At 45.4% G+C, this 72,089-nt stretch overlaps 3 protein-coding genes across 8 annotated transcripts in view; 2 read left to right on the top strand and 1 right to left on the bottom strand.

Annotated features, from left to right (window-relative positions):
• The window catches only part of dnaja3a (DnaJ heat shock protein family (Hsp40) member A3a), a 20,193-nt gene extending 17,093 nt beyond the window's left edge, over nucleotides 1–3,100 (top strand). The window contains exons 10-12 of one of the 3 annotated variants that reach the window (XR_014620484.1): nucleotides 67–164; nucleotides 565–755; nucleotides 2,118–3,100. Coding sequence is in view for 2 of the 3 variants with exons in the window: in XM_084328882.1 (XP_084185008.1) it covers nucleotides 67–164; nucleotides 565–683 (217 nt within the window). In the remaining variant the exon portion in view is untranslated. The remainder of the gene's footprint in view (nucleotides 1–66; nucleotides 165–564; nucleotides 756–2,117) is intronic. The other 2 variants (XM_084328882.1, XM_084328883.1) reach the window with 2 other exon arrangements.
• A 2,967-nt stretch (nucleotides 3,101–6,067) lies between these two features.
• hmox2b (heme oxygenase 2b) lies at nucleotides 6,068–18,850 on the bottom strand. Of its 3 annotated transcripts, none has more exons than XM_084329600.1 (7): nucleotides 18,798–18,850; nucleotides 18,038–18,145; nucleotides 16,377–16,493; nucleotides 13,481–13,598; nucleotides 12,322–12,813; nucleotides 10,970–11,093; nucleotides 6,068–8,922 (listed from the first exon to the last, which is right to left on the bottom strand). In XM_084329600.1, exons 3-7 carry the CDS (start codon nucleotides 16,457–16,459, stop codon nucleotides 8,795–8,797), a joined length of 945 nt encoding a protein of 314 aa, XP_084185726.1. In that variant the 5' UTR covers nucleotides 16,460–16,493; nucleotides 18,038–18,145; nucleotides 18,798–18,850; the 3' UTR covers nucleotides 6,068–8,794. The 3 variants fall into 3 exon arrangements, with proteins under 3 accessions (XP_084185726.1, XP_084185728.1, XP_084185727.1); XM_084329602.1 differs by lacking the exon at nucleotides 18,798–18,850 and adding an exon at nucleotides 18,706–18,725; XM_084329601.1 differs by lacking the exon at nucleotides 18,798–18,850 and adding an exon at nucleotides 18,479–18,557.
• A 20,410-nt stretch (nucleotides 18,851–39,260) lies between these two features.
• On the top strand, nucleotides 39,261–51,216 carry tedc2 (tubulin epsilon and delta complex 2). 2 transcript variants are annotated; one of them, XM_084328455.1, is made up of 9 exons: nucleotides 39,261–39,574; nucleotides 41,225–41,283; nucleotides 41,415–41,997; nucleotides 42,094–42,150; nucleotides 42,271–42,349; nucleotides 42,669–42,813; nucleotides 45,249–45,344; nucleotides 46,465–46,658; nucleotides 49,725–51,216. In XM_084328455.1, exons 1-9 carry the CDS (start codon nucleotides 39,477–39,479, stop codon nucleotides 49,872–49,874), a joined length of 1,461 nt encoding a protein of 486 aa, XP_084184581.1. In that variant the 5' UTR covers nucleotides 39,261–39,476; the 3' UTR covers nucleotides 49,875–51,216. The 2 variants fall into 2 exon arrangements, with proteins under 2 accessions (XP_084184581.1, XP_084184582.1); XM_084328456.1 differs by lacking the exon at nucleotides 46,465–46,658.
• Nucleotides 51,217–72,089: the final 20,873 nt, after the last annotated feature.

The raw sequence follows: 72,089 nt of genomic DNA, 5'->3' as shown, positions 1-72,089 counted from the left end.
ACGTTCCAGGCTCTTGTAGATCATCTTGGTCTTAATATTCATGTCCCCTTCCTGGTTCTTCTGCAGGACGCTGACGGACAGACAGAGATCTCTGCTGATGAGCTACGCTGAGGACGAGGCGGACGTGGAGGGGACAGTCAACGGTGTCACCACCACCACTACAGGTATGGTGATGCTTGATCACTTGCTCTCATTTTCCTCTATTCCCCCTATTAGGGCTGACCTCAAAATTCTTAGGCGACAAATTAGTTACTAGGATTTTCTTGAATAATTGAAGTCATTGCATTGCCATAATTTGTAAACATTTTATTTCCTATCTCAGTTCAATCATTCAAAAGGTCCAAAGCGTATTTCTAAATATGATTGTGATGTTAGAGATGCTTATAATTGTCTGAATTTTCAGAGTTAGGATCAACTAGTTGATTGATGGACGAGGAGCCTATCTCTTGTTTTACTGACAATTTGTTTAAAATGGGGGTTACTGTGTAAGGGGTGTGAGTCTAGTATACTGCTGTCCTGCATTTAGTGGATAATTGGGCTGATGCAGTGCTGGTCTGTGTCCAGGTGGGGGCAGCAGCCCTAAGCAGTCTGAGGCAGGGCAGAGCAGGCAGGAGGAGGAGAGACGGAGCAAACAGGAGGAGGGCTTCTTCTCCAAGTTAAAGACATTGTTTAGCTCCTCCTGACAGCCACAAACCAGGTAGTGGAGCTTACAGTCTTCCACTTCTGCACATTTAGTTTCCAGATAACTTCCAATGGTAAGTTTAGGATTCTTTTCAACCATGCTGCAACAATTCATACTGGATACCTGCAGGACTGGCTAGATAGCCACACAACTAATGCAAGGTCCACACACTCCAGTCTGTACAAGCCCTGAAATCAATAATGAAACCTACTCCACAGTGCACAATTTACCAAAGTAAATTTCAGCGTTTTATTTTGGGGCTTGTACAGACATGTACAAGATATGCATCGGTTTTATGGCTAACTAGCCGCAGCTGTGGTTATCCAGTATGAAGAACTATATGGATTGTGATGAGAAATAACGCTACCGATTGACGATGGCATTGATAAGTACAGTAACAGGGCTGGGGTAAGCAAATTCTGAACTCTCCTTTTTTAAGTGTTCAGTGATACACAATCTGATCCAATGGCACATTTACTGGTTTGTGGCAGTCTTATGTAATGGATAATAGATCAGCGGTTCTCAAACTACAGGTTGCGACCCAAAGTGGGGTCGCGGGTAGGGTAGGTGACAGTGCATTGGCAAAGAAAACTCTGATTGAGTTTTCCACCTGGCAGCTGTGTGTATTTGCCATGTCTCGCCAGGCCGACACACCGTGTTCCAATACACATCTCACTACATCCTGCGTGGAGGGGGGTCTGGTCTTTTGTGTGTAGCCTGGACTCAATGGATAGGCTTGTTGTCAGAAGCGGTGCCGGTTGGCCGCGGTGAAATGGGCTCTGTGCATAACCAGCTGCTGTACCACACTGAAGTGAGGTGGCTATCTTGAGGCAGAGTAATAAATCGCCTTTTTTAACTCTGAGAAGAAGCACGGATTTCCGTTGCAGACAAAAACAACCCAGAAATTAGCTGGATTAAGACTCCGTTAGTGGCACTCCAGGATAATCAGATGAGATTTTGGGGTATTTAATCTGCTTGATGGCTTTTTGTAGGAACAGAATGTTGCAAAAAAATATTTGAAGCCCATCATCTGTAGCCACTAGAAGGGCTTATTGAACAATTTCGGAGAGAGAGCGCGGACAATTTGGACAACTGGATCAAAGATCTGTTCATTGTGCATGATGCAACACTGCCTGAGCAGGAAGCCTCAATGATCTTTTGTGTGACGAGCTACTGAGAAAGTCAAGTTCACTGGACACTCAGGCCCTCGCAAAGTTCTGGATATCAGTTTGGAATGAGTACCGTGTTGTGTAATGCTGCACTGAGAAAGCTTGTCCCTTCGCATCAACATACCTCTGTGAGGCTGGATTTTCAGATGCATATAGATGCATGACATGCATAGTAGTATTTAGGCAGATGTGTTTGTTTGTCTGGGATGCTTTGCTCTGCTTGAAAAGGCTTCTTATCACTGCAACTACTTTCCTCTCTCCTCCAGGTAAAAGATCCACTGGGACCTGAGAGGCTCCATCAGAGGCAGTGGACACAGCAAGTGGAGAAAAGTACAGGAGGTGAAGGAGCGTTGGATGTTGGCTGAGGCATAAAATGGCTGTGGACTGATCAACACAGATCAACCTTCCTTGCGTTGTGATCATTCACGCATGGTGAATAACGGACTTAAACAGTACCTGCCTGAGTGAATCCACATGAACGAGGCCCTCCCCACTGCAGTAATGAATCTGTAATTCGTATGTCCTGTCAAATAACCATCGTTGTCGTATTGACGGCTGAGAGCAGTCTTTTACAAAGTGTACGGGTGATGTCCCACTGCTGCCAGGGACTATGCCTAAAGCCTTTGATAATACCAGAGAAAATAAATACTTTTACCGACGAGTAAAATAAAAGGCAATAAAACATCTTATTTTGGATTAAACAATCCAATGGAGAAATGTTATTCACCTGTTTATTTTCTTTTTGTATGCCTCATTGACTATTATTCACATGGTGGCCATTTTGCTCTTATGTCATGCTCTCAAGTTCCTTTCCACCCTGTTCCCACCTGCCACACCCGTACTACTGTTAGAACAACCTGTGGTTCAGAGAACGCAGTTACAAGGTTGAATGCTGTCCGGCTGAGAGTTTCACTTTTGAGTTCTAGCGGCTGAGCAGGTGGGAGGGTAGTGTGTTGCTCCTCTCCAGTAGACGACTGCTACCCCTGCCCCCCCGCCCCCCCCCCCAGCACACCAGGTCAGATACACCAGGTCTTTCCCATACCGTGAAGTCATGGAGCCCTGCCCCTCTCCAGCCTTTCTCCATAGAAGAGAATTGACTCCCAAGTGAAATGACTTTCGGTTGACTTTGTATTGCCTCAGCATTACATTTGTAAATATGCCGCTGTTGATAATGCAATTGTACCATTGTGTCACATAGTAGAGCAATTGCATACTATATACTGTACATCTATAATAAAGCTATGGTCTAAATTAATGTGTTATCTTGTACTGTATAAATGCTTATCTGGATAGAACTGGCATCAGAATAAAGTTTATTGCACCTCCAAGAAATTATGTAGATTGGGGAAAAAAGCAATACCTTGTTTTATAGGAACTGCTACCTTATCATTTCATTGAGCTGTAATTTAACACAACACAAAGATTCAATGTCCCCGATGACATCACTGGTGGCCATATTCAAAGCATGAGTATGGCATCAGGCATAGGTTCCTCCAGGGCTGTCCTCAGCCCCCTGCTGTATTCGCTGTACACACATGACTGTGGCCAGGTTCAGCTCCAACTCCATAGTGAAGTTTGCGGAAGACACGTGGTGGTGGGTCTGATCTCTAACAATGACGAGAAGGCCTACCGGGAGGAGGTTGATGTAATTTGTTTGTAATTTGTTCCTAATTTATGCAAATTACATGTCGTCAGCTTGTGACTGCAACTTGTTCCTGTTTGTGGACGACTCAGCCCTGCTGGTCTCTGACAAGAACAAGTTACAGGTTGAAAAAACCCTCAGCTCAGAACTAGGCAAAATCTGCATATACAAACTATCATTACACATGGGCAAAACAGAGTCCATTCTCTTCAGTTCAAATAACAAACTCAGCAAGACCGACGGCTTCTCAGTTACAGTGGGTGACAATATTGTCACAAGGAAAGAAGATATTACCTACCTGGGTTCCATCCTAGAGGCAAATCTTTTCTGTGACAAAATGGCATCCAATGTAATAAAAAAAAGTCAACCAACGAACTATTCTTGTACCGGATCTCCTCACTGGTAAACAAGAATACCCTGAAGACTCTGGCAGGAGCACTCATTCAAGGGTACTACGACTATGCTTGCACCTCATGGTACCAAAGCACCTCAAAGGCGCTAAAAACAAAATTACAAACATCTCAAAACAAACTGGTCAGACTACTGCTTGACCTTACTCCTAGAACCCACCTCACCCCTGCCCACTTTGACAACCTAGGATGGCTTAGAGTAGACGACAGAGTACAGCAACTTGCAATGGGCCTGGTCTACAAGATACACTACACGACCAAGGTACCCATGTACATGTCAAAATACTTCCCAAAGGTCAGTGAATACCACGATCACAACACCAGAGGGAGCTCCACAAATCATGTTAAACCCAGATTCGGCTCAAACAAGGGACTAAACACGTTTCGCAATTATGCCACATCAATGTGGAACGCCCTACCAAAAGCTGTAAAGGAATGTGAATCACTACCCACTTTCAAAAACACCTACGGGAGACTTCAATTCTAAACTGGCCCCTGTAAATGTCCTAACAACCCCCTCCAATGTACAGTAAATTACCAAGTATGGTCTTGTCAATATTCCAATGTACAGTTTTGTTTGTACAGTTGTACAGTGTCCCCCACCCCTCATACCCAACCTCCCACCGACCCAACCACCTCCAATGTACAGTCCCCCCCACCCCCACCTACCCAATCCAATGTACAGTTTCTACGTCAAATGTATATACTTTTTTTTTCTTTTCTGGACTCTTTTGGTATCACAAACAGTACTGTATTTGCAAATCTGGTATGTCATAAATGTATAGATGTAGCAGTACTGTCTATCTGTATGTCATGTGTGTCATATATGTTACGATGAATTGAAAATGGGGGACCCTGATGTAAACAAGACGAAAGTCTTTCTCTGGTCTGCATCCCCTTAACAATTGTATGTATTGAGCTGTACTGTACTGTACCCATTCTGCAATCTGTTAATAAAGTTTTCAATCAATCAATCAATGTCCTGGCACTCTGGTGCCGGGATAACAGCCTACTGACCAAGGAGCTGATTGTGGATTTTAGGAGAATACAGCAGGGGACACACACCACTGTGGATTAATGGGGCTATCGTGGACAGGGTGAGGAGTTTTAAGTACCTGGGAGTCCACATCACAGAGGACCTGACATGGACAACACACAGACACTGGTAAAAAAGGCAAAGCAGCGCCTCTATCACCTGAGACAATTAAGGAAGTACAGAGTTCCGCGGCTGTGGAGAGCATCCTGACTGGGAATATCACTGCCTGGTTTGGAAACTGCACTGCCCAGGACAGGAAGGCTCTACAGAGTGGTGCGCTCAGCAGAGCGTATTGCGGGTATTGCACTACCACCCCTGCAGGACTTATACAATAGGAGGTGCAAATCCAGAGCATGCAGAATAATGAGACCCTCACCACCCCAACAATAGCCTGTTCAGGCAAGCGCCTCCACATATACGCAGCAAGAACAGAGACTCAGACTCAGCTTCTTCCCCCAGGCACACACCCTCACTTGCACTCACACCACAACATTTCACTTTACATAACTGTACATTAGTATAATTATTGTATATAGTACCTTGATTCTTAAGCTTAGCATTGTATTTTATTCTTATTACTTTTTAGCATGTCTTATTATTTGTAACTGCACAATCGAGGGGCATGGCCACCTTCATTTCACTACATGTCTTGTGTATGTATGTGACAAATAAATCTCTTGAAATTAATTTACTCTCAATCACTGTCAAACTATGAGTGAGATGTGCAAAATAAATCAGCATTGTTTTTTGGTGAAGTGCCCCTTTAAGTTCCTTGAGACAGAGCTGAGTGATTGGATGAATTGATATTCAGTGTTTAGCAACAGTTTTAGATCTTCATAAGTGTCAGGAATGGAAGTGTTCATTTCCAAATGGGTGCTAATGAATGTCAACAGGTTATTTTCTAGGGGTTGGGGCGAGGCCCCAGACAATGAGTCAAAGGAATCATCTGGTAGGACTAAAATTACTAAAGCAAATGTCATTAAATGTATTTTACTTGACTAAAAGGCTGAGCAATGTGTGCCTGAGAGATGAATATTTTTAATTACTGCTGTTACTTTGTGCATATGACACCTTAATTTCAGTCATAATTAACCATCTTTACCATAGAATGAAAACAAGAAGCAAGAACACAGGAAAACATTTTATTCTATTCCTGCAACTCAGCCTATGGCTTGCTTTCATACAACAATGCAATGTTTAGTCAGTCATTGATAATAAAGCTTAATTGAGTTAGATGCACAGAGGGATAAGGAAGGAACAGTTAAATGTTTTCTTTTCAAATCCAAGGCAAGAGCTGAAAATGCGTTAGCTAAGCACTCCACTCACAGATATCACTAGGCTTTTAAATGGATTAGTCTATGGCCGGCGTGGCATCCAATCCTCTGAGATTCAAGTCAGTACTCTTGTCACTATATGTCCAAACTACTGCAATGATTCAACATGTCACACTAGCGTGACAGAGGGGGGGGGGGGGGGGGGGGGGGGGGAGAAAAAATAAAACATTAACACAGTTATCATATGGCAGTTCTGACTTGTAATGGTCATCTTTATGCAACAACTCAATACATTACCTTCTTAATTGCTACAACCTGAGAGCCTTCACATACACAATGAGGTGATACCATCCCGGCAATCCAAGTCTGTCCAAAAAAAAACATCCTACACCTCTGCTAGTCTACATAAGCATTGACAATGAAGGAATACTGTACATCAATTTCTGAAGATGAGAAAAAGGGCCACAGAGGAGAATGCAGACAGCAGACAAAGCTGTTTCAACTGTCCTTCAGTATTCTGTATCATTCGGGACATATGAGATAAGTGAGTAACATGAAACAAACCGTGTTGATTAGCGGGGGGGGGGGGTGGAGGGAATGTCAGTGCTATGTCTCAAAAGAAATATTCACTATGTCATCTGCAAAATATTGCATATACAGACTTCAGCCATGTGTAATTAGCACTATACAAAGAGATTGCTTTCTCATTAAACATCTCCAATCTGTTATGTTGAAAACAACATTTGTACTATTCTAGGACGGATACTCTTATAGTAGATGCTCAGTGAAATGCTATCAGCAGGAGGCCATTTACGGAGCGGATTGTGTCACAGCACAAAATGCCAGATTCCAGAATAGCCAGATAAACACAGTTATTGCATTTGAACATGTACAAAAGGAACTCAAATTGCATCGGCTCAAAATATGAGCACAGATTCCAATTGTAATAAGTAAAACTAATTTGAAAGCTTGTTTTTTTCCTCTTCTGTAGTACACCGCTGTTGAGATTACCATTATCCTTTGAAAACGTCAGATATTTTACCGTATGTGTAGACCATGAGTCCACATGACAAAAGAAAATAGAATTTTACAGTTTTGTGCTTTGATGGGCATTTGGAATTGCATTCAAGGTGTAGAGGAGAAAAAATAACCATTGGCGAGAACCGTTAGTTCAGTTTGCATATTGAGGTCTACAATCCGTCTGTTGCATTGCATCAATTAAAGTGTCTCAACTGTCTCCATACAAGTCCAATCCTCTTGGACCATCAAAACAAAACGGCAAAGGCTTCATATAAATCAACACAATATGAACACATTGGTCTGCCCTGCAGAAATACACCTGTGCTATTCTACTCATGCATAATATATGCAGAGCATGTTTTCTTTTGTAGACCGCTTATCACTGATCGATGGATCCACCATCACTTACTATACCATCATTGTATAGCCAATTCAAATCTTTGTATGACTAATTATTGAGTAAATTTTCTCAGCAAATCTCACAAATCATCAAGTATTTATACGAATTTCGGGAGGAGGCTTACACCAATTATGTGCGTCATCACATTTTCATCTTTAAATAGCCCCCTTTTTCTATTCCTTGTCATACATTTCTTCCAGGCTGAAGCCAGAAGGTAAGTTCCTTATTAAACAATTGATGAATTAATATCTATACCCGTTATAACATTTATTCCTATGCTGTATCCTGAAGGTAAGTGCATTTGTATCATCAAATACTTGGCATTACATGTTATTCGCATATATTCACCACCTTCTCTGCCACTACGTCCTTTATACTAACTACTCTCTACTTGTCATTCCTAGATCTGTCTACATCTAGACGCCCCCACCCCCTGAGTCCTCGCCAAGATTCCAGAAGAATAGCTTGATCGCCTCAGCAGAAGGAACAGGGAAGAATTTCTCCAGTCATACCCTATTGGCCCAGGATACCTGTTTTTTTTTCACTTCCCTGTGGAATGGGGGCCCATCCCATCTTTATTATATACCCCCTTTTTAGCAAGCACCCCCACTGAAGGCCACTCCACCAGGTTGGAGTCTATCATGGGCCAACAGTGATCTTTTCCCCTTTCTGGAGGCCACTCCACCAGGTTGGAGACCAGAGCCTAACGGAAGTTATATGTATGTATGCATTGTATGTATGCATTGCATGTATGCATATATATATATATGTATACTTATTCTCTCTGTTTGTGTCATCATTGGTGTAAGCCCAACCAGTGAAAAGGTTTCAAGTGAGATTTAAAGCTTTCATCAAAAATGTGTCTCCAAACTATTCTGTGTTTATAAGACGATAAAAAACCATGACAGGAAAGCTACAAATGGGCTTGAGATATGACCAGTGACAAGGGGAGTACACAGGACGGAGGGACAGTGCAAGGGAGGTAGAGAAAGCAGAGGAGGGGAGGAGAAAAGGTTAGTTTCCAAAGATGGATGGGTTGCATCCTAGCAGTCAGAAACTCTCATTGGTTCCTTCTGAGAGGTTTCCATGTTCCATCTTCTAGACTTTCCACCATATTTCTCTTCCTTCCCCCTGCAGGATAGTGATTGGCTGAGGGATGGATCACATGAGGTACCAGGCAGCGAATCCAGCGAGGACAGCGACCAAAGCAGCAACCAGGACCTGTCCTGTTGGGTGTCGCAGGGCAGCCATGGCCAGCTGACAGGCATAGGCTGTCCCACCACTGGCCACTGGTAGAGGACAAAAACGGCTTTATTAACACATTCCTGGCCAACCACATATAAATACGTGATTGGGCGCCATCCTTTGAAGGCCAACCACGTATATATACATGGTAAACTCGGTTTTGCTTTTATTCCATTTTAATATCCTACTCAATGTCATGTATTTTGGCTGGAAAAGGCATAAGTACCGGCCGCGTCTATTCGAAAGGCAACCGGTTTATGCTTCCGCGTTCGCGTTTTGCGCTCTGATCGGCCACTGCTGTTTCTGGTCGCACCAATCGTGTGACGGCAAGTTCTTTCACTGGTTAAGCTTAGGCACTCTTTCGAAGTTGGTTAAGGTTAGAGTTTGTCTTAGAGCATGGCGATAGAACGCCAGCCCTGATTCCAAACTCTAACCTTAACCAACTTCGAAAGAGTCGCCTAAGCTTAACCAGTGATAAACTAGGCGTTATTTTTTTTATTTATCCAGGAATGTCCCATTGAGATACAAGATCTCTTCTTCCAGGGAGTCCTGACCAACACGGCACACAACAAGTTTCAACATAAAACAGGGCATTAAACAAAAAACATACAATTCAAATATAAATACAGAGGGTCATTTGTGCAGTGGCAAGGAGCATAATCACATCAACAATAGCATCAGGTAAAACAGTTACATGTTTCATAAAGGGCCAATCGTAGCATACCTTTAAAAGCATTCACAGTAGGAAGTGCCTGTAGACAAAGTTTTAGTTGCAACGTATTCCATAAAAAGGGAGCATAGTGGGAGAATGCAGCTTTACCAAGCTCTGACTGCATCAAAGGAACATTTAACAGCATCCCATTTGCTGCTCGTCTGGTATTAAAAAAGCAAGTATAAAAGGACAGAAGTCTGGAGATATATAAGGGCAGCTTACCTAGCAATGACTTAAGGATAAAAATCAACATGTGTGAAAGAGTCGCCTAAGCTTAACCAGTGATAAACTAGGCGTTAGGTAGTTTGCTGCTGGTCGAGGCGGAAATGGGCGCGTCACGCGATTGGGCGCACATGTCACATGACCAGAAACGTCAGTGGCCAATCAGATTCGCAAAACGCATAAACCAGTTGCCTTTCGAATAGACGCGTACCGGCCAGATCCTGGTATTGGCGCCGTCTCGATAATGCAGTTTCCCCAGTTGCAGACCGGGTGTCACTTTTTTTTCACTCCGGGTTAGCTTTTCTGTTAGCCTAAAGCTATGGCTTCACCAGATCGCCTGGAATACTTTTTGCGACGGCGAATTCAGTAAAGGAATATAGCATCAGCCAATGGACATATCAATCTACCAGATGGCGATCAAATAACTGGGAAATTCTTTGGAATCCAACCGGCCACAGGTAAGAGTGATTTGACGTCAATTTCAGTCTGATCGGGCCTTGTTCTCATAGCCATCCACCCGGTCAGCGTATGATGTTGCAATAACGAATGCAGTTATTGGTAATCAATAATCAGAAATGACCCCCCCCCCCCTTTCATGCATTCATGGTGGAACATGATACCGATCATATGCATTTTGATTTTTAACTCTAGCTTGTGTAGGGCCGAAACGCCAATCGATTTAACGTTATTAGCTTAGCGCCCTATAACTAGCTTTTCAGGAATTACCCCAGACCATTGCGGTATATAGTTCATATTCACGATGCTATAAAACGGGAACGTATTGATGAAAAAATTATTTCTTTATGGCATATTGAAGGGAAATAATAATAATAAATCAAATTTATATAGCGCCTTTCCTAGAACCCAAGGTTTATAGGGAAGGGAAGGTTTATACTGTCAATTGACAATGACAATGGACACATAGCAATAATATAAAATATAGATTTAGCTCTACAAACAACCTCACACACAGTGAAAACTTGTAATGAAAAGCTGGCCTCAAGCGGGCCTCAGTCTTATCCCAATGGTCGCGAATGTGTTAAGCTATTCACAACATTATAATTAAAGGCTTGTGAATGTCATTTGTACAGGTTCTAAATAACTAATTGTATTATGTAATTCATTGAATGTAGAAAGGAGAGCAGAGCAGAGCATACCCATTTGAGCAGCATAGTAGGGGCATTTACTCGTGTCTCCACCCACAGCTCCGTGGACAGGCATGCCAGCATCTAGAACATCCTCCTGGATGCTCTTACCACTCTCCTCTAGCTCCTCAAACACCTGGCAACACAAACACACAAGTTGACACAACACATTATTCTCAAGACTCCTGACAACACACATTATTCTCAGACTCCTGACAACACAAACACAGTTTTCTAAACCACTACAGAAGAACTTGATGGATACAAGTTTATACAAAGAAAAACACATTCAGGAACTTCAAGTCGCTTAAAAGGGAATGCCAGTGCCACCCATTTGAAGAATTGTTGTTTGTTCTTTCCGTGCCACAGGACAGTTCACTCAGTATTTGTGAACACATAAGGCTAGAAATCAGAGACAATGTAAAATCTGGGGCTGTCTATGAATGGGGCTCTCTGACTTTACAAGACCATAAAATGTTTGTGTGAGCTCTCTTACACCCAAATTAGCCCAAGTTTAATTAAGTTAGAATTCTGGTTCAGACCATCTAGCAATGCTACAATATAAACCTCTAGTGCCTCCACTCTGTTCTATGTCACCCCATGCTCATGGTGTGCTTGTGGCATGCTTGTAATGAGCTTGTAGCATACTTTTAGCGTACTTGTGGCATGCTTGTAGCGTACTTGTGGCATGCTTGTAGCATACTTGTGGCATGCTTGTAGCTTGTAGCGTACTTGTGGCATGTAGCTTGTAGCGCACTTGTGGCATGCTTGTAGCGCACTTGTGGCATGCTTGTAGCGCACTTGTGGCATGCTTGTAGCGCACTTGTGGCGCACTTGTGGCATGCTTGTAGCGCACTTGTGGCAAGCTTGTAGCGCACTTGTGGCAAGCTTGTAGCGCACTTGTGGCATGCTTGTAGCGTACTTGTGGCATGCTTGTTGCTTGTGCACGAGTTAGCTATATCATTTTCCACCGTAGACTAAAACCACACTTCTTCAATCAATATCTGAAGTGAAAAAGAAAGAAATCCTACTAACCTTCATACTGTCTTTTACTATCATACACTTTGTTATGAAGTAATCTACCTTGCCTATATTACTACCTACTACTATGCTAATCTGTCTCTACTACTATGCACTCAAGACTGTAGCACCCAAGTGCAACACTGTTTGACGAACAATGTTACTTAGCTCCCAGAGTTGTACCCTTCCTGCTGGCTTGTTGTACAGAACTTGTAAGTCGCTTTGGATAAAAGAGTCAGCTAAATTACTAAATGTAAACTAAATATATCATAATGACACATATCAGACATATGATATAAAAGCGGTCTGTCAAAAAGGGTGGAATTATAGCCACTGCTCCTCACCTCCATGTTGAAGCGGAAGGCCTTCACAGCCTCGGCCACCAGCCTCTGCTTGGTCTCCATGTCCAGCTCCAGCTCGTTCATCCTGCTGCGGTACAGCTGCTTGAAGGACCTGGCGCTGTGGATGGCATCAAACTGATAGAACTCCACACCCTCCCCGGTGGGGGGCAGCTTCAAGGCCCGCTGGGCCACCTTCTTTAGCACCTGGCCTCCAGAGAGGTCCCCCATGTAGCGGGTGTAAGCGTGAGCTACCAGCAGCACCGGGTCCTCCCGCCCCACCCGGTGGATGCGCTCCACATAGTTCTGAGTGGCCGGGGAGCAGCTGACCCGGTTCTGCCAGTCTGGTCCGTAGAAGTACTCCAGGTCATTGGCCAAGGCCTGTTGGCGGTGCAGCTCCACAGGGAAATAGAGAGGAGCAAAGTGGGGGTGGTCCTTATTCCTCTCAATCTCCTCCTCCATGGCTTCGTAGGTGTAGTACAGTGCCACGGCACCAAGCTGAATGAGGCAAAGACGAGGAGCAGAGAAGAGAGCTGGCAAATATTCTCATCCATAGACTACGTTAGGTTGAGGGGGTTTCACTAATGATGCCTTCAAGGACAAATCAGCAGACTTTAACTTGAAATTCCCTACTCTTCCCCAGACTGAGTGTAGTGGCTTTAACAAATCAGCCACTGTTTGAGCGGGGGTTGACGACACGCAATCCAAGAACCAAAAATCCAACGTTACCATTTAACAAATGTATTAACAAAATGAATGGCCCACTTTTGCATTCAAGGCCAACTAAAGTAAACAATGATTCAAATCTATATTTGCTGTAGAAAAACTGTGTCCACTCCCCAGTCTCCCAACCAGGTATTCCATTTTCATTTCACGCTTTTTTCCCCAGGTGGAAGCAGTCCCCCTAATTGAAGGATCCTACCTGGCTCTGTAATAGCAGAGCTGACCCAAAGAGGGAGCCAGACTTAGATCAACCCACAGCAATCATAACTCATATTTATCCATAGCATAATATTGTCTGCTTTGCATAACTTATATAAAACAATACAATAATTTCTTTCAATATTCCATACATTCAACTCATTTTCCCCCATAGATATAACCATCATCAACCATAACATAAATCATAATAAATCCAATCAATTATTTCCACTCCAACACTGACCTTGAAGAGCTCCTTGCGGATGCGACCCTTGAGGAACTCTTTGACAAACTGGGTGTTCTCAGCCTTCTCATGGACCTCCTTGGTTCCTGCTGCCAGCAGCTCAGACAGGTCCTCAGGCCTGAGAGACAGAGAGCAGGCGGAAGATGTTTGAGTGACATATACATTGTCATACATACATATACATCAGCAGTGTTATAGTGGTAGTTGAATACTATTTATCGGTCAGCCGATATTAGAATAGAATAGAATAGAAATACTTGGCACTACAAATCGCTCACAGTAAACATTTAGGTAGACAAAACCAAAAGTCACGAATAAGAATAAAAATAAGCCTAAGAATACAATACGGTCCAGGATATACATATACTTTTTTTTGGTCCACTTTTTCTCCTGTTTTTCTCAGATTTTTCTCCCATCCCAATTCCCCCCTCCCCTTCCTGGTTGTTGCTCGCATGTGCCCCCCACTGGTCAGTCTAGGGAGTCCTGAAGTCTAACAGATGCTTCCTCTGTCACATAGGAGACAGCCAGCAACCTCTTTTCACCTGCCAACGTGGACTCTCATTGGTGAAGTGTAACGCATGGGAGGTCACACTACCTTCAACATATCCCTTCTTTGCTGTGCAGGCGCCCTGACCGACCTGTAGGAGTCGCTGTTTACAACGACCAGAATACCACCCCACCGGCTTCCCTCCCGCTGACTCTTGCCAATTGAGCCAGTATGACGGCCGGCCAAGCCGGAGGCAACGCTGACAGCCGGATTCGATACCGGTGTCTCTTGCGTTGGTGACGATCGCTTAGACCGCTGCGCCACCCAGCAGCCCCCGGGATATAAATTTCCTATGTTACATTCTAATATAAAATATACAGAAATATACAGTAAGTGTAAAATTGTACTATGTCGGGGGCGGCTACGTGGTGTAGTGGGCAAGGCACTCACCACAAATGCGGAGACGCTGGGATCGCCTGTTCGATCCCAGCGCTCCACATTGCTTTCAGTTTAGCTGGTCGTCTGTACTAATACACATTGGCCGTATTAGGGGGTGGGAAACTGATGGGTGGGGATCGGGCGTTGTGGACAGCGACTCCTACAGGTCGGTTGGTGCGCCTGCGCAGTAGAATCAGGAAGTGTCGGGGGCAGCGTGAGCCTCCCACGCGTTACTCCTCGCCACTGAGAGATCGAGCTGCGCAGGTGAAAAGATGCGACTGCTGTTACCTCAAGTACCGGAGGGGACTTGTGCTATGTATGACTTAGTCCACATTGCAGCCGGCTTGTGGGAGGCAAGAAACAGCGTTCGTGACAGGGGAGGGTTGAATTGGATGATACGAAATTGGGATGGGAGAAAAATATAGAAAATGGGAGAAAAAGCGGATAAAAAAAAAAATTTTACTATGTCGGTTTAAAAGTAAAAGTCCAGGAAGATAGTACTGTCACCCTGTGCAGTGATGCAGTGAGGCACAGTGGTGCATTATAAAGTCTGATGGCTGTCGGAATGAAGGACTTCCTGTGCCGTTCAGTGCTACATCTTAGTCTAGCACTGAACATGCTCCTTCTGTCAGCCAAGTCTGTGTATAGTGGGTGGGAGGGGTTGTCTCTGATGGCATGGAGCTTAGCAAGGCTCCTCCTCTCCGCCACCACCGCTAGAGAGTCCAGCTCCACCCCTACCACATTACTGGCCTTCCTGACCAGCTTATCCATATAAGGCACTATAGGCGATATATCATTATGTAATAGAGTGATGCAGATAAAGCACTTAGAGATTTCATCACAACAATAGCTAATTAAATGCATGACACTGTGGTCTGTTAGAACAGTGTTCCCTGTTTTTATTCTACTATAATATGCCTATTTTCTATCTCAGTTTGACTAGTTGTTGATATTTGATATTTAACATTGTTGCCCGTCGGCGAGTCCAGTTGATTAGCCGACTTTCGCGGGTTTAGCACACAAATCCTTTAGGCTAGTAGTAATACTAGTACTACTAGTGGTATTATATGAACCTAGACAACCTAAGAAATTCACGGGTATCCAGGCTGGTCATGCTAGCTTGTCAGGAAGGGGTCTAAATAATGCTGCAAAGTTGGGGAAATGTGGCATTTTCAAAGGGATCCCTTGACCTCTCACTTGAAGATATCTGAATGAGAATGGGTTATACGAATACCCAAGAGTCTCCCCTTCACAGACATTAGGGCCAAAACCATGCAGTTTTGTGCATGCAGTACAAACGTGTTATTTTCACCTGATAAAAATGTGGCGTATTTGCCTATTTCTGCATACTGTGGTCCCTAAACAGTCTTGGGATTGCATAATGTGGGTGTGGCTGTAAAGCGGAGATTCTTGTGGATGCAATGAGCCTGTACTGGATTCATGTGTGATGATGATAGTAGCAATGTGGTGACACCAATTTTATGAAACGTGACCTCGTTGTTTAAAATTACCTATTGTGATCTCTAAGATAATCAAAGCCTCATGAAACTACGCTCATAAACTAGACCTAAGCCATTCAGAGAATGTATGGCTTGCTTTGGTCCATTGATAACAGGTGGGATTTTCTGCTGATATCAAATGTTATTCATTATAAACCTTTCTAAAGTGTTCTTCAAGGTCTTGAGGTCAATATTTTGGTTGTGGCTAACAGCATTGACTGCAGCGGCTATTCTTCCTCAAACCGGTTCCGACTACCACAGGTGGGATGTGGTGCTTTCCCCCCCTATTGCTAGGTTTTTAGTGAGTCGTTCCTTATCTTCATTGGGGAAAGTCTTAGTGTTGCATATTTGGATTCTATGGTGTTTTTTGCTCTTGATCTATTGTGATGTTTCTTCTTGACTTGCACAGCCCATGGGGGCAATTCCATATGATCTTGGGCTCTACAAATACATTTGATTTATGACTCAGTACCTGAGTGTTTCTCCCCTGTCTTCATACACTGGTCCTGCTCCATTGGTGACGTTCACAGACTTCTCCATCTTCTCTGCTGACATCACTTGTGACTCAGACTCCTCTCACCAGACTCAGCTTGAAGACATTGAAACCCTCACATTTAGAATGACTTCACTCCCGAGGAGTGGGTGGATTCATGGAATAAACAGCAGCATAACACAGAGACTACTAAATGCCCTTTAAGGCAATTATTATTATCTGATGGTAAGCATGGCAATGTAGAGCTTTGGACAAAAGATAAATTATTGTGAATAAAAGCCATTATTCATCAGTTAAATTAAATTAATCATTTAAACACTATTGATCGACATTGACATCACATAGGGCACATTATTGCTGCGGCAAGCCATTGATGCACTTCTTGACCAAAGCAATGTAGCAGTATGCAAATAATCAAACTATAGTGTACCCATATAACTTTGTAGCATGCACAATTGATAGCATGCACAATAATGCTGTATACACCATATATATTTATTGTATATATATTTCCATATCTGTCTGAATATACCTGCATATAATCCTTTCTATATGTCAATTTATATACCTGCATATAACTTTGTATGATAGCATGTACAATAATTCTGTATATACACCATATACTTATATTCTACCATATATATATATATATATATAGCTATCCACATCTGTCTGTATATATATATATATACACCTGCATATAATCCTTTTTACATTCCTGTAGATTATCTGTACATATCCCTTGCCTACTCTTACTAGTTACGCTGCAGGCCAGTATGACTTACTTACTACCATAGTGTCTTCATACCTTTATCACTGTACATAATAATACTATAACACAGTACACTGTACATGCATCTGATTAGCACTATTACTCAGTAGTACTTTATATATTTTATATCCAGTTTAATCACCTGTACATTGTATAACTTTACGGTTACACTTGCACTCTGGTTAGATTCCAAACCTCTTTTTGTTGCACTGTACTTTTGCTGTATAATGGAATACATTTTAATCTAATCTAATTAGGTCAATGAAATAAAATTTAGCAATACACTGGGTCCTCATCCTTTATTATCTGTAACTTTAGCTGAGATCCAAAGACATGAGAACATTGCGTGCCTACTTTATTGTACCATAAGCCCATATAACAACATTATATGCAAGACTGCAAAGTTGTATAACACACACACAATATACAGACATGACACATTATACTACTAATACTAATATACCCCGTCCAGATTCAAGAGAAAGAATCCATAAGAAATACTACTGGGCTATATGCCACACAACAGTGACCATCCACTTCTGGGCGCTGCTCTGTGGCTGCCTTGCTGAGTTTTATTTGCGATTGTGCTGCAAACCAATTTCCCCACGGGACAAATAAAGTATATATCTATCTTATCTATCTGATAGTCATCCAACCAATAACAATCAAATAAAGGCTGAAGTAAAGCCTTTAATCTATAACAAGTGCATAAACAAGTCACCCTCTTACACCAATAACAAAACAGCACATTTTCAACAACCCACTGTCTAAAACATTAAGAGTAGACTACAGAGTGTAAAGACATGGACCTGGCACACACACAAAAGTAAACAACACTCATGAATGATTAAGTATACATTATGCTTACCAAAAGAGGTGTTGAGGTGCAGTGGCAAACCACTTTTTCAAAATGTCGTTGTTGTTTTGGAGAGGACCAGCGTCAACGGTACAAGTAGAGAGTCTTCTGCCAATGACCCTAATAACAGTGCCAGGAAGATACGGTGATGTTATGTTATGCGAGTGTGACTCTCTGGCACTAGACCCAGAGGGGACTGGCTTCACTTACATACAAAGGGCAGTTGTAAACAATGACCACCCTGGAACTAACGTTATATGAACAGACAAACAAAGCAGCTCATACATCACAACACCGTTATTCTGGCATGTGCTGGTGACCAGCTGTTCTCAACGCATAGTGTCATGTAACCAGGTCAACTATGATGGATATATAAATGAGTTCACTATCTAATCTCAGTTCATTAGCGTTAGCCAATATTCTTCGAGGAAAATAAATAGACGACTCGCTTACATTTGCGAATGAGAGCTTCAGATACCATTGAAATAAAGCTCATTTGACCAGCAGAGGTGAATCACTTGGCTAAATTACACTGCCTGCGCAGAGCAGAGGCATCTCAGTCTGACAAAGAAAGGCAACACACAGCTAACGCTAGCTTCTAACTAGCTTTAGCTTACACGGTTAGCTAACAAATCACAGCTTGTGATTTTAAAACGCCATTGCTGAATGTTGTTGATTACTTTGTTTAATTCACCGTAGACGTATAACGTTAGCGCTACGTTATTATCACTTTGGAACGCTCGGTTATTGTACAGGCTGACCACAGGCTTACCCTTCTCTCTCTGCGGACCTGAAACTGAAAACAACACAACAGGAAGCGCTGAGGTGCCAAGTGAAGTTGGGGTCACGTGGCCGCGTCGATTTGATACCATTTACTACTTGCAGCCACTGACAACGCTGCAGTCTATGGTCAACGCAGACATGTAATTAAAAATATAATATAGGCTTACTTTTTAGAAAGTGAGGTAGCTACAATTGTAGGTAGGCCTATATATCTATCTACATCAATCTATTTATCTTCCATGAGTTCATTTAATTATTACAGCTCAAAGACAACACTAATTGAAAACAGCTGATGATGAATAATTTAGTAATCAGAATGTCTGGGTGGGTTCAGAGCTGGCTGGGCAGCCGGAAGCGGTTGGCTGGTAGGGGAATGAATCTGGAGACTAGGGGCTGGCCAGAGGGAGTGGAGCAGCAACATCAGTGAGAGCAGCAGGTGTGGTCTGTCTGTGTCTGACGCCTAAACACATTGGAGCTGTCTAGTGCCTCTTCCTCTTCCCTCCATCATCCTTCATCCTGCCCCAGTTCCTCCTATAGGCTCCCTCTCATCTCAGAGGTAATGGCGTCACTGTCCGCTTTCAGCCGCTGGAGTTGGAGGGTTGAGGTGGCAGAGAGCCTGGCCCGTGCTTCCTTGAATTCATAATAAACTCCTGAACCTGTTCTTGCAGCTGAGGCGGACATGCTGTCTTATACTAGGTTGGGTCTTGGTATTAGGTTAGTTTGGGGGAGGGAAGTCGTTATTTAGGAACTGAAAGTGGAACTTTATGGCCATCTTACTTGTGTAGTTATGGAAGGTCAGAGAAGTGAGAGAAGAAAGACTGAGAGCGGCTGAGAGAAGTATAAAAAGACCTGCATCACTGGTGACATCACTACCTATCCTAACCTCCTGTTGGCATTCTCCAAAGACATTACTACTGCCTCTTTCTTTCACCATAAGATCAAGAGAACATCCACAGCTGCTTCTACCAACCCCACCCATTCCAAATGCTGAATCAAGAGCCTCATCTTTTGCTCTCGCTCTGTCATCTTTCTCTCCCATTACAGATGCCGAAGCGTTGACACTGGTAATGTCGAACCGCCCCACTACATGCCAGCTGGATCCGATACCCTCCCCACTCCTCCTGACCATAGCACCAGACATCCTCTTATTCCTATCTGCAACCATCAACTCCTCTCTCAACTCTGGGGTCATTCCCACCTCTCTAAAACAAGCTCCTAGACCCTATCAGGTCAGTCAGGTTTCAGGCCTGCTCACTCCATAGAGACAGCCCTCATTGCAGTCACAGAGGCTCTTCACTTAGCAAGAGTGAAAGGCCTCTCCTCTGGACCTGTCAGCCTTTGACACAGTCAACCATCAGATCAGGGAGTTTTAGGCTCTGCACTGGTATGGCTGGCTGTCATCCTACCTTGACGACCGCTCCTATATGTGTCATATCATGGAGAGGTACCCTGTTGGCCCCCCGCCCCCTACAGACGGGTGTCCCCCAGGGCTCAGTCCTTGGACCCCTCCTCTTCTCCCTCTACACCAAATCTCTGGATAACATTATCATGTCTTGTGCCTTATCATATCACTGCTATTCCGATGACACTCAACTCTTCCTCTCCTTTCCTCCCTCAGATAATCAAGTCTCTGAGTGGATCTTCGGCCTGCCTGCCCGACATTTATGCTTGGATGACGACCAACCATCTCAAACTGAACCTAAGCCAAACAGAGTTACTTCACCTGCTGGCCAAATCCTCCCCACTGACCTTTCGATCACAGTGGAGAATGTAGCTGTGGCTTGATTGATTGATTGATTGAAAACTTTATTAACAGATTGCAGAATGGGTACAATACAGTACAGCTCAATACACACAATTGTTAAGGGGATGCAGACCAGAGAAAGACTTTCGTCTTGTTTACATCAGGGTCCCCCATTTTCAATTCATCAGGACATATATGACATACATGACATACAGATAGACAGTACTGCTACATCTATACATTTATGACATACCAGATTTGCAAATACAGTACTGTTTGTGATACAAAAAGAGTCAAGAAAAGGGAGTATATACATTTGACGTAGAAACTGTACATTGGAGGAGGTTGGGTGGGGTTGTGTGTGGGGGGGGGGGGGGGGGTTGGGTACATTGGGATATTGACAACCATACTGGGTAATTTACATTGGAGGAGGGGGGGGGGGAGAAACACTGTATAAACAAGCAAAACTGTACATTGGGGGGGGGGGGGGAGACACTGTACAAACAAGCAAAATTGTACATTGGAATATTGACAAAACCATACTAGGTAAATTACTGTACATTGGAGGGGGTTGGGTTAGGACATTTACAGGGGCCAGTTTCGAATTGCAGTCTCCCGTAGGTGTCCCTTGAGAGTGGTTTTGAAAGTGGGTAGTGATTCACATTCCTTTACAGCTTTGGGTAGGGCGTTCCACATTGATGTGGCATAATTGCGAAACGTGTTTAGTCCCTTGTTTGAGCCGTCAGTCATGTCTCGCCTCGACTACTGCAATGCACTGCTTCCTGGTTTACAGACAACCACCACCAAGCCACACCAACTAATAAAGAACACAGCGGCCTGCCTGATCTCCAACCGACCAAAGTCAGCCCATGTTACCCCACTCCTTAACTGGCTTCCCATTGCAGCATGAATCCGCTTCAAGGTCATTGACCTGGCATACCGTGCAGCTAGGGGAGCGGCTCCCTCCTACCTCCAGTCAATGGTCTCTAACCACACACCCTCAAGACCACTACACTCTACATCAGACCCACTGTCATCAAAGATAAGCAGGCTATTCTCTGTCCTCACTCCACAATGGTGGAACAAACTTCCCACCACAGTCAGGACTGCTGAAACCTGCCCAATCTTCCGCCGTAGACTAAAAACAAACTCCTTCAATCAATATCTGAAATGAAAAATACAAATACTAACCTTCTTTAATAGTCTTTTACTATCATGCACTTTTCTAACTAAGGAATCTACCTTGCCTATATTACTACCTACTATGCTAATAGTCTATACTACTATACACTCAAGACTGTAACACTCAAGTTCAACACAAACAATGTTACTTACCCTTAGCTGCCACCTGCCAGAGTTGTACTCTTCCTGGTGACTTGTTGTACAGAACTTGTAAGTCACTTTGGATAAAAGCGTTATCTAAATGACTAAATGTAAATGTAATGTAATGAAAGTGCAATACAATGATGGGTCCATGGAGGAAATTTGACATGAATCTTATAAGCTATATAGCCTTGCTATTGGTTCAATGATTGACTAACAGTCACTTTAGCACAAACACACACATACATGCTACACACGCTCACACTCAACGGTTACTTTACAAAATGAAAAGGTCACTTTAAAAGGAAAAAATAAAGAACAGGAGTGGTTCTTGTATAGTAAATAGATGGATATAGCAAGATAGCATAAGGATATATAGTATAACTGTAGATTGTATAGTAGTGTACATAAGACTCAGTGCCTCATCCGTAGCTAACATTGTATTGCACTATCGCAGGACCTTAGCATGTCTTCTACCATGCTTTTTGTAAACTTTATGTACATTATACCTGTTATGTCTTATTCTTATTACTTGTATTATTGCACAAATGTCTTATCTTATTACTTGTATTATTGAACAATCGCTGCGGGCATGACCTCCCGCATTTCACTGTATGCTTGTATGCCGTGACAAATAAAACTCTTGACTTGACTTGATGATTTATTTGGTAGTAAGAGACCAGATTGGGAGACCGTAAGAGATTATAGAGAGTATGACTGCATGTAGATAATAGTGTCAGTAACAATGAGGGTGAGGTATGATCTAATATTCAGTTTCTTTGTGAGTTTGAGAATGTGAGCCCAGTACGTGAGGTGGGAGTCTAAATATATGTTTGTAGTATTCTATATTTGTAGTATTCTGTGATGTTTAAAGCTAGATTTGAAGAATTTACGGGACATAGACAGACATGACATAGACAGAGCTTATTGTCTACGAACAGGTCGAAAAGTACCTTGCGGAAAAAAAGCTAATCTACGAATTCCAATCTGGCTTCAGAACATCCCACTCCACTGACACATGCCTTCTCTATTTGAACGACCACATCAAGCAAGAGGTGGACGTGGGCAAATACTGCGGCATGGTCATGCTGGACCTCCAAAAGGCTTTCGACGCTGTCAATCACTCCATTCTGATTGACAAGCTAAAAGCTATTGGTTTTGATAGTTCATCAGTGAGCTGGATGCAATCCTACCTGGAGGGGAGAGAACAGATGGTGGAGGTAAACGGTACACTACCCCCCCCCCCCCCCCCCCTCCCAGTGAGCTGTGGTGTTCCACAAGGAAGCATACTAGGACCGTTACTGTTCCTAATTTATGCAAATGACATGTCATCAGCTTGTGACTGCAACTTGTTCCTGTTCACGGACGACTCAGGCTGCTGGTCTCTGACAGGGACAAGTTGCAGGTTGAAAAAGCCCTCAGCTCTGAACTCGGCAGAATCTGCACCTGGCTCGCTGATAACAAACTATCATTACACCTGGTTAAAACAGAGTCCATTCTCTTTGGATCAAATAACAAACTCAGATTCCCGGGTTCGATTCCCGGACCCGGCGTCCTTTGCCGAATGTCTTCCCCCCGCTCTGTCTCCCGTTCTTCCTCTCTCTCTCTCTCTCTCTCTACCGGACTGCCCGGTAGTAAAAACAATACAAATCTACCAAAAACATAATTAGATTTTTTTTTTTAAATAACAAACTCAGCAAGGCCAACGGCTTCTCTGTTACAGTGGGTGACAATATTGTCACAAGGAAAGATGCAATTACATACCTGGGTTCCATCCTAGAGGCAAATCTTTCCTGTGACAAAATGGCAACCAATGTAATCAAAAAAGTTAACCAACGAACAAGATTCTTGTACCGGATCTCCTCTCTGGTAAACAAGAATACCCTGAAGACTCTAACAGAAGCACTCATTCAAGGGTACTACGACTATGCTTGCACCTCATGGTACCAAAGCACCTCAAAGGCAGTAAAACAAGATTACAAACATCACAAAACAAACTGGTCAGACTACTGCTTGACCTTACTCCTAAAACCCACCTCACCCCTGCCCATTTTGACAACCTAGGATGGCTTGGAGTAGATGACACAGCAACTTGCAATGGACCTGGTCTACAAGATACACTACACCACTAAGATACCCATGTACATCTCGAAATACTTCTCAAATGTCAATGAATACCACGACCACAACACCAGAGGGAGTTCCACAAATCATGTTCAACCCAGATTCTGCTCAAACAAGGGACTAAACACGTTTCGCAATTATGCCACAACAATGTGGAACGCCCTACCCACAGCCCGTAAATGAATGTCAATCCCTACCCACCTTCAAAACCGCTCTCAAAGAGCACCTACGGGAGGCTGCTATTCGAAACTGGCCCCGGTAAATGTCCAACCCCCCCCCCCCCCCTCCAATGTACAGTTTCTTCCCCCTCAAATGTATATATTCTCTTTTAGAAACTCTGTCTCTTAAACAGTACTGTATATTTGTATATCTTGTATGTCATAAATGTCTGTATGTAACAGTACTGTATCATGTATGTCATAAATCTTATGATGAATTGAAAATGGGGGACCCTGATGTAAACAAGACAAAGGTCTTTCTCTGGTCTGCATTCCCTTAACAATTGTGTGTATTGAGCCGTACTGTATTGTACCCATTCTGCAATCTGTTAATAAAGTTTTCAATCAATCAATCAATCAATCAATCAATCAATCAATCAATCAATCAGACCAACAGAGACAAACACGTCAGTAGGCTAGAAATAAAAGTTAGTGACTGGCCACAAGGTGGCAATCCCTCCAAGCAAATACACCCCCCCCCCCCCTTCAGTTTTTATTTCTATAGTTTTCCTATTTAGTTTGAACTTGGGTTTAACATTTTTAAGATTTGAGGTCTTTAGCAGGCAAAGTCATCATAATCATCTGAAAAGAGATTGAATTGGCCCATTCACTACTGGAGGATTCTCATTCTATTTCACATTGTCAGTATGTCAAGATCAAACAGCTGAAATTAATTACTGTTGATTCTAATTTAATGTTTTAATAAGTTTTGGACCCAATATCCACAAATTCATACAGTTTATATTTTTTCTCACCACACTTTTTAATATTTTCATTTAAATGCCATAATTTTCATTTCAATGTACTTTGTGTGTGTGTGTGTGTGTGTGTGTGTGTGTGTGTGTGTGTGTGTTTGTACATGTTTATCAAAGGGTTCTACAGTATAATATAACAGTGTTTACTCTTTTAGCAGGTTCGCAAGGCAGGGGAGGAATCATCTTAATTACCATTATGCAATGAGACTTATGAGAGGATAGCTCAGCTCAGTTATAGCATCTTTTTACACAAGGCATCTTCAATAGCTTCCAAGATTTATATCATTAGGTTTGTCATAACACAAATTGTTTTGACTAGCTTCTTTAACTGGTCTCTCAAATCAAATCAAATACAATTTATTTGTAAGGCCTGACACACACATGTTAATAATGTCCCCATGGGCCGAACACGTCTTCTTTAAACAAGTCAAGAAGAAACATCACAATAAATCAAGAACAAAACAAAAACATGTTTGTAGTTGGCGGAGATGGAGCAATAAATACATGTAGTGAGTAGGGATGGGTACAGAATTCGGTACTTTTAAAAGATACTTACCGAAACACGTCGGTACTACCGAGTATTGATTCACGTTTTTTTTTAACCTTTTTTCTTTTCATGTCAACGTTCACACACGCACAATATACCTACGTATCAGGGCCCGTTCCACTCTACTGGTTAAAGTTGCTTACTCGTGAGTAGTACGTTCGTTGATAAAGAAAAATAATGTCCACAGCCGCTCCGGTGAAAAACAAAGATATCCAAATGGTTTATTTCTCTTCCACAGCGAAGTCTTTCTTTACAGAAGTGATCCTAAAGCTATTTTCCTAAATATTCACGTCACTACTACAAGGTAAGAAAACTGTATTTTCCCAGTCTCCAAAATCACAGCCGACTCGACACATGAAAATTCCTCCTCACCTGAAAGCCGTAAATCAACTTGCCGGCTCTTTCCACAGCAAAACGGTATAGGCAAGGCACCCTGGTCTAAATGCAGGCTTCAATCTATGTTGTTTATTCTATCTGTTCAGTCCTGCTCAGCACTGTTTCAAGATGCACAATGAGCTCTTGTTGAATATATATAGATACACAAATGTTCTAGAATGTTTGATTATGACATCATACTGTGACATCACAAATGGTCTAGAATGTTTGACTATGACATCATACTGTGACATCACGAATGTTCTAGAAGGTTCTATTGTAGCAGCCTGAATATTCTACGTATTCAGAAGTGCTAACTAACTGTTACTTTCCCTGTGTGTGTATAACGTGTGATAAACAGTGTTCCTTTGGATAGCTCGCCCAGTCTAACGACGAGGTGAGGTGCTACTCTTCTCCGGCTTCAGTATGGATCGCTAACAATAATATTGAAGCACTTTTTCCCTTTCTCGAGCGGTCCTAGAGTGGGATCAGTGGAGGTTGCCAGCAGGGGGCGGAGTGGCAGTGGTGGCAGGTGGAGAGGAGGAGAGAGGAAAGCAACGAGGAAGAGGGAGCGAAAGGACCAGGAAGCTCTCTTCGGCAGTGGACTTGACTGTGAACAGTCGCAGTCACAGCGGGCGTGTGCTCAAACGAGCCCTGTTGAAGGAGAGCTGTTGAGAAGCCCCGTCGGAACGAGCGACGGGTGATAAGAAGAGAGCCCCGTTGGAACGAGCAACGGGTGATGAGAAGTACTTGCTAGTTGACGGGTTATCCTAGAAGTACCAGCGATAGTGTGTGAGTAAGCGATACAGAACGAAGGACTAACGTCTAGAGTTAACGGGACTAACGTCTATTGTAACTGAGGGGTACAATTCCCTGACTGTATTAATCAAGTATTAGTATCATTAAACTACTACCGTCTTATGTACATTACTGGCCAATACCGTACACAGGTATATGATGAGAACTTCTCCACAATAACACGGTTTCCACTCAAATACTTGTTTAGAATATTTATTACATCAAAGGGTATTATTACATTTATCATTTGAATGCACTTGTAAGGCAAAGAATGTGCGTAGGCAAGTCAATACTGAATATTAGGAATTCTCTATTGTACTCTGGGAAGGGGTGTACTACCGGTTGTAAGCCAGCAGGGGGAGGCAATGCTCTATGAAAGTCAAGGGTCCACGGAGGCGATATCACCCCTGTGTCAGCGGGGAAAGCAGCAGCTGTAATCCTAGGGTGCGCGCCGCAGATGAAGCCGTGGAGTCTCTGCTCCGACAGAGACGGGCTCGAGTGATGTCCCCACGGGCACGTGTAGATCCCACAGCAGTGGGGCAGACGGTTCTCTGCTCCAGCAGCTTGGTGAAGAATGAAGAATAATAATCCTGCCAGGTGGCTCTGCAATCACCGGTGTAGGTATCCTCCGTGGTGCACGGTAGTTCACAGTTGAACTTGACGTTACTATCCTTATTAGCACGCGGCAATAAGTGCTCTATGTAGACACACAATTACCCACTTCACGTGGTCTTTGACTCGTAATGAAGGCTTTTACTAGTAAGGAGCGAACGATACGTTAAACAAACGTAGTAGGATAACACGAGACTCTATCTGAGGCAATACGAGCCCTGCTGTACCGCACGTTGCGTAGTGGGTAAGGCTTTACTTGGTAACTGAACCAGACTGAACTGAAGGCGAACTGAAAAGGAAGTTCTGTATTCGCTGGTCATATTTATACGTACGGTGGACAAATAGTGCCGCTCTGCTTTCGGTAGCCGTATTCATGGGCAGAAGCGGGCATGTTAAGACAAGTCATGTCGGTAGCTTTCAAGTCAGCTCTAGGGGGTAAGTCACTGGCGCCTAGGGGATCGCTTCCAATAGGAGAACGAATATTATGGTCTGTCCTGTACCAGGTAAAGGGATATTCTGTGTATATGTACAAAGAATATACAAGGGATATCAAACGATATACAAATATTATACATGGGATCTCAGGCAATAAATATATATATTCGGTTTAATCTGACCCTTTGTAACAGCCGCCCCCTAATTAGTCCCACCTAATTAGCTAAGCAGAGACAGATTAACCGCACTGTCCACTACTCAATGTCCGTTGTGAGGGTAGGCAGGTCACAAAGTCAGGGGTCATGGTCGTCATTAAGCGAGTCGGGGAGCCTTGGCGACTCTATCAGCCTCGCCACGGGTCGGTTGTAGGTCCTCCCTTGGCCGAGCACTTCTGCCACTCTGACCTTTCCGTCGGCACCAGTGGTCACTTTGCTTACGCGGCCGGCCGGCCACGCAGCTCGAGGTAGTGACTGGTCTATGGTCATGACGACTGGACGGGATGAAGGGGGGCTTAGGAGGAAGCGGGCCTGAGACTGCTTTGATCTGTGCTTGGCTGTGCTTTCTCCTCCTCCGTCTGTTTCTCTTGTTTGCTCTGTACCCCATCTGAGGAGGGGCCGGTCCCGGCCGCCCCGTCAAGGAGTCGCTTGGGGTGCTGGGTTCGAGGTCAGCTACGTCTGAAGCGCAGCTGAGGGGGGTGGGGTTCCGAACTCCCTCTGGTACCCACGGTTCTCTCACGGGCCTCTCGCTTAATGTCAATAGCCTCTGCTGTACGGGGGAGAGGCCGGTGTCGCTCGCCTCTGTGTGTAGGCAGCGTGTAGATGTGGGTTGACTGTCAAGTCCGTAGAGGGGGCCCTGGAGCGTCCATCCCAGTCGGGTCTGAACCGCGACTGGGCATCCTTTGGGTCCGACGTGGGCCGCCTCAATGGGGAGAATGAGGTCCGCGTGGTCGGAGCCGATGAGCAGGGTCGGTGTGGCGCCGTCGATAAGCGGTATAGGTAGTTGACGTAGGTGCACATACTTAGCCATCAGCTGTGGGATGGGGTAGGTGTACTGAGACAGGCCTATGTCGTGGCTGGTGAAGACGTTAGTTATACTATACTGCTTCTCGGGCTGGTCCACCGCTGCTATCTTGAAGGAGACCTTTTCACCCGTTATGGTCTTCTGGTCCCTTCTGATGGTGCGTATGGTCATTGTATCTTTGACACCTCGCAGGCCCAACTGGGCTGCTGCGGAAGCGAGGAGGAGAGTCTTTTCAGACCCATCGTCCAGGACCGCGTAAGTGTCCAGGACCTTGTCCTCGTAGCTCAGGAGCACCCTGACCACTTTGAGGAGCACACGGGGGGTCCCGCTATGCTGGTCAATGTGGAGCACTCCTGTTGGTTGGTTGCCTTGGACCTTCTGGTGGGCTCCGCACAGTGCTGCGCGGTAAGCGGCGCCCGCCTGGGCCGCCCCTGCGTGGTAAGCGGCGCCCGCCTGGGCCGCCTCACGCCACTGGTCCACTTGGACGGGGTTCAGTGTCTTATATTCGGCGCACTGTGCCAGCCAGTGTCCGCCATCGCAGTAGGTACAGTAGGGAGCGGTCTGGTGGCTCTTCGGTACTGGTGCCACCGCCTCGGCATGGTACATTACCGCGACGGGCCCACTCTGTTGTCCTGGCTGACGCCTGTTGATGTCATGCAGGACCTCCAAGTGGGTGCCACCGCACCTGCTGCACTTCTTTTTCAAGCGGCACTCAGCTGCTAGGTGGCTGCGCGCGCAGCGGAAGCAGCGGCGGTGGTCCTTGACCCACTGACTCACATCATCCGTGGTCAGCTTCTTGAAATCTTCGCACTGGTACAGCCGATGTTCTCCCTCACAGTACTGGCACTCAATCTTCCACTGGTCCTCTTTCGTCGAGGGGGTGTTGTGGTTCTTGTGTGGTACTGATTCGGCTTGGTGCATAACGGTCACCAACCGGCGGTTATCCGTTTGTCCCCGAGGTCCGAGTCTTGGGCTTGGTCCACTCCATACGAACGTGTCGAGTCGTAGGCTACTGACCTCCCTGGCGAGGAACTCAGATAGGTCTAGGAGGGATGCCTCTGGACCGTTGGGGTCGCGGTAGTCTCTCTGCCGCCTGAAGCGCTCTTGTCGGGCGGGAGGGAGCTTCTCTAATATCCTCTCTACGTTAGAGTTAGCGTACAGTTCGTAAATACCCTTTTCCTTTTGGGACCCCAGCATCCCTACCAGGGACTGTACCTTGATAGACAGGTCATCTAGCGCTCTGTTGTCTCTGGCTGGGGGGAGACGGTCAATGTCTCTTATCTCCTGTATCACGTAGTCCCATACGCGTCCATACCGTTGGTCGAGTGCTGCTAGAGCCGCTGTGTATGGGGTAGTAGAGTTGGCATAGGCCAGCGCTATATTGTGCGCTCGGGGCACCTTGAGGTGCTTCAATAGGGTAGCATACTTGTGGCGTTCATCAGCTACATCAACCATCATTGTCTCTAAGCACATCTGTAGCTCCGTGTACTGTGCTCGGTTCTCATGGGTGAAGTCTGGAAACGTCGGTGCGCCAAGGTACGATGTCATGGATGACTGGCACATCGGTGAGCGTTGGGGAAGAGGCCTCCTAGGCGAGTCTCCCCGTGCGTGTCGTCTTGGGCTGGTACTTGGTGGGTACCGAAGGTCGGGTACCCAGGTGCTGTTCCTCGGGGCTGGCGATGCGTCAAACTCACCCGTGAGTTGAGTCGGGGGTTTGTAGCGCAGGGCCTCAGGGCTGACTTCTGGGCTGTACTGGACCTCCTGGTCCAGAGTACGTTGCTGCTGGTCGGGGCTGTACTGGGCCTCCTGGGCCAGAGTACGTTGCTGCTGGTCGGCTTGACATTCCTCCTCTTCCTCCTCCTCTTCCTCTGCTAGGACCTGGAGTCTTCTGTTCAGTCTCTCGGCGTGGTCCGATTCTTCCCGGTTGCTGGGTCTCGTATGGACCGGCTGGGGAGGGGGTTCGGAGACGTGGACAGGATCCTCCTGTTGGCGGGGTCCCGGGTCGCTTCGTCGGGTAGGGGAATGTGTCCTAGACCCATGTCTTGACGATCTCTGAGAGCTCCGTGTGGAGTGAGGGGGTGTCGCCATGGCAACCAGTTTGTCCATCAGCTCCGCCTGCAGCCGGTCGCGCTCTGCCTCGCGCTGGGCATGGGCTGCGTCGCGCGCTGCTTCGCGCTGGGCATTGGCGACGTCGCGCTGCGCATTGGCGCTGGCCTGGGCGGCGTCGCGCTGTGCGTGGGCGGCGTCGCGCTGGGCATTTGCGACGTCGCGCTGTGCATTGGCGGCGGCGTGCTGTGCATTGGCGGCGGCGTGCTGTGCATCGGCGCGGCTTCTCTCAATGTTCTCTTCTGTCTGGAGGCGTCTGGTCTCCAGTCTTATGCGGTCGTCTTCACTCCTTTGTTGCGGCTGGAAGCGCTCTCGCTCGACTGCAAAATGTTCGCGCTCGCGCGTCTGTTGCGCTTGAAGTCGATCGCGTTCGGTGGAGGCTGCCAGGGTGGCGATGAGTGCTTGCGCCAGCATCTTGTCCGCCGCGCTGGGGGAAGACGCCGTTCGGGGCGATCGGCTCCCGGCAGTACTTGTTGGAGATCCGTTCTCCTGTTGCGCACCGAGGAGATCCATCTCCTGGGTGCGCGTCTCTTCTTGTGGTGGGTCGGGTTCCATCCCGGGAGGGCTTTCTTTATCCTGGAGCGCTCCGGGGACTACCTCGTCGGCGTTGTCGGGGGATAAAGTTGTGTCAGTTCCCTCCTGGTCCCCACCGTGAGCTTGGTCAGTTACATTAGAACCCACTAGGGCCTCTGTGGTCGGGGTAGCCTGGTTGGTAGGGTCGGACATAATTTTACTATCCGCTTTAGTTATTTTATCCGTATCTAATTTCCCTTTAAAGCTAGGTATTGGACTGACAGAGTATGCCTCTAGATAGGGAGGTGGCTGCCGTCTGCACTGCGGGCGATCTAGCTTAGGAGAACCGTTTGTGGAGTGTTCGTCATCGGCCATGTCAATATTAATATTATATTAATATTACGCTAATTATTATCCGGGGCTCGAAGGACCAATTGTAACTGAGGGGTACAATTCCCTGACTGTATTAATCAAGTATTAGTATCATTAAACTACTACCGTCTTATGTACATTACTGGCCAATACCGTACACAGGTATATGATGAGAACTTCTCCACAATAACACGGTTTCCACTCAAATACTTGTTTAGAATATTTATTACATCAAAGGGTATTATTACATTTATCATTTGAATGCACTTGTAAGGCAAAGAATGTGCGTAGGCAAGTCAATACTGAATATTAGGAATTCTCTATTGTACTCTGGGAAGGGGTGTACTACCGGTTGTAAGCCAGCAGGGGGAGGCAATGCTCTATGAAAGTCAAGGGTCCACGGAGGCGATATCACCCCTGTGTCAGCGGGGAAAGCAGCAGCTGTAATCCTAGGGTGCGCGCCGCAGATGAAGCCGTGGAGTCTCTGCTCCGACAGAGACGGGCTCGAGTGATGTCCCCACGGGCACGTGTAGATCCCACAGCAGTGGGGCAGACGGTTCTCTGCTCCAGCAGCTTGGTGAAGAATGAAGAATAATAATCCTGCCAGGTGGCTCTGCAATCACCGGTGTAGGTATCCTCCGTGGTGCACGGTAGTTCACAGTTGAACTTGACGTTACTATCCTTATTAGCACGCGGCAATAAGTGCTCTATGTAGACACACAATTACCCACTTCACGTGGTCTTTGACTCGTAATGAAGGCTTTTACTAGTAAGGAGCGAACGATACGTTAAACAAACGTAGTAGGATAACACGAGACTCTATCTGAGGCAATACGAGCCCTGCTGTACCGCACGTTGCGTAGTGGGTAAGGCTTTACTTGGTAACTGAACCAGACTGAACTGAAGGCGAACTGAAAAGGAAGTTCTGTATTCGCTGGTCATATTTATACGTACGGTGGACAAATAGTGCCGCTCTGCTTTCGGTAGCCGTATTCATGGGCAGAAGCGGGCATGTTAAGACAAGTCATGTCGGTAGCTTTCAAGTCAGCTCTAGGGGGTAAGTCACTGGCGCCTAGGGGATCGCTTCCAATAGGAGAACGAATATTATGGTCTGTCCTGTACCAGGTAAAGGGATATTCCGTGTATATGTACAAAGAATATACAAGGGATATCAAACGATATACAAATATTATACATGGGATCTCAGGCAATAAATATATATATTCGGTTTAATCTGACCCTTTGTAACATCTATAGTTAACGGTTATAGTAAAGTGTGCGGTGTATTAGCATGCTGCTAACGGCTCCGTCTGATTTCAGTATACTACCGGGCGCGCAGCGCTGAAGACCGGTGGTATAGCCAGCCACGTTGCGTTAGTAGTACAACCGATATAGCAAGAGGGTGCATCCAGACCCGAAGCTTAGCTGTGTTTAGGGTAGCAACAGTATTAGCTCGCGCAACAGCAGCAAGCAACAGCCAGCAGTGGACGTTCCCCAGACGGTACAGAGGACGCCTCTTCCCACCAGCAGAGGTCGCCATCCCAGCACGCTCCTCCAGCTAACCACTGCCTATGCTGTTCGCCCAGCCCGCTGGCTGTGCTCGCGGGATCGCCGACGCCATCTTGTCACCTGGACGAGTGGTGATAAGAGTGGGTCCGCCATCTTGGCTAAGTACTAACGGTACCTCGTGTATCAACATCAACGTCCATTCAAGTGAACGCTAACAACCAGTGTCTAAGGGGTACCCCAAACAATTTAAGCCGGCTTTAGTGTAGGTTTTATTTTGATAACGTGGGCCCACATTTACTTGGTTTTATTTTGTTATTTTGTTATTTGGTTATTTGAATCCCCAATGTTTCTCTACTTTATGCCTGGGTTCCCCTAGTACAAGCGGGGTGTTAGGTGCCTATGGTGGGAATAGTTTCCCCTACATTAACAGTGAGAGCACCCGGTGCCATGTATGCATAAATTGGAAATATTAACTTTAACTGATAACCTGCCCAGGCTTCTATATAAAGTAGATCTTATTGGGAGCATTGTCTGCGTGTCTGTTTCTTCCATTTGCTATTCTAACCCGGGTAAATATTGTGACTGCATAATTATTTAACCCTTACACCCCATTCACAGAATAGCATTTGAAGGGTCTATACAGGTGGTCAAGGAAGGGTACTGCTTAAAGGGAAGCCCAATAATACTATTGAACTGACAGTCACTGGGTGTGGGAGGGCTGTCGGAGGTACTGGGGGAAGTGAGGGTGTGTGGGGAGCTACTGCTGACCGCCTTGGAAGGCGAGGGAGACCAGAGTACCAGTCCCCAGGTTAGTAAATCCTGGGCCCCATCCACTCCTGCTGCAAGCCCTCCAGGACGACATTCTGGGCCAAAGACGGGGGTACATATAGGTCCAATTCTATAGTATCCTACTACCCAGTGTCTGTGTACTACTACTCCCACAAGCAGGGATAATCCACCCTTCTACACTATTATAACAAATAATACGGTTCAATGACTATCTAAATCCAATCAATATTCATAATGCCGTTTCAATGTAAGGTTATAAAAATAAACATATAAACATTCATATAATACAAGAACCTAAATATATAGCTTTGGCTCCTCTACAATACGCTTACCTAGTTCAGTTCAGTTCAGTTATTTTTTATTTCGGGCTTTGGACAACAACGGTCATTCCATAAATCACCAAAGTTTTACCAGCTGCTATTGCAGCATTGTCCAATTGTCCGAAAAGGGCTAGGGAGAAGCACTAGGCTTGTCGGGCCCTATCCCTGAAGACTTACGTTTTATTTTTTTTATTTACATAATTTTCGGACTATAAGCCGCGCCTTTTCTCCCCATTTTTCGACCCTGCGGCTTATATAACGGTGCGGCTTATATGTGACTCGACGTGACCAAACCCGAAAATGTAAAAATCTAAATATTGCTTTTTTGACTGCATTGAAATGTTATTTATCTGTTCCCTTATTTGCTAAACTTAATACAACTTGTAAATGAGTTAATTCTTGTTATTTGTCCGACAGTATTGTGACCCAATGCTGGTGGGAAGACTGTAATTAAACATTCAAACACCTGCGGCTTATAGTCCAGTGCGGCTTATATATGTACACATCATTCAATTTAGCTGCTGCGGCTTATAGTCAGGTGCGGCTTATAGTGCGAAAATTACGGTACATACATAGTAGATACATATAGTACACATTTCAGTGCACACATATAGTACACAATACGCTTACCTAGGATTTGACTTGATTCAACAACAAAGCAGTCGGGGCAATGGCAAGCCGAAAACGGTCGAAAGTGTAGTTATTTGAAGTTTGGATTTTCTTTTATGACTGAGGTAGGTAGATTACATTTTTAGAGACTAAAGTACCGAAAAAGGGTACCGTTGGGTACCGGTATCGATTCACAGGTATACCGGTACCGGTACCGTATCGGTTCAAATGTGAACGGTACCCATCCCTAGAGCATATGCATAAATGGTGACAGTAGAATCAAAGTATATAAGAAAATTGTGAAATTGAGTAATAGATAGAACTACTGCAAGCGTATGTATACAGGATGAGATACAAGACAATAGCTCAGAGCCGTATGCCCCCGGGGGACAGGAGAAACCACTCAGAATTGGTCAGGGCAGAGCAGGTAAGGTTCAGCACTGCAGGCCAGACAGAAGGCGGTATGAAGCTGTTCCATGGGACTGGTTGAGACAGAGACAGAGGTTAAAAAGGTTCTCCCATGTCTGCAGAAAAGCAGAGATGGGAGCAAATAGACATCCTAACTAAACTAGACAGGTGAGATCAGGGTAGGTTGAAGGAGAGAAAGAAAAGATGGGTCTTAAGCAGGGATTTAAAAGCTTTGACAGAGCAGGCGCCTCTGAAGACGGCAGGTAATTTGTTCCACAGGTAGGGAGTGCGGTAGACAAAGGCTCTGTGGCCGGCGGATTTCTTTTTAACCCTAGGAATCGATAGAAGCCCCGCATTTTGTGAGCGCAGAGCAAGAGCGGGCGAGTATATCCAAAGCTATATCAATGGTTTTGGAAATATTTTATTGTTGGTGGTACTGGTATACAACAAGTTTACCAGTCCAGTGACTTCTGGTTCAACCTTTATAGCACACTGCCAGCTTGCCCTGTATGCCAGGGTGGAAACAGCAAAGGAATCAATAAGGCTAGGGTCATCTTAGGTAGTGTTTAGTGAGGAGAAGTAATGACACCACAGGCTGATCCAGGATTCAATCCCATGCTGTCGCATTATGGTAGCCTCCTCCCATAATTAGATAGATGTTGTTAGATAGATGTTAGATTTCTCAACTAACACGGCACCCCCAAATCGTATCTGTCTCCATTTGGTTTGAGCACAGTCCACTTGGACAGTTTAGCAAACCACATGTTATCCTGTTTACACCGCACTGTGGCACTGGCAATCAGATCATTTAACTTTTTTCAGGTGCCTGCATGGGCAATATGAAGACACTGACAGATACACATGAATCAAGCATGAGATGGTTGTTTGTTGCTGTGTACATTTACACATCAGTTAGTGTATATCCATTGGTGTGTGTGTGTGTGTACGTAGTATGTATTTACAAGTTTACTTTGTGTTTGTGTGTGCGTGTGTGTGTGCCTGTTCTTGATCTGGCAGCCGGTTGCAGTGTCAGATGCTCAGCTAGTAGGGTGTCTGTGTGCTACTCTGTACTCTCCTCTCCTTCTGCTGCGGAGCCACAGGGAGCTGGCGAGGGGCAGATGAGCTAACGAGATGATTCACTGCCCTCCGATGGAGCCGGCAAGCTGCTGCTATACAGCTAATTGCTTTGGGAATCGCTTGGTGCTGTGGACCCGGGTCCAATCAGACAGAAATGTGACACTTTGATCTCAGAGGCCTGATGGGGGAGTGACCGGTGCAACCAGTGTGCAGCCAGATATGCCGTTACACTGTACATTACACTGTACCTGCAAGACAACAGAAGGACAACATAGATTTCTATTCGCCAACCTTGAACCATCCACATTTTTTGGTTGACTGTGGTGTAATTTCCTCCCTTAAAATTGTGATTAAGCATCCTGGTCTTTTCCCCTGGCCAGCTGGGGACTCCGCCCGCTCTTTCATGACACACACACACACTACATAAGACAGCATGAGCTCCACATTGCCACAGTAATCTTTGATGTATGTTTTGGCACGTCAGACCATTAGAGCTCATTATAGTAATCACACGATCAGATGGGATATGGGGGAATAATGACACGGGTCAGAGATGGAGAAATTACTGTAATTTAATTGCCATTAAAACAGCACTGCAGCCAATGGGCCTCGCCAAGCGCGTTGCATGACGGTTAGAATGTTGTCCGACTTGCTCTGAAAATCTGACGAGACGAGGTGCGGAAATATCGCGGGACCGAGCCACGCACAGCCTTCAGAGCGAGGCGCCACAGTACCTCTCTCACCCGGCTGCTCCACGCAAATCACGCCCACAAGAGGAAGTTATGAGATGTTTGATTGATTGATTGATTGATTGATTGAAGACTTTATTACAGTCCCATCTACCCATCTATCAGATATATTTATTATTATTATTATTGGATACAGGAGTTTGGGTACCAAGAGCTTCTTCAAATAAAGTTTTCATTCATTCATTCATCATATCATCATGATAAACTTCAAGTTGCGTGTTGTGTGTGCTTGCACTGTGGTGGCCAGTTGAGCACGCAACAAGATGGTATACATTATGGTATATGATTTATGAATAGTATATTCCACTATCAGTATATGGTGTGCTGTACATTTGAATCTAATCTAATTTTGCACACGGCCATCGCATTATAATGAGCTGGATAGTATGTGTAATGTGTGTGGTGGTGACGTGAAAGCGTATCTGCCATGCGAGACTAGAGGCTCTCGTGAAATCTCTCGTCTACTTTCGAGGCGAACCGAAATCCATCTCGAACACGCCTGTCATATCAAGAAGATAAAAAGAAATGTACTACCAGATTCGCGTTAGCGGTTTATTCATAACGTTATGCACATTTCACACAGCCAGCTGTCAGAAACTGTACATTGTAACGTTATATAACATAACGTTATGTTATTTCGCGGTTTATTCATAACGTTATGCACATTTCGCGTGACAACACAGTAACGTTATTTCATGTGACAAGTTCAACACAGCCCAGCTGTCAGAAACTGTACATTGAGGGGGTTTGAATCACTGTTTAGTGTTTACACTCTCCACTTACTGTAACTGTACCATGACGCACTCCCCACTTACTGACTGTAACTGTACCATGTTCTACATATAACCTCATCTCATGCACCTTGTTGTGTATCCTGTTTATTTTTCCTCATTATTATATTCAGTTAATTATATTGTTTACACTGTCTTTCTTCTATTATAACCCTGCCCATTTGATGTTCCCAAATCATATTCAGAAAGTATCACAGAGACTTCTATTGACCAAGGAATTAGTTATTATTAGTTAATCCAATGTACAGTTTTGTTTGTACAGTGTCCCCCCCCCACCCCTCCTACCCACCCCCCCCCCCCCCCACTCCTACCCAACCCCCCCCCCCCCCCCACCCACCCAACCACCTCCAATGTACAGTCCCCCCCCACCCCCACCTACCCAATCCAATGTACAGTTTCTACGTCAAATGTATATACTATTTTTTTTCTGGACTCTTTTTGTATCACAAACAGTACTGTAATTGCAAATCTGGTATGTCATAAATGTATAATAGATGTAGCAGTACTGTCTATCTGTATGTCATGTATGTCATATATGTTACGATGAATTGAAAATGGGGGACCCTGATGTAAACAAGACGAAAGTCTTTCTCTGGTCTGCATCCCCTTAACAATTGTATGTATTGAGCTGTACTGTACTGTACCCATTCTGCAATCTGTTAATAAAGTTTTCAATCAATCAATCAATCAATCAATCATTCAATCAATCAATCAGACACAACATTTCAATCAACCATATAATAACATGTGTTTCATCATACCAACTGATCCTGGTGTGACAATACCTAACATTTAGATTAACGGTAACCCAGTTAATGCCTTAACTAGACAGTTACAATGTAACATTTAGATTAACACAGTTAATGCCTAACTAGACTAGACAGAAGAAAGCAGGAAGCCAGCACTCTCAGATTCAAAGTTTTAATTGCAGCCTGGAACATACATGTTTCGGAACCAATGTGTAACTAGACAGTTACAATATAACATTTATATTAATTAACCCAGTTAATGCCTTAAGAGAAAGAGCGGATTGCTGATTGCTACGGACTTTACTCCTGTTGGGAAACAGCGATGGTACACGCTCACCCCTCACCCCCGAGCTTCATTTTACCAATCAGAGAGGGGCTTCGCTCAACCAATCAGAGAGGGGTCTGCAGAAATGGGCTCAACCAATCAGAGAGGGGTCTGCAGAAAATGCAGCTACGGAAACGTGATGCCACTTCCGTATCCGCAACTTTTCTTTCCCGGGTCATAATAACTAGCGCTAACTTTACAAAAGTCAAAAAGGGCTAGTGAAATTGTCCTCTGTTATTTGTTGTTAATATGACAGTCGAGCAATATGTTGCACGACTTTTTATTAAAAGGTTGTTTATGAGACGATGAACACCCTTCGTCATCCGTTAGCTATCGCTAACGTTAGTTAGGTTAACTTGGTAACTGGTTTGTTTACACTCAGTCATTGCATAGCAGCAGCATGTCACTGCTCACCGTCGTGGAGGAAGCTATCAAGTTGTGCAAAGTCGAACAAACGCAGATAAACGAGAACATTCAAGTATACCGGGAGATGCTGCAGTGAGTACTAGGGCAACATTAAATAATTTGGCCAAAGCTGGAATCGCGTGTTCCCGTACTCGATAATTGTGGTAAATGGGACTTCCATGTTCGACTGAACTTAAAGGGATAGTTCAGACTTTTAAACCCTAGTCCTACTCAATGTTGATAGGAGTCATTTCTTAGCACAATCGATCATAGATCCGGCTAATTAGCCACAAAGTATTGATTGATTGAACATTTTATTAACAGATTGCAGAATGGGTACTGTAATGTTTCTGTTCTGCCTGTCACTCTTAGTGTCTAGCAGAAATAATTGAATGTCCACACGATGACAATATAGCTGAAGGTTTCTTTACTTCCACTTTGGGTTGCATACATAAAACTGACAAGCACCGTATCTGACGTCATTAACAAGAGTCTGGGCTAAACCAACATTGGGTGAAACCATTATTCCAGGATACCACATCCCCCTTCTTTTAAAGGAGAAGCATGACAATTGACACATAGCTGAAAATCAAAGCATACAGTACAGCTCAATACACACAATTGGGGATGCAGACCAGAAATACTTCTTGTTTACATCAGGGTCCCCCATTTTCAATTCATCATATATGACATACATGACATACAGGTAGACAGTACTGTTACATTTAGACATTTATGACATACCAGAGTACAAAAAGAGTCTAAAACTAACTAGTAAACTAATGTGAATGTGATCAAGCTCCTGTCTGTAGTCTGTACAGCTGACTGAAGCTCATTGAGTGAAAACGACGGTGTGTGCACTGTGGAGAATATTTGAGTGAGCTTCAGTTAGAGAGGCACTATATATCTTGAGAGGTTTGTACAGACAGGAGCTCTACTCCTGTTGCTTTATTTTGTGGCTAGCTAGCTTAAAGCTGCAATCATTCTTTTGGACAGTATTTTTCACATTTTAAAAACGTCTCATGACCACCACATCAGAAGTTCTCTTTGAGTCGAAAATAATAGAATCTGCACACCAGAGTGGATGTGCTACTCTATCAACCCTGTGCTACCAGCAGCCAGTCTGTTTCCATAATACTTTTTCTCTGACAAATCCTGGACCTCTTAATTACATTAGAATTCTGCTGCCAGAACAATATTGTTTGTAAGTTTAGTATTTAATGTTCTCTATTGGCCACAACAACCAGGAAGGGCCCAACAGAAAGGCGTGTGTATTGTAGTTGAAATCTAGTAATCCATACACTAAAACATTTCAAACTGATTTTACTGATAAAGATCCAACTGCCAGGACATAGGAATGACCTCAAAGCTAACTTTCAGTTTTAATATCCATGATTGAGGTGTGTGTGTGTGTCTGTCAGAAGAAAATGTTGGAGAAAATATTGAGGGCAGATTTCCATTTATCTGTGCTTCAAATCCAGATAAATAGTTTTGATATGTCCCATTAGTATAGTCAGCACAACTGTTTCATATGCTATAATGTTTTTGTTGGGATGTTGTATGACAGAAACAATTGACCCATCTCAGGGTTTGAGGTAAATTACAGGAAGATTTTGGGGGCATTTTCTGACCTGTATATTTCGGGGCAATATTAGAACCATTGGGGGCAATTTCCATTTGCATGTACTTACTGCCTGGCTATTGCATTACATTTATATACTTACAGTGGTTTGTTTTCCCCAGGAGACAACACAACAACCATGACTCAAAAGAATCAGAATTGGCAGATGATTCTGATAAGGGTAAGGAAGGATACAAATATAATTTATCACAGCAGTATTATACATCCTAGGTTAGTAGAGGCCAAAGCAATCATGTACAATGTAATTTAAATATAACTCTAGCTTCTGCATGCTATCATGTTCATACCCAGATATCCTGCCAGAGGAGAAAGAGGAAATGAAACTACTGGAGCGAGCATTGGAGAAAGCCCTTCGGATCCGCAGCGGCACCGGATCTTCCAAAGAACCCCATTTCTTTAATAGACAATCTGGACCTAACAACGACCCAGGTGGTGCCGTTACTAAGCCCAAGACGCCTGTAACCTCCACAAGCAATCAGCCAACCAGTAGAGCTACCCTCAAAACCACTGGCTTGGACAGAAAAGGATCCAAGAACTCTACAACGTCAGGGCCCGTCATGTGTGGCACAAAAGGTATGACGGGTCACCCTCATAGACAATACAAAGCCAGTGTGCATAGGAACTCTATTCAGAAACACAGAGTCCTGTCAGCCAAGGCCTTGCCTCTTCAGTCTGCCAGCATGGTGAAGAGTGCTGCCTCGAGTTCTGACCAGGGCCATGACCAGGGTCAGCCACATAACTCGATCACCCACACAAAATACCAGGCCAGTCAAAGCAGTCTGCAGAGTGGAGGGGACTCGACCCCTCATAAGGACCCACTGTCGGTTTCACACACGGAGGGGACTGGAACACATTGTTCACCTCCACAGAATGGGTATGAATTTAGTCAACTGCCCTATGAACATTATGCTTTCTGTATCAACTGTTTTCTTTGTTGTAACAGGATATTCTGTTTATCTTTGTTCCATAGCAGGATACCCTCTGACCAGATGGCAAAATGGAAATATCTAAGGAGCAAGCAAAACGGGTTTCTAATTACTATATTGCGTTAGATGAACCTATTTCATACATTGCATGATATTCACAGAAAAGGGATATGTCACACCTGTTGTACACCTTCATGTTTTCCTGTGCATGGCACCTCCAGGTTATGGGACAAAATAATGGCCACGCAAAGTGAACCTGTGTCGGAGAGGAATCACTTCATGGAGAGAATGAAAGCTACCGTATCCTTACTCTTGCTTGTGTGCAAAATATCTTAAGTCTTATAATTTTTCTCCATGTTGCATTGTATTGGAATTGAAAAATACAGCAATGCACTTTGTTGGCATTTTGTCTTGGATTTTCATTGGAGTCTACAAAATGATCAATCACCACCACCCTTTTTTCCAACACAATTTCATCACCTAATTATGAGAAGTTAGCAGAGTTTTGTGCCAGATCTACAGATCGACAGTGAGAGTTTGACTCATACTCCTTCATCCCCCCAAGGTGTCTGGGTAAGTGGGTTTGTTCTCCTTGACCCTCTCCCCCTGGCTGCTTTAGTTCTCTAAGGACTGGCCCTGTGGCAGCCCAGACCATACCAGGACCCTGATGGACAAGCTGACCCACCAGGGTGAGGAGCTGACCCACTACTACCAGACCCAGCTGCTCCTGGCCAAACAGGCCTCTGCAGACGGCACAGAGCCAGGTACCAGCCCGAGGAGGTCATCCATTCCCGCACGTGCAGTCACACACACACACACACACACACACGCAAGGGAAGGACTAAGAGGATGGGGCAGATGACAGAAGTGTGTGGGTTGAGGAACGGGGGAGTGAAAGGAGCTTTCAGAGTTTAGTGTTCAGTTGGACAGATTCATTTGGCGTGATTTATTCTCCAGCTCAGCACTGGTGATTCAACTCATTAGCCGCTTAAGTCATTTGTTATAATACTTATAAAACTTTTTATGTGCTTATAAGAATTTTTGTGGCTTGTAATGGAAAACCTAATTTAACACATTGGGCGCCGGGGGTTGTGCCATCATTGTACATTGTAAATTGTATTGCTATATTGACATTACTATGGCCCATTCAACATCGATTATCTATCGTTCAGGATGTGGGAACGTTATATTTTTTCATTCATACATTGTTGTGTTAATACCGTCTAGAACAGGGGTCAGCAACCTTTTTGACATGAAGTGCCAGTTTGAAATATAGTTGTAACTAGTGTGCCTGTGCCATATCAACAATATTCCATGCATCGTAATATCTTTTTCTCATAATCAGGTATTTTTAATGATAATTTTTACATTATTACATCATTATTGTTATTGTTATTATTAACAATATTATTATGATGGTTGTATCAACCCTAAATCTGAGTTGGGGCGGGGGTGCAATGCAGACAAACGGTTTTGCTTTACTGAGCTCCGTTATCTGGAGGCTGTAGTTGGTCACTTTAAGCTGCACACCGGAGCATCTTTCAATCCAGCTGTTTGCTGTTCTCTGATATTTTCTGACATTTTGTTGATGCGTCGCTCGACACTTCAAGCTGACATGGGGATATCTTTTATCCTTGATTTATCTCTTTGTTTGGCAAGCCTTCAAACAAAACATCTGAGCTACAGAGAAACGCCTCCTTGATATACTCGCCATCAGTGAATGGCTTTCCACATTTCGCAATGCAATGAGCAATGCGATAGCTTGCTTCAGTTGCATGGTTTTTAGCAGTCGTGAACACTTTGAGGGTGCTGGCTTGCTTTCCATACCTGGCCACGGCACGTTTAATCGATTCTGCCTTATCCGCCTGATCTTTGAAACTTTTTTGATGCTTCGTCTCAAAATGGCGTTTCACACCTGATGTTCTGCAAACTACATTTTCTAAACATAAAGTACACACAACACGGTCCTTCTGACACACAAACCCGTAGTCGTCTGTCCACGACGATTTCATGTGCCATCATGAAAGACGGCACATACAGAATGCAACCACAGCACTGTGTGATTACCTGGGAACTGCGAGCGGGCGTGGGAGGCCAGCTGACTGCTGACAGCTGAGCACCATGGGAACAGCTGTATAGCTGTCATAGGGGTGTGCAAAACAGTCGACTTACAAAAAAGAACCTGTGGGAGGATTTCAACAAGATAAATGCGAAAACAGTGCAAAATATTTCACTATAATATTTCATAATATTGCCCCCTGTGCCAATGAAAATGCCCCCGGCACGCGTGCCTAGGGTTGCCTACCCCTGGTCTAGAATATAAGTGTTTTTAAGGTTTTCTGCTGTAATTCCAAAAACGAGAGTTATAGGCCCTGACGCATATGATAGATTATCGATTGGCGTTTCTTTCCTATACATGCTATATTAAAAAATTCAAATGTATATGATCGGTATACATTATGCTTCATGCGTGAAGGAAAGGGGGGGGGGTCGTTTATAATTCCTTGATAGTCAGTAACGGCTTTATTTAGTATGGGTTGATATGTTGAGCAGATGGTTTGCAGTGAAATAAATAAACAATCGGGCTGAAAATAACGTTATATTCCTCTTACCGTTCGCCGATGAGACTGGAGGAAAAAGATCCCAATTATTTGACGTCGATCTCCTACATCCATTTCCGGTTTGTATGGCGCAATAAACGCCGAAATCATATCGATTATTGCGCTTAGAAAGCGATCGAAATGCACTAGAGTGTTGTGTTTGTCTGGATCCACGTAACAAGATATGACTGCCGGAGGGATTTCCTCGACGCACCGATCACCACTTCCGGTTTTGGCGAGAGTGTAACTCGCCCGACCATCCACCAGGCGGCGGTATTGAGGCGTTGCAATCTCATACAGGGTGCCGCTGCAGTCCGGAGGGAGGCTGGATGAATTATGAATGCCATGGCGAAAAAATTAAATATTGATCCCAAAAACGATTTACGCCGTTGTTGGCGTTCAACACATGGCGGGCAATAACGACTTACGCCGTTGCGACCAATGTGTTAATGTAGTGCCATTAAACTAAGCGGTCAGGCATTTATTTTTATATCGCTGCTGCAATTGATGGATTATTGGATTTCTCTGAACATAAATAATCCTTTATCTGTGTGTCTGAAACTTGATTATTATCCCCCTTTTTCTGGGGGGGGGGGCAGGCAGTAACGAAAACGAGCACAAATCTCCCCAAACACTTGAAGAGCTGGAGGCAATGGCAGAAGAGCTGGGGAGGCGTGCAGGCCAGGTGAAAGCAGGTAGGGATGTTACTCCGACCCGTCTCATTAACGGGTGCTCGTCTCTGGGACAATATTCCTCTTCTGGGAACCTGGGAGTAAAATCAAATGAACCATGGGCCAGAGGGGAAAAAATGGATCTGTTGACTCCACTTGTTCCATGACTGCCAGGGAGGGACTTGCGTAATAAAGGGGGCATAGATGGGGAAATGGTGACCCTGTGGCCCAATCTAGCCCCCCAGCTGTGTTTGAATTAGCATACCTGGGTATCGGGTTGTTTCTCACTCTGTCCTGCGCAGCAGCGTCTAACGTGGTCTGGTTTCCATTTCCTCAAACCATACAATTGACCTATCTCAAACTCAAAGCCATCCTCCAATCACAACTGTTGCTTCCCCCTGGACGGACTTTGCAAGGGAAGCGACCGTTGTGATTGGAGGATCAAGAATAGAGGGCGCGGTTTGAGATGGGTTCATTTGCAAATAAACTGAATGGTCAGAGTTTGTCCATTCTCAGTAATAATGACCGTGTGGACTGCAGGGGAGAGTTTTAGATTATAGTTCCCATTTACAGTACTCCCTTATGATTTGGTGGCTAGGAGCCTATATCTTATGGAGGTTTCTAGAACTTTCTATCTCCCCCGGGGAGGTCACACTCTCAATCTGGTGTTGCGGAGCAACAAAATGTGTTCCTCCTCGTGACTATTATTATTAGTATTATTGTTAATTATATTCCCAGGATATTTCATTTTTCAGCTACAGTGAATTATTATTAGCTTTTTTTTAAACAGCATGCGAGAAATAAAAGTGAGTAACTACTCTATCGACTCTGACCGGTCACCTCATGAGAAACCTGCTCTTTGGGAGTAAATCACGGGGGCGGCGCTAACGAGCTAATTCAGCCTCTCTCCATCTTGACGTATGGAAAATGAAAATAGAGCCGCAGGGTAACCTCTGAGCCAGATTCCTCCTTTCCTCCGCAGAGCCCCCTCCCCGTGACGCTGGGGTTTTAAAGCCGTCTGACGCGGCCAGGAGTGGCTATTTAAAGCTGAGGCAGCACGGCAGAAGGGGGGGAAAAAAGAGTAGGGTTTTTAGGGTTCTGTTGCTCACGCTCACACTCTATAAATAACCCTGTTTTCCGTCAGAGTGGGAAGCATGGGATCGATGGAGGCCGGAGGGGGGATGTCTCTGCCCCGTCGGGGTAAAGGGTGAAGGGGGAGACGGGGTGGGGTCATCCCTGCCCCCCACTGTGGCCTACACTACAGAGGCGGAGCTCCGGGAGCTGGAGGGGCTGAGACTGAGGGTGGCGCTGCTGCGACAGGACATACAGCTACAGCAGGTAGAGTCACACTCTCTGACGTCTCGTTTGTAATCCACTGTATTCACAAGGTAGCTGTTTTGATCTTATGTCATGCTCAGGTTGGGTTCCTTCCCAACCAACCTGAGCATGATGTAAGAGCAAAATGGCCACCATGTGAATATGGTCAATGATTGACTCAAGAATAACATCAGCTTGACCAGAGTGAAAATATCAAAGGACAGGAGTATAGAGCAGCAACGGATGCAGACAAATCAAGTCAGCATGAATTTTGGACATGCTTTGGACATATAATCCCAGCACTGTTGGCATTTACATCTTTTGGCTACGCAATCTGACACGTGATTGCATTTGCAAGTGACTGGCCAAGCAAAAATTAAGTGACCGGCAGGTAACTTCAATTAGGGAAACCCATAGGAACCCTAATTCTGGCACGGAAGGTCACCTGCAAATGCAATCACTTGTCAGATTGTGTAGCTCAGTTTGAGGAAAGGATTATAAACATTGCACTTTCCAAACAATCGACTGAATATTGCAACTTCGTGCCTTCGTCGTGACCAAGGTAGCCTAAATTTAACAAAGACAACAAAGTAACATCTTTACATTTGGTGAGCATTTGTTTAGCTAGCTAATGCTTACAACTCTGGAGTTAATAGCAAGTTGTCTCTGCTGATCAAAGCTCTTCCCAGGCCGAGCCACTAGAGCAAACCATAGCAGTTATGGCTATGACTTATTTCCATGAAACAACTGTGTTATTTCTAAACAGCAAGTTGACTTAAAAAACATTGTTATTTACAACGACAGCCTTGGGGAAATTAATTGCAGGGGTAGAGAGAGTTACACATGGTCACGCTAAAGCCTAATTCAGACTTGGAATGTCAAAATGCCACCGGGAGCTCCGTTGGAGTCTGTGGTCCCTGCATAGGTGGCTGAGCTAACATGTACCTCTCCAAAATGTAATTGTGCATAGGACAACACAGTGCTGCAAGCGGCTTGCCTTGGGACACATATTCCTAGATTCACCTTGATGTGTAAAGACGGCGTTGCTCTCACGTGGGAAACATGGTCCCACGTATATGGTATATTTGTAAAGATGGCGAGGTTGATGGCCCAGAACAGTTTGGGCACCTTGAAATGTGTGCAAAAATGTAAAACTTTTAAATGAAATGGACTAGATAAGAGAAGTGGACATGCAACAGTGGGAAAATACCTCCATTGTTGTCTCCCCATATTAAATTATGATGATTATAGAGCTCACATTACACCCACAAAGGGTGTATAAATTAGTATGTAATTAGGTGTATTGCAATTAGAGCTATTTATGCCCATTCTTTTTAAAGATATTTCTATAGCTTTTTTCTGATGTCCTATTTTATTGATGTCACTGCTACAAGGAGCCAAGACAAACGTTTTTCACTGTATGAAGATGTGACAAATAAACAAATCTGGAGCTCTGATCACTCCTAATTGTGTCCAATGTTCCAACTGTCTAAACTGGCTACACAGTCTGCTACACAGTCTGCTATGCAAACAGCACTACGACTAGGGCTGGGTACCGCCACTGATTTCTCAAAACTATTTGATTCCGATTCACAAGGTCCTGAATCGATTCAATGCTATACAAGGCGTACAGAAGGGGAGGTCGAGGAACTGGTGGCCTGGTGTCAGGACAATAATCTCTCCTTGAATGCAGACAAGACCAAGGAGATGATTATTGACCCACGTAGGAGGAGTGTACAGTACACACCTCTGTACATAGGTGAGACGGAGGTGGATAGGGTTAAAACCTTTAAATTCCTCGGTACCCACATCAGCGAGGACCTCACCTGGGCTCACAACACCCAACAGATAATAGAAAAATCACACCAACGACTGTACTTCCTAAGAAGACTGAGAAAATTTGGCATGCCACCCAAAATTCTCAGCAACTTCTATAGAAGTACGGTTGAGAGTGTCCTTACCAGCTCAATCGCGGTCTGGTATGGAAACTGCTCTGCTAAGGAGAGGAAGGTGATTAAAACGGCTCAGTACATCTCGGGAGCAGCCTTCCCCTCACTACAGGACATTTACTCTACCAGGGCCACCAGGAGAGCACATAACATAATTAAGGACAGTACACACCCCTAACACAGACTCTTCAACCTCCTGCCATCAGGCAGGCGATATAGGAGTCTGAAAGCCAGAACTACGAGACTGACAAACAATTTCTACCCACAGGCCATCAGACTCATGAATGCCAGCACCTCCACCTTTTGTCCAGCTCTTCTCTGTCGTCATGTTTTTTAAATCCAAAATGCAACCAGACATCTGCCTTTGCACCTGGCAGTGACTTGATCCATGTTTTTAGATTCAAACACTTTGCGCGAGATCTGGACACGAGACGACCAGGAAGGGAATTGGCATAACGACTAAATTGGGGGATACATTCTTTTTTTTCATAATTCATATAGATCTCAGGATTATGAATCGATAATCGCTCATTCAAATGAAGATCAATTCAGAATTGGGAAATCGATTTTTAGAACCCAGCCCTAACTATGACTGCTCCCACCCTCACTAACACTGGCTACACAGTCTGCTATGCACACCGCACTATGACTGCTCCCACCCTCACTAACACTGGCTACACAGTCTGCTATGCACACCGCACTATGACTGCTCCCACCCTCACTAACACTGGCTACACAGTCTGCTATGCACACCGCACTATGACTGCTCCCACCCTCACTAACACTGGCTACACAGTCTGCTATGCACACCGCACTATGACTGCTCCCACCCTCACTAACACTGGCTACACAGTCTGCTATGCACACCGCACTATGACTGCTCCCACCCTCACTAACACTGGCTACACAGTCTGCTATGCACACCGCACTATGACTGCTCCCACCCTCACTAACACTGGCTACACAGTTTGCTATGTACACCGCACTATGACTGCTCCCACCCTCACTAACACTGGCTACACAGTCTGCTATGCACACCGCACTATGACTGCTCACACCCTCACCAGGCTTCAAAAAGACACAACTCTCTTATGTGCCCCTTTGATGTGCTGACAATCTCTTGGTCCTTCTCCTACAGGCTCTATCGGGCACCCTGTCCCCTCAGCTCTGCTCCATGCTGCATGGTGCTGGACGTCCCAACCCCAGCGTGTACAGAGACATGTACTCCCTGTTGGCTGAGGGAGGGGAGCAGTTCCCCGCTCTGGTCCTAGACACTGAACCTGACTGACAACTGACAGAGTATTACCTAGGTCCCAAGCCTCAAACCTACGTCTGTACGTATTCAACAAGCTGTGTGTGGTGAATTAGAAATGTGTATTTATTCCGAATAATCGGAGCTGTACTGTGGTATTTTATTATGTGTACTCCTAAATTTAAAAGGGAACACCACTCTTTTTTAAGAATTCCTTTATTGCTGCCGTCATCCAATCTAGCTGATTTTCATGTTTTCACTTGAAGTTAAAGTTGACATGTTTCTCTATGTTATGAGGACGTTTCATGACTATAGGGACCACGCAACCCATTGAAACCCCAATGTAGAACTAGAAAAGTAGGACAATGTAGAAAATTTGTCAATTTGTTTTCACCAGACAATATGTTATCTTCTGAACGATGAAAGATTATCTTCAGAAAAACTCCCTGCTCCATTTACCCTTTTGTCATCTGTCACAATGCATTCTCTATGGAGCAGGTCTAGACTTAATCGCTTGATACCATGAGTTTAGACCATAGGAATAACAGTCCATGGTTATTATAAGACATTGGTATCGCCGATCTTTCATAATCATTGCATATTTATTATTCCTTCATGTTATCTCTTAAGTCTCTTATTAAATCTTGCTTGTTGATGTGAGTGATTATGACTTATTTAAAAAAAATTGTTTGATCCTTACCATAGAAATTATAGGTACGCTGGAAGCACTGAACTTGTGTAATATCGGCCAGGCCAGTAGGTGGCAGTCATTTTACAGAATGAGCACTGGCAGAACCTCAGAGCACCAGTTTGTTGTTAGTCACTTTGCCACTTATTGTTAGCCTAAATATTGTCAAGAAATGGTGAGATATGTGTTTGATTCAATCTCTGAACAGCATAAACCCAACTATAGTGATAACTAGTCAAGGACATTGTGTAAAATGACTATTTTAGATAATGTGTTGGTCATTTGTATGTAACGTTACAAAGAAGGCTATGGTAGACTGCATCCCCCTGCATGGTGTGTGGGTTTCTGTTATGTGGGAGGTTGGTTTCACTGGAAGCACTAAAAGGGAGCCATGATGACTACAAATGAGTAATACAAAAGTGTATGAATACTCAACAACAGTGCATGCCTCACCTGCACAGCCAATACTCCCCGACAAGATGTGCAGGTAGTTGAAAGGTTATCACAGATACCTCCTTGTCTTTGCAATAGCCTATATAGACAAATACTTAAAGGGGTTGTAGCTAAGGGGCTACACAACCCGGACTGTATTGATATGTTAGATTAAACCACTAATGCAGAATATTAAATTAGCCAGACATTACAGGTACACAAAATGGCGGACACTATTAACGGCGCGGGGACAGGGATACAAGTTGACCAAGCATTTTAATAGTAATAGTGAACATACATATTATACAACACAGCTCTCCTTTAATAATAGAATGTCAGTGCAACAACGTCAGAGGTAACGATAGTCTTTAACTACTAGTACTCGACCATTGAAGCGTGGAGTGGATGGAGAAGAATCACGCAGCACAGGGAAAAGCAAGATGGTGGATGGAGACGGTGGTCCTCTGGAGTTCCTACTCCAGAGGGCTGCAGACACACTTAGGATAATCCAGTCGTCGCTGGGGAGGAAAGGGTCTCGTACGGACCGGTCCTTGTATTCCTAGCGCCCGATGGCAGGATTAATAGCTATTAGTCCAAAAGCCCGTTGGCAAGGTCTACAAGATACACTACACGCCCAAGGTACCCATGTACATGTCAAAATACTTCCCAAAGGTCAGTGAATACCACGATCACAACACCAGAGGGAGCTCCACAAATCATGTTAAACCCAGATTCGGCTCAAATAAGGGACTAAACACGTTTCGCAATTATGCCACATCAATGTGGAACGCCCTACCCAAAGCTGTAAAGGAATGTGGATCACTACCCACTTTCAAAACCTCTCTCAAGGGACACCTACGGGAGACTGCAATTCAACACTGGCCCCTGTAAATATCCTAACCCAACCCCCTCCAATGTACAGTCATTTACCTAGTATGGTTTTGTCAATAGTTCAATGTACAATTGTGTTTGTTTGTACAGTGTCTCCCCCCCCCCCCTCAATGTACAGTGTTACTTGTTTATACAGTGTGCCCCCCGCCCCCCCCCCCCCCCCCCAACCACCTCCAATGTAAATTACCCAGTATGGTTGTCAATATCCCAATGTACCCAACCCCCCCCACCCAACCTCCTCCAATGTACAGTTTCTACGTCAAATGTATATACTCCCTTTTCTTGACTCCTTCTGTATCACAAACAGTACTGTATTTGCAAATCTGGTATGTCATAAATGTATAGATGTAGCAGTACTGACTATCTGTATGTCATGTATGTCATATATGTCTATATGAATTGAAAATGGGGGACCCTGATGGAAACAAGACAAACGTCTTTCTCAGGTCTGCATCCCCTTAACAATTGTATGTATTGAGCCGTACTGTATTGTACCCATTCTGCAATCTGTTAAATAAAGTTTTCATTCATTCATTCATTCAAGGGTGATAGCTAGTTAGCCCCGTTTGTACTTAAGGCTAACCCGCAGAAAGTCTTCAAAGGTCTCTCAACGCTACTTCGCTCACACAAGTCACTATACTGTGCCAATAGTGGCTCGACAATCTTATAGTTGTATCTAATTAGCCGTTCGGCTCTCTATAATGATACGTTGCCTTTCTGTCCGTTTACAACTGCGCCAAACGTTACTTCTCCACAACACACTTTATGTTAGTTTTCCGTGGACTGCGTCTGTTCACCCACACAGATCAATACGCTCTCTCTGGTCTTGCCTGGGCATGTTCTGAACATGTCTAGAGGGGCGCGCGCTGGCGCCTACGGCGTTAAGAATGGAACATATACAAAAGGCGAATGATAAATACTGACACGTAAAACAGATGACGCGAAGATATATATCTTATATATATAAACAATATATAAGTTATACAAAATAATAAACGCAGACTATGTTTTAATCTGGACCTTCAGAACAGGGGTACTTCACCAAAAAACAATGCTGATTTTATTTTGCACATAATCAATCACACATCCCAAATCCCTTTTTTTCTACACTTGCATTTAGTTAAGACGGATATTAAGAGTAAATTAGTTTGAATATGGCCACCAGTGGTGTCATCAGGGACATTGAATCCTTGTGTTGTGTTAATTACAGCTCCATGAAACAATCTAGATGAAGAAAATAGCAATACCTTGTTTTATAGGGACTGCTACCTTATCATTTCATTGTGCTATAATTAACACAACACAAGGATTCAATGTCCCCGATCATGACATCACTGGTGGCCATATTCAAACTAATTTACTCTCAATAACTGTAAAACTAAATGAATGTGTGCAAAACTGTTTAGGGTATTTGAATGTGTGCAAAATAAATCGGCATTGTCTTTTGGTAAAGTGCCCCTTTAATACATTCAAAATGGCTCTTGCTTACTACATGGGACTGTAGTCCGTAAGTATTCAGTGTTGTAGTCAGGGGTATGTGGGAACATTTCTTTAATTAAGAATATAAAATAAATAAAAAATGCAACACACTAAAACATTTCCCGTTCAAAGCTGCCTTCAAATGGGACTTGTACATTTGTTGTCTCCACTTCAAGTTGGTTGGAGTTGTGAGGACACCGTTGCTAGGCAATTGGTCAATGCGTCTTGAAGCCACTGAGGCCAACAATCTTCCACTTATAACATTATGAACCACAACAGTGAGCACTTATAACATTATGAATACCACAACAGTGAGCACTTATAACGTTTTAGTGAGTGTAAGAGGGCTTTCACACTAGGGACCTGGCCCCGGATCCGAGTAAACTTGACCCCAAAGTCCAATTTGTTTGATTAATGTGAACACTGTACCGTACTCAGGCACAAATCAACAAACTGTGTTAAGGTCCACTTTAAAAGGTGTGAGCACACCGCTGTGAAGGAAGGGTGCGCTGAATTTACAACACAAAACAAAATATGCAGCACAATTATTATATATTTTTTCATGATCATGGGAAGCCAAAATCGTAATTGAAATGTATTAATCTCTGATGCTTCACATCTAAAAATGGCTGCACAAAAAATGGCGGAGCGCTTTGGAAAAAAACGACACATTGGGCACATTGCTTTTCCCCATGGCACACAGGACTGCTGCAGTGGGCTGTATGGCAAATTGTGGTCACTCATGCACGTTTTGTGAGGGACATTTTGTAGGACATAAATATTATGTGCAGGTCACATTATTCCGCTTTCAATTGCAACACAAAAGCCTCGCTGCTCTGAGATCATTATTTATTAAATCTAGAATAATTAAACTTGAAGACATGGTTAAGTTTCAAACAATGTTAATTATGTTTAGGGCAAGAAATAATACACTGCCAGAAAAACTACAAAATCTTTTTCATTTAGAAAGTGAGTTTAGTAGGAGAAAATACAATTTTAAACATCAGTTTGCACGTACCACACTTAAACAGATGTGTCCTTCAGTTATTGGTGTAATTCTCTCCATAGCGAGCTTAAGGGATGTAATAGTGTTTATCAATTCAAAAAAAATTATAAAAAAGAAAATATTTAGTCAGTATGAAAATCAAATTTGATCTGAATAGTGAGATTTTTTCTTTTTTTTTCTCTTTCTTTTCTTTATTATTATTATTATTATTATTATTATTATTATTATTATTATTATTATTATTATTATTATTATTATTATTATTATTATTATTATTATTATTATTATTATTATTATTATTATTATTATTATTTAATTTTTTCTTGTTTAACTGTGGATTGTGTGTTTCTTGTATAATGGTATAAATTATTATTTGTGTAAATTAGGTTGTATGCCGGACCATTAAGTAAATACTTGTTTAGTTTAGGAATAAGGGGCAGGTAACTATAAGATTTATTCTTCTTCCTGCTCCTTTTGTCCATGGAATGATATTTATGATTGTGTAATGAAGAAACTCTGATTGTATGATTCCATGTGGCAAATAAAAACTCTGAACTGATCTACGACCCACCGACTGGTTTAGCTAACCGGTTAGCATGATTCCTGCTGATGCTATCTGAAATTGTTGACATTGTTTTGACGTGACTTTTACTCAATATGGAACACGGCGCATCATAGCCGAGTCAAAGAAGCAGGTCTTGTTTCCTACATCTTATTTAGTTTTGGATCTTTAGATAATCAGGGCAGTTACTAAGCTAACTGGCGACGCAGCGTTAGCTGCCTCTCAACACTGTGACACTGCTTTTTTGTATACTTAAATGCTTGCAGGATTACTCTGCTTGAACAGAACACAAAATACCAGAGGGACTTGCTTTAGAATGATAATAACAGACAATAGGGATGATATCATGCTCGCATGAGTAGCAGCTATCAGCGTTGGCTCTTGCTAGTTTTTTGGCCTACTAGCATTAGCCCATCCACTTTCACATTGATGCCTACACATAGTTGCATCGTGGGTCTGTATGGTTTTGTACCTGTTCTCCAAGCAGCCATATACACACTCTCCTCATTGGGAACAATTGAAATAAGATGCAGAAATGCTATATGGATCCAAGGTCTTAGATAAATATAGTAAAATAAAAAGTAGGATATTTGCTTTGAAATGTAGTGGAGTAAAAGTATAAATTCCCATATAGAAATATGTATGAATGAATGAATGAATGAATGAATGAATGAATGAATGAAATGAATGAAAACTTTATTTAACAGATTGCAGAATGGGTACAATACAGTACGGCTCAATACATACAATTGTTAAGGGGATGCAGACCTGAGAAAGACGTTTGTCTTGTTTCCATCAGGGTCCCCCATTTTCAATTCATATAGACATATATGACATACATGACATACAGATAGTCAGTACTGCTACATCTATACATTTATGACATACCAGATTTGCAAATACAGTACTGTTTGTGATACAGAAGGAGTCAAGAAAAGGGAGTATATACATTTGACGTAGAAACTGTACATTGGAGGAGGTTGGGTGGGGGGGGTTGGGTGCATTGGGATATTGACAACCATACTGGGTAATTTACATTGGAGGTGGTTGGGGGGGGGGGGGGGGGGGGCCGGGGGGCACACTGTATAAACAAGTAACACTGTACATTGAGGGGGGGGGGGGGGAGACACTGTACAAACAAACACAATTGTACATTGAACTATTGACAATAGTACAGTATACAGTACTGGTTACTTCCCACCCCTGCAAATGAACTAGCACCACATCACTGTTTACAAAATAGAAATGTACCAGTGATCCTAAGATAGGGTTCAGTGTATAAGCCATTGATTACATTAGAGATTAGGCTGAACTCTATTCTTCTCACTAAACCGACAGTGCGACAGTGGCTCGGGAGGTAGAGCAGTCGTCTGGCAATCCGGAGGTTCCCAGTTCGATTCCCGCTCCTCCCGGGCAGCGTGTCGATGTGTCCTTGAGCAAGACACTTAACCCCTAATTGCTCCCGATGAGCAGGTTGGCACCTTGCATGGTTGCCTCCGCCGTCGGTGTGTGGATGAGTGAGTGAATGGGTCAAATGTGAGTAACAAATTGTAAAACGCTTTGGATAAAAGCGCTATATAAAAAAGCAGCCATTTACCATTTAAACCCTATTCTTCTCACAGAGGAATCCTTTGTATGGCCTGTATCAAAGTTATCCCCATAGGATCTGATTGAATTTCCACATAATCTCTCAGATCGGAGAAAGTGGGTATTTGTACATCAGGCCACAAGGCAACTTGAGGGAGTATGTGAGAAGTGGGGGGGTGAGGAGAGTTACTCTGTGAGGCCCACGTGCCCACAGATGACGTGTGGATGGCGCAGGCCGCGACAGACTGTGGCGACAGGTGGCGTTGGGTTCACACAGAGGGCCGTGGGTGTTTGCGCCCTGCTGCACCATCCTTGCACACACACACATAGCAGCTGCGAGAAAAATACTTTCTAGGGACGGCCTCTCTAAGGGTTGTCAGCTGGAAGTGGAAGCTTTCCCCAGAAGAGTGACAGAGAAAGAGGATCAACCAAAAGATGTCGAGAGAGTAACTTCAGCGTTGTTGACCTTGCCAACTGTCGAGATGTTTTTCCACGTATCTGAAACTGGTACGCATCGCGCAGATGCCCAGTGCATTCTGACTTGACTCACTTGGTCTCGAGTGATAAATACTCCTAGTACATTCTCAACCTCAAGCATGGGATCCTGGAGTCATGTAGAAAGTATGGGATCTTAGCAGTGTACTTCAGCGTCCTGCAGTCTCAGGGCAGAGCGTGTGAAGGGAGGAGAGGAGGCAGGAAAGCGTCCACCAGATCACGTCAACACTGCACCGAGGTCCCAGTGGAGGGGACGCCTACGCAACTCGGCCTTCCTGTGACCCTGCTGCATACGTACACACACACCACCACCACTGTCATCGAACAGGCCCCACCCTCTCTCACCAGCATGGCCACGCCCGGGTTACCCACGTCTCAAGGCTTTGTTCATGACATTTTTTTATTGTTATTATTATTACAAAATGGATGATAACATTTTCCCTGGAAGGAGCTTCTTTTCTTTTCCGTGTGAGTCACATACACACAAATGCACATCCATTCGCTCACACGCTCACAGCTTGCACTTCCCTGGAGATCCTGTGGCCTTTGTAGCTCAGTCCAGCTGCTCTGTCAATGCTTCTCAGTTACAGTGGGTGACAATATTGTCACAAGGAAAGACGAAATTACCTACCTGGGTTCCATCCTAGAGGCAAATCTTTCCTGTGACAAAATGGCATCCAATGTAATAAAAAAAAGTCAACCAACGAACTAGATTCTTGTACCGGATCTCCTCTCTGGTAAACAAGAATACCCTGAAGACTCTGGCAGCAGGAGCACTCATTCAAGGGTACTACGACTATGCTTGCACCTCATGGTACCAAAGCACCTCAAAGGCGCTAAAAACAAGATTACAAACATCACAAAACAAACTGGTCAGACTACTACTTGACCTTACCCCCAGAACCCACCTCACCCCTGCCCACTTTGACAACCTAGGATGGCTTAGAGTAGACAACAGAGTACAGCAACTTGCAATGGGCCTGGTCTACAAGATACACTATACGACTAAGGTACCCATGTACATGTCGAAATACTTCCCAAAGGTCAGTGAATACCACAACCACTACACCAGAGGAAGCTCAACAAATCATGTTAAACCCAGATTCGGCTCAAACAAGGGACTAAACATGTTTCGCAATTATGCCACATCAATGTGGAACGCCCTACCCAAAGCTGTAAAGGAATGTGAATCCCTACCCACATTCAAAAATGCTCTTAAAGAGCACCTACGGGAGGCTGCAATTCTAAACTGGCCACCGTAAATGCCCAAACCCCCCACCACCTCCTAATAGACAGTCTCCTCCCCACCGCATGTATATATTCTCTCCCCGCCGTATGTATATTTCTCTCCCACCCACCCACCCCCTCCAAATGTACAGTCTCCTCCCCACCGTATGTAGATTTCTCTCCCACCCACCCACCCCCTCCTAATGTACAGTCCCCTCCCCATCATATGTATATACTCTGTCAGGATCTATGGGTAATGTTGTGAAGGATCAGATTAAACCGAATATATATATTTATTTATATATATATATTTAATTGTATTTGTATATCGTTTGATATCCCCTGTATATTCCTTGTACAATATGCACTGAATATCCCTTTAGTCTACTAAACAGCCCATAATAGTTTCATTCTACCATTGGACGAGAACCTGGCGCCAGGTTGCCATACCCCTAGGTCCAAGTTCAATCGTGCCGCCCAACATGTCGTGGCAAGCCCCGGTTCCGCGCAGGAATATGTCGGGCGAAATACGAATGGTACTATTTGTTCATAGCGCATATATATATGGCGCAAGTAAAGTAGAACTTTCTTTTAGTCCAGTTCTTTACCCTCCAACAGAGTGACAGACGCGAAGCCTCCCCACGACGCACGTGTGGTGTAGTAAGGCCTACTTGGCCCCAGAATAGGCATTGAGATATCGTGTAGATTGATAGTTGAATAGTCATAGTTTGGCACTATACCGTCGAGTTGGACGTATTCTATTAAGCTAATAATAGTCTATCTATGTATGGTGCATCGCTCGGTTAGAGTTCTAAAGTTATCAGTACCCCCATCGTTCCTGACGTTATCTGGACGCTTAACCAGGCTGGGCAGACCCCTAGTGGTGCTTGCATCCGAGGAGCTCCGGGCCAGGGCGACTGGACCTGTATATTGGATTACTCTACCCGGACGACGGCGAGCCTTCCACGGCTTGGATTATGCTTTGGGTGCTTTGATTATTCCATGGATAAAGGCCAACACTGCGGAGTGTTGGAACTACCCCCCGGAGAGGACTCCAGGTGAGACGGCGCTCTACACCAGTGAGGTCGCCTCACGTCTCTCCGTTGTGGACCGGCAGCTACCGTCCACAGAGGGTCCAGCTGTATTCGTCTGCGGACCGAGGTTCTGTGGGCACCGTGTTCAAGACTTTGAATTCTCCCAAGAAACCGTCGGCCAGATGGGATACCGCCAGCGGCTTCTCTAACCCCCCCCTCCTACTGTCTTACAACCAGCGGGACCCCCCCCCCCCCCTTAGTGTATCCAGCTATAATCATTTAAGTACCATCGCTATAGTTTCCTAAATATCCAGGTTGTATACTTACTCCCTGCGTAACCAGAGATTGGACATTCAATGTTGATTTACCTACGAATACTCATTTGCCATACAAGTGCATATTTCAAATCATAAGTGTAAACAAGTGAACGTTGTATATACCTTTTGCTATATTAAACCTTCGATTTGTACATTTGTGTGGATTCGTTTCATCAGGTGGGAAAGTGTTCATCATACTTATATCATGTACTGGATGGCCAGAAGTTAAAGTACAAGAGGTAGTGGTATTAAATACCATATCTAACAATACAGTCAGGGAATTGTACCCCTCAGTTACAATTGGTCCTTCGAGCCGGAGGGTAACTAGTGTAATATTAATATAGTGTTATTAATATCGAAATGGCCTATGATGAACACTCCACGAAACGATCCTCCTAACCTAGAACGCCCGCGGCACAGACGACAGACACCTCAGTACTTAGAGGCTTACACTGTCAGTCAACTACCTAGCCTTCGACAAACGGTAAACGCGGTAAAAGTAGAAAGTAAAATTATGTCTGACCTTAACGACCAGGTTTCCCCGACCACAGAGGCCCTAGTAGGTCCTAATGTAACTGACCAAGCTCACGGTGGGGACCAGGAGGGAGCGGACATGCCTTTACCCCCCGCCACTACCCAAGAAGTAGTCCCCGACCAGCCCCGGGAGGAAGACGACCCTACAGAGAGAGAACTCTGCACGGAAGAAGAGGAGGAGAGCGCAGAGGAAATAGAGCTCCAGGACTCCCCAACGAGTACCCCCAGGAGCGGCTCACGCAGGAGCGGCTCACCTCCACAACCGCCTTCCCCCAGCGAAGCGGAGAGGATGCTACAACAGGCGTTCCTCGTCAGCCTGACAGCCTCTACCGAACGCGATCGACTCCAAGCGCAGACGCTTAGCGAGCGCGAACATTTTACCATTGAAAGAGACCGTCTCCAAGCACAGGCGCTTAGCGAGCGCGAACAACTCCAAGCGCAACAACGGAGCGAAGAAGAGCGCACACGCCTGGAGATGAGACGCCTTCAGACAGAAGAGAATATGGCAAGAGACCGGGCCGACGCCCAGCGCGCCGCTGCCGGTGCCCAAAGAGAAGCAGATCTCACCAAGCGCGAAGTCGAGCGCGACAAGTTACAAGCGCAGCTAATGGAGCAGCTGATCCGCAAGGCAACACCCTCCCCCTCCGCCAGGGGTTCAAGGAACTCGTCGAGACAACAGTCAAGGGCAGCGTCTCCTCAACGAGCAAGCGACCCTGAACTTGACCAACAGACCGAGTCTAGACCCCCCGCAGACCCCCTTCCCAGACCGGTCCAAGCGAGACCCAGCTACAAGGAAGGAGCGGCATACACTGCGGAGAAGCTAAATAAACGATTACAGGATCTGGAAGATCTGATAGAGGAAGAAGAGGGAGAGGAGGAGAACCAAGCCCGACGACAGCACAGTACTCCACCGGACCAGGAGGTCCCATACAGTCCAGGCTATACCCCCGCGGCGCTGCGCTACAGACCCCCGACTCTATTCACGGGTGAGCACGACGCACGACCAGCCCCGAGGAATAGCACCTGGACCAGCGGGCCATGGTACCCTGTCAGTACCAGCCCACAGCGAGGCGCAAGAGGGGACTCGCCCAGGAGGTCTCTCCCCCAACGCTCGCCGATGTATCAGCCATCCACGGCGTCATACATTGCCACGCCGTCATTTCCAGACTTCGCCTATGAGAGTCGAGCACAGTACACGGAGCTCCGGATGTGCTTAGAGACAATGATGGTGGATGTCGCTGATGAACGCCACAAGTATGCAATATTACTGAAGCACCTGAAAGTACCGCGAGCGCACAATATAGCGCTAGCCTATGCCACCTCTTCGACACCATACACAGCGGCCCTAGCGGCGCTGGACCAGAGATATGGACGTATATGGGATTACGTAATCCAAGAGATAAGGCATATTGATCGCCTACCCCCAGCCACAGACAATCGCTCACTAGACGACCTGTCAATCAAAGTGCAGTCCCTGGTAGGGATGCTGGGAGCGCAACGGGAGAAGGGCATGCATGAGCTATACGCCAACTCTAACGTCGAGAGGATTTTGGAGAAGCTGCCACCCGCAAGACAGGAGCGCTTCAGGCGGCAGAGAGATTACCGGGATCCCAACGGCCCCGAGCCATCCCTCCTTGATCTAGCCGACTTCCTGGCGAGAGAAGTCAGCAGCTTACGACTAGATACATTTGGGCGGAGCACGCCAAGCTCCAGAGAGGGACCCAGGAGAATAAATGATGGAAGAAGATCGGTGACTGTCATGCACCAATCAGAGTCAGTACCGAGCAGTAAGAGTCACAGCACCCCCTCGAGAAAAGAGAAGTGGAAGATAGCGTGTCCCTACTGTGAGAAAGAACACTGGCTGTCACAATGTGACCTATTCACAAAGATGAATGCAGAAGAAGTGAGTCAATGGATAAAGTCCAACAGGCGCTGTTATCGATGTGCGCGGCCCCACATGGCAGCCGAATGCCGCCTAAAGAAAAGGTGCAGCCGGTGCGATGGAGCCCATCTAGATATACTACACGAACGTAACGGAAGACAGCCTCCACCTACACCACGGAGCGGCACCAAGGCAAGTGTCATGTACAGTCAGGGAATTGTACCCCTCAGTTACAATTGGTCCTTCGAGCCGGAGGGTAACTAGTGTAATATTAATATAGTGTTATTAATATCGAAATGGCCTATGATGAACACTCCACGAAACGATCCTCCTAACCTAGAACGCCCGCGGCACAGACGACAGACACCTCAGTACTTAGAGGCTTACACTGTCAGTCAACTACCTAGCCTTCGACAAACGGTAAACGCGGTAAAAGTAGAAAGTAAAATTATGTCTGACCTTAACGACCAGGTTTCCCCGACCACAGAGGCCCTAGTAGGTCCTAATGTAACTGACCAAGCTCACGGTGGGGACCAGGAGGGAGCGGACATGCCTTTACCCCCCGCCACTACCCAAGAAGTAGTCCCCGACCAGCCCCGGGAGGAAGACGACCCTACAGAGAGAGAACTCTGCACGGAAGAAGAGGAGGAGAGCGCAGAGGAAATAGAGCTCCAGGACTCCCCAACGAGTACCCCCAGGAGCGGCTCACGCAGGAGCGGCTCACCTCCACAACCGCCTTCCCCCAGCGAAGCGGAGAGGATGCTACAACAGGCGTTCCTCGTCAGCCTGACAGCCTCTACCGAACGCGATCGACTCCAAGCGCAGACGCTTAGCGAGCGCGAACATTTTACCATTGAAAGAGACCGTCTCCAAGCACAGGCGCTTAGCGAGCGCGAACAACTCCAAGCGCAACAACGGAGCGAAGAAGAGCGCACACGCCTGGAGATGAGACGCCTTCAGACAGAAGAGAATATGGCAAGAGACCGGGCCGACGCCCAGCGCGCCGCTGCCGGTGCCCAAAGAGAAGCAGATCTCACCAAGCGCGAAGTCGAGCGCGACAAGTTACAAGCGCAGCTAATGGAGCAGCTGATCCGCAAGGCAACACCCTCCCCCTCCGCCAGGGGTTCAAGGAACTCGTCGAGACAACAGTCAAGGGCAGCGTCTCCTCAACGAGCAAGCGACCCTGAACTTGACCAACAGACCGAGTCTAGACCCCCCGCAGACCCCCTTCCCAGACCGGTCCAAGCGAGACCCAGCTACAAGGAAGGAGCGGCATACACTGCGGAGAAGCTAAATAAACGATTACAGGATCTGGAAGATCTGATAGAGGAAGAAGAGGGAGAGGAGGAGAACCAAGCCCGACGACAGCACAGTACTCCACCGGACCAGGAGGTCCCATACAGTCCAGGCTATACCCCCGCGGCGCTGCGCTACAGACCCCCGACTCTATTCACGGGTGAGCACGACGCACGACCAGCCCCGAGGAATAGCACCTGGACCAGCGGGCCATGGTACCCTGTCAGTACCAGCCCACAGCGAGGCGCAAGAGGGGACTCGCCCAGGAGGTCTCTCCCCCAACGCTCGCCGATGTATCAGCCATCCACGGCGTCATACATTGCCACGCCGTCATTTCCAGACTTCGCCTATGAGAGTCGAGCACAGTACACGGAGCTCCGGATGTGCTTAGAGACAATGATGGTGGATGTCGCTGATGAACGCCACAAGTATGCAATATTACTGAAGCACCTGAAAGTACCGCGAGCGCACAATATAGCGCTAGCCTATGCCACCTCTTCGACACCATACACAGCGGCCCTAGCGGCGCTGGACCAGAGATATGGACGTATATGGGATTACGTAATCCAAGAGATAAGGCATATTGATCGCCTACCCCCAGCCACAGACAATCGCTCACTAGACGACCTGTCAATCAAAGTGCAGTCCCTGGTAGGGATGCTGGGAGCGCAACGGGAGAAGGGCATGCATGAGCTATACGCCAACTCTAACGTCGAGAGGATTTTGGAGAAGCTGCCACCCGCAAGACAGGAGCGCTTCAGGCGGCAGAGAGATTACCGGGATCCCAACGGCCCCGAGCCATCCCTCCTTGATCTAGCCGACTTCCTGGCGAGAGAAGTCAGCAGCTTACGACTAGATACATTTGGGCGGAGCACGCCAAGCTCCAGAGAGGGACCCAGGAGAATAAATGATGGAAGAAGATCGGTGACTGTCATGCACCAATCAGAGTCAGTACCGAGCAGTAAGAGTCACAGCACCCCCTCGAGAAAAGAGAAGTGGAAGATAGCGTGTCCCTACTGTGAGAAAGAACACTGGCTGTCACAATGTGACCTATTCACAAAGATGAATGCAGAAGAAGTGAGTCAATGGATAAAGTCCAACAGGCGCTGTTATCGATGTGCGCGGCCCCACATGGCAGCCGAATGCCGCCTAAAGAAAAGGTGCAGCCGGTGCGATGGAGCCCATCTAGATATACTACACGAACGTAACGGAAGACAGCCTCCACCTACACCACGGAGCGGCACCAAGGCAAGTGTCATGTACATTGACCCCGCCAGCAGCAGCGGCGCCCAAGTGCTCTTAAAGGTAGTCCGTGTGACATTGAGCTACCAAGATAAAGTCATGGACACTTACGCCGTCCTTGACGACGGGTCAGAGAAGACCCTTCTGCTGCGTCCTCTGCGGCCCAGCTGGGACTGCGGGGGAGCAAGAACGAAATGACGATTCGGACAATAAGAAGAGATTTAAAGACGATAAAGGGCGAGAATGTCTCCTTCACTATCGCAGCAAACGGGCAGCCAGAGCGACGGTACAAGATTACAAATGCTTTCACCAGCCAAGAAATAGGACTATCGCAGTACACCTACCCTGTCACCAAGTTGATGGATAAATATGTGCACCTGCGCCAATTACCTATCCCGCTCATAGACGGCGCTACCCCGACCCTGCTGATAGGCTCCGACCATGCAGAACTCATAGTCCCGATTGACCGGGTCCATACAGGACCCCGAGGCTGTCCTGCAGCAGTCGAGACCCGCCTAGGGTGGACCCTACAAGGCCCCCTCGCTAAATCTCTCAACCGAACAGCAGCCACTAGCTGCCTCCACTCCAGAACGACAGAAGAAGACACCACTCTCCTGCAGCATGTCGAGAGGCTATGGACACTAGAGACAATGCCCTTTAAGAACGAAAAGAAAGATATTCGTTCTAAAGAAGACATTTACGCCATCAACCTACTCGAGCAGGGGACAAAGAGAGTCACAGTCGGCGGAGTGATGAGATACGCAACTCCACTCCTGAGGCGAGAGGGAATGCCCACCTTTCACGCAAAGAAAGACGCCACGGAGCGCTATCTATTGAACACGGAGCGGCGCCTAGCCAAAGACCCCGCTCAAGAGAGTGTGTACCGCGCTGAGATTGAGAAGCTAATCACAGCGGGACACGTAACGAAGATTGACATTAAAGAGGCCGATCAGACGACCGAATCATGGTACGTGCCGCATCACAAGGTCGATCACAACGGCAAGGATCGCATTGTGTTTAACTGCAGCTACCAGATCGGATCCCAAAATCTGAATAAAGAGCTCTTGCCCGGCCCCACACTCGGCCCCTCCCTACTAGGCGTGCTACTGTGCTTCCGCCAGGACAAGGTGGCTATCAGCGGGGATATCAAAGGGATGTTCTTGCAGGTGAGACTAGTAGAGGAGGACAAGCCTCTGCTGCGGTTCCTATGGAGAGAGAGGATCGGAGATGAGAACCCAGCCATCTACCAGTGGGAAGTACTCCCCTTCGGAACCACATGCAGCCCGTGCTGTGCTACATTTGCACTACAGAAACACGTCGCAGAGGACCCAACAGCAGATGAAGAGGTCCAACACAGTGTGAAGAACAGTTTCTACGTGGACAACTGTTTACAAAGCGTTTCGACTCAAGAAGAAGCCGAGGCTCTCCTAATCAAGTTACGCGCCTCCCTGATCAAAGGCGGCTTTGATCTCAGGCAGTGGGCCAGCAGTGACCCGCACGTATTGCGCAGCCTCTCCCCCGCGGACAAGGCTGCCAGCAGCGAGACCTGGATGGCGACAATCCCAGGAGAAGCCCAAGAAATGACACTAGGACTAGTCTGGCGCTTCAAAACAGACTCGCTCCACTATAGACACAAACCCTTGGCTCCAGAGCAGGGAAGGTCGACGGCGATACCGACCACCAGACGGAGTGTGTACAGAACACTCGCCAGACAATATGACCCGTTGGGATGTATTCTACCTTACACCACCAGGGCAAAGATGATTGTACGAGCACTATGGGACAAGGACCAGAGCTGGGACGACCCAATATCCGCACACCTTGCCTCAACATGGAGAGAGTGGGAGACGGAACTCCGCTCACTCCCAGGCGTCAATATACGCCGCAGCTACTTCCCATCCACAGTGAGGCCAGAGACATGCGAGATTGATCTACACGTCTTCAGCGACGCCTCCGAAGTAGCCTACGGATCGGTGGCCTACTTGCGTGCCCAAGAGAAGGGAGGAAAGATACACACTGCTTTCATCCTGGCCCGCTCAAGAATAGCCCCACGTAAGCAACAATCTATCCCACGTCTAGAGCTCTGCGCAGCCCTAGCAGGAGCGCATCTAGCCACGTTAATCCAACGTGAACTCACCATTCCGGTGCACAGAACAATCTTGTGGTCAGATTCCACGACAGTACTCACATGGATCAAGTCTGATTCATGCAGATACAAAGTCTTCGTGGGAGTCAGAGTCACCGAGATTCAAGAGTTAACAGAAGCAGCGAGCTGGCGGTATGTGGACACCAAACACAACCCAGCTGACGTCATCACCCGGGGAATGTCTCTGGATGACCTAACCCGTCGCAACATCTACAGTGACGGACCAGAATTCCTCAAGCTCCCGGAAGGAGAGTGGCCTACGCCCACCCCGCGGGAAGCAAGTAACGAGGAGGCTGAGAACAAGAAACCTATGTTCTGTGGACTGAGCACAGTCGCCTCCACAGACCCCAACATAGATGACTGCATTACCCTAGAGAGTGCGCAGCAAAGAACATTCCTGCGGCACCACCCAGAGATTCAGTCCACCACTGACATGTCAGCAGCTGACTACGAAGAAGCAGAACTTCTTCTACTACAACGAGCCCAGAGAGACTCGTTCCCCGAGGAGCTAGACTGTCTACAGGGAGGAAACCCCGTCCCATCAGACAGCAGACTGATTCACCTGGCACCAGAGAGTGACGCCCATAATCTCATCAGAGTGGGTGGTCGCCTGCGGAGAGCCCCCGATCTACCGGATGATACTAAGTACCCGATCGTCTTGAACAGCCGACACAAGGTCACAGAGCTGATCATAAAGAAATACGACGAGGATGTACACCACGCAGGAGCAGAGAGAGTCTTCGCGGAGATCAGACGTCGTTATTGGATACTGCAAGGCAGAGAAGCAGTACGGCGCTTCCAGCGAACCTGTCTAGACTGCCGTAAGTGGCGCGCGCAGCCCAGCATACCACGGATGGCTGACTTACCCCCCTGTCGCCTCCGAATCGGCGACAAGCCATTCCACTCCACAGGCATGGACTGCTTTGGCCCGTTGTATGTAAAGAGAGGAAGAGGCACCGAGAAGCGGTGGGGTATTGTATTCAAATGCATGACCACCAGAGCGATACATATCGAGCTCCTTCCGACCATGAGCACAGACTCATTCCTTATGGCCTTCCGAAGATTCACATCACGGAAAGGAAAACCGTCTACATTGTTGTCTGATCACGGGACCAACTTCAAAGGCGGAGAAAGAGAGCTGAGAGAGAGCTTCCAAGCTATGGGCCCAGAACTTAAGACCCACCTCGCTCCATCCCAGATTGACTTCCAGTTTAATCCCCCGAACGCACCCCACTTCGGTGGAACCTGGGAACGAGAAGTACGTTCTATAAAGACAGCCCTGTACGCCGTACTTGGGGCCCAGACTGTGGCGGAGGAAGTCCTAATGACAGTCCTCACGGAGATCGAGGGAGTATTGAACTCAAAGCCCCTCGGTTACGTCTCCAGTGATGTAGCAGATGTCGACCCAGTCACCCCCAACACACTCCTAATGGGGTGGCTGGACCCCGCGCTACCCCAGACAATGTACAGGCCTGAAGAAGCGAACGGCCGAAGAATGTGGAGGTACAGTCAGGTACTAGCTGACAAGTTTTGGAGCAGCTTCCTACTCCACTACCTACCGTCTCTACAGACCCGCCAGAAGTGGGTAAAAGAGAGAGACAATTTGACAGAAGGAACAGTCGTCATGATTATTGACCAGTCACTACCCAGAGCTATGTGGCCGGCTGGCCGCGTAAGCAAAGTGATCACCGGTGCCGATGGCAAGGTCCGAGCAGCTGAAGTACTCGTCCAAGGGCGCACTTACACACGTCCCGTGGCGAGGCTCATAGAACTGCCCCGACTCCCAGATACTATCGATGATGACCATGACCCCATGACTTTGTGAGTTGACTGACCCTTACAGCGGACCTTGAGTGGTAGACAGTGCGGTTAATCTGTCTCTGCTTAGCTAATTAGGTGGGACTAATTAGGGGGCGGCTGTTGTGAAGGATCAGATTAAACCGAATATATATATTTATTTATATATATATATTTAATTGTATTTGTATATCGTTTGATATCCCCTGTATATTCCTTGTACAATATGCACTGAATATCCCTTTAGTCTACTAAACAGCCCATAATAGTTTCATTCTACCATTGGACGAGAACCTGGCGCCAGGTTGCCATACCCCTAGGTCCAAGTTCAATCGTGCCGCCCAACATGTCGTGGCAAGCCCCGGTTCCGCGCAGGAATATGTCGGGCGAAATACGAATGGTACTATTTGTTCATAGCGCATATATATATGGCGCAAGTAAAGTAGAACTTTCTTTTAGTCCAGTTCTTTACCCTCCAACAGAGTGACAGACGCGAAGCCTCCCCACGACGCACGTGTGGTGTAGTAAGGCCTACTTGGCCCCAGAATAGGCATTGAGATATCGTGTAGATTGATAGTTGAATAGTCATAGTTTGGCACTATACCGTCGAGTTGGACGTATTCTATTAAGCTAATAATAGTCTATCTATGTATGGTGCATCGCTCGGTTAGAGTTCTAAAGTTATCAGTACCCCCATCGTTCCTGACGTTATCTGGACGCTTAACCAGGCTGGGCAGACCCCTAGTGGTGCTTGCATCCGAGGAGCTCCGGGCCAGGGCGACTGGACCTGTATATTGGATTACTCTACCCGGACGACGGCGAGCCTTCCACGGCTTGGATTATGCTTTGGGTGCTTTGATTATTCCATGGATAAAGGCCAACACTGCGGAGTGTTGGAACTACCCCCCGGAGAGGACTCCAGGTGAGACGGCGCTCTACACCAGTGAGGTCGCCTCACGTCTCTCCGTTGTGGACCGGCAGCTACCGTCCACAGAGGGTCCAGCTGTATTCGTCTGCGGACCGAGGTTCTGTGGGCACCGTGTTCAAGACTTTGAATTCTCCCAAGAAACCGTCGGCCAGATGGGATACCGCCAGCGGCTTCTCTAACCCCCCCCTCCTACTGTCTTACAACCAGCGGGACCCCCCCCCCCCCCCTTAGTGTATCCAGCTATAATCATTTAAGTACCATCGCTATAGTTTCCTAAATATCCAGGTTGTATACTTACTCCCTGCGTAACCAGAGATTGGACATTCAATGTTGATTTACCTACGAATACTCATTTGCCATACAAGTGCATATTTCAAATCATAAGTGTAAACAAGTGAACGTTGTATATACCTTTTGCTATATTAAACCTTCGATTTGTACATTTGTGTGGATTCGTTTCATCAGGTGGGAAAGTGTTCATCATACTTATATCATGTACTGGATGGCCAGAAGTTAAAGTACAAGAGGTAGTGGTATTAAATACCATATCTAACAATACAGTCAGGGAATTGTACCCCTCAGTTACAATTGTAAAGTACATGAGGTAGTGGTATTAAATACCATATCTAACAATACAGTCAGGGAATTGTACCCCTCAGTTACAGGTAACAGTGCTGTATATTTGAATACCGTTTATGTCACAAATGTATCAGTACTAAATACCTGTATGTCCCTATGCCATAAATGTCATGTATGTCATAAATGTCGATATGAATTGAAAATGGGGGACCCTGATGTAAACAAGACAAACGTCTTTCTCTGGTCTGCATCCCCTTAACAATTGTGTGTATTGAGCCGTACTGTATTGTACCCAATCTGCAATCTGTTAAATAAAGTGTTCATTCATTCATTCATTCATTCATTCATTCATTCATTCATTCATTCATTCATTCATTCATTCATTCATTCATTCATGTCTTTCTCAGCTCTCACTCAAAAAACAACAACCTTTCTCTTTCATTCTTGCCAATATTTCCCCATTCCCATAACCCCTATGTGGGTTGAGTTAGGGGGGGGGGGGGGTGCTGCCCTTCCAATATTGTACTTTGATAAGTGGAATTCCAAGTACAACATTAAGCCAGCAGCACTACCAGGAATCCACTCCTGTCTCCCACATGTCCACTCTCTTTACACTATCTGCTGCCCTTTCTCTCTCTCTCTCTTTCTCTCTCTCTCTCTCTCCCTCTCGCTCTCACTCATCACACACTCCCTCCCCTCCTTCCACCCCCTCCCCATTCTGTTCCTCTCTAGTGCTCCTGTATGGCTCTCCATTGGCATCGAGTTACAGAAGAGAGTGGTGAGTCACCGTGGTCATCAATTACCCTGCATTAGTGTTTGTTATTTAATTTCACCCCCCACTCTGCTTGTCTTGTAGCCATGCCTTCTCCGTCAAAAAGCTTTTTTTCCCCCCATCCAAGGAAAAGCGGACACATCTTATTGAACCTACAATTATACAATTTGTGTGGAAATGTGGAGTGTGTGTTGTGATATATAATGGAATGCCTCGTGGCTTGGGGAGCGTGTCTTATCACCTTATCCTTTCATGTCAAGATGACGAAAAAGGTGGACATATTTCCTTTGAAAATCATAATGAACTTTATTCACCATGTACATCTACAGGTACCAAGAATGTTTTAAAATATGACATACACACAGTACATTCAACGCACTGAAGAGAGTGCCTTGGTGCAATGAAAGACGTCAAATACAAAAGCAGGAAGAGATAAAAAGAAAAATAACAAGCACTGAATTTGTAATAAGCTGCTACCAATTTGGCTGCAGGAAACACCAAATGTCTACTGCTTGTTGCTACCCTACTGGATATGTGCTTTAACCTGAGCATGGTATCCATTATCCATTATAGTTATGTTGTGGCAAAGAACAATGTTTTAGATTATGGATAGCTGGATATGTGTTGTCGTGTACATTACATTGTCTTTTCAAAGTTCTATTTTGGCCTTTGATTGTACTGCCACCATTTGGCCAACGTGTGTAAAATTTGGTGTGAGGCGCTGGCACACCAATGTCATTGTGGGACATTTCCTGTCTCTACGATGTGATTCTTGTGAATAGCGCCACCATGTGGCCGCATGAAAAAGAAACTTTGCACACCTCATCCCCTGAAGGAAATGCTTGTGTGAAGTTTTGTGCAAATCGGATGAGTAACACTTCCTGTTTACAACGTGTTTTTCCTAAATTTGCTTGGATGTAGTAATCATATGGTTTGGTCGTATGGTTTGGTCATATGGTTTGGTCTGGCAATCTGCAGAATTACACCATTTGAGCTACACCTAGATACCACACAGCAGGCTTGGTGAGAATGGGATGGACAACCTGGGTGTACTAGTCTAGGGGAGAATAAGTTATATTCCAATATGATGGACATGGATGGTCCTGTTGGGAAAGTTGTAGACCAAGGATCACTGTGTATGTGTACAAAATATCATGTCAATTGCACATTCAGTGAGTGAGTTGTGGCTTTTCAAAGTTTGACATTTTGGTATCTGATTATAGCGCCACCATTAAGCCGATTGGTGTGATATTTGTTGTGATATATTGGCATCTATTATGTTGTGGCAAACTAGATTTTTAGACATTTTTGGTATGGACCGACAAATAGACTTAAATGGACTCGCAGTTAAAACCTC

This window comes from Notolepis coatsorum (assembly GCF_963971535.1).
Source record: "Notolepis coatsorum genome assembly, chromosome: 14".
Taxonomy (NCBI): Eukaryota; Metazoa; Chordata; class Actinopteri; order Aulopiformes; family Paralepididae; genus Notolepis; species Notolepis coatsorum.
The sequence above is the reverse complement of the archived record's forward strand: the minus strand, read 5'-3'. Positions and strand labels throughout refer to the sequence as shown.

What these genes read in the sequence shown, in the direction of transcription:
- hmox2b (XM_084329600.1), bottom strand. Translation starts at nt 16,459, where the DNA reads ATGTCAGCAGAGAAGATGGAGAAGTCTGTGAACGTCACCAATGGAGCA. An exon ending in GACAGGGGAGAAACACTCAG is followed by an intron (nt 13,599 to 16,376) that starts GTACTGAGTCAT and finishes TCTGTCTCTCAG; the next exon opens with GCCTGAGGACCTGTCTGAGC. An exon ending in CTACTATGCTGCTCAAATGG is followed by an intron (nt 8,923 to 10,969) that starts GTATGCTCTGCT and finishes GTCCTCTACCAG; the next exon opens with TGGCCAGTGGTGGGACAGCC.
- tedc2 (XM_084328455.1), top strand. Translation starts at nt 39,477, where the DNA reads ATGTCACTGCTCACCGTCGTGGAGGAAGCTATCAAGTTGTGCAAAGTC. An exon ending in GGCAGATGATTCTGATAAGG is followed by an intron (nt 41,284 to 41,414) that starts GTAAGGAAGGAT and finishes GTTCATACCCAG; the next exon opens with ATATCCTGCCAGAGGAGAAA. An exon ending in TGCAGACGGCACAGAGCCAG is followed by an intron (nt 42,814 to 45,248) that starts GTACCAGCCCGA and finishes GGGGGGGGGCAG; the next exon opens with GCAGTAACGAAAACGAGCAC.